Below are 63890 nucleotides of genomic sequence, written 5' to 3' on the forward strand. Positions count from 1 at the left end.
TTCCATCAGTTCATTTCTGCTCCCGCTTTGCGTTTGTAGTAATTATTAAGTTACATACACATCTTTTTCAGGATAACAAACATTGCCCAGAATCAGTTCAAATTTTAGGAAAAATAACATAAAATTTCCAAAAAATAGCTCGCGCTTCGCGCTCGCATCATATAAATAAGGATTATGATATTTTATATCAATTCATAAGAATAAAGCTAAAAAGTGACTAATTAGGACTACCCCTTCAAAGAAACAAAATCATCTTCGAACGCCCGATCGGGGAAAATATTGCTGAAACAAATTTCCGCCCCCCTACTGGCGAAGGCTAGATCCGCCCCTGTGTCCCCCCCCTACCTATTGGGATAGATTTCCGCCCCTGTCTTATGGTGATGTAGGCCGACAATAAACTACCGTGTGAGTAAAACAGAAACTTGGCACCTCACAAATACCTTATTTAAGGGAAAATATATCATGAAGGCATAACAATAATATATGGCCGGAAAGAATATCTTCTCCCAAATAATTTGATACCATATTTATGTGGTATATTTTCACGCTTGGACAATCAGTAGGTATTATTTGAAGTGGTGTAAATTTTGATTTGCGCCAAAGGCGTGACAGCAATGAATGAATCCGGATGCAAATAATGATGTCATAATACATGATTTAGTAAACATATTTGCAAATCTTTTTTTATTGAAATTAATTTAAGAATCGATACTACAAAGTATTTATTAAACAATTATAAAGCAAACTATTAAAAACATCTAATTAAATTAATTTTAATTAAAATCCGTTTCTGAAACGGATTTTAATGCAACCCATGTAAGATTATGTCATCATTGACAACTGGATTCATTGTATTGCAATCATGCCTCACTTTGGTGCAAATTAAAATTTGCATTACTGCAAGAAAACCCCTCTGATCATCTAAGCATTAGCACATGGCACATGAATATGGTATCAAATTAATTGGTAGAACATACTTTTTCAGGCCATGTATAATAATTATGTGTTCATGACATATTTTTTTCCTTGAATTGGGGACTTGCGATGCGTCATTTTTGCTTTACTCACACGGTATATGTTACTATTTCATTTATTGTGTCATTTTTTTTTCGACCTCATATCTTGGCTTTTGATCTTTGATACAGAGTCTTGAGCGAGAAACGGAGGGGAAAGAGAGTGAGAAATAGTAGGAGAGAGAAAGAAATAGTAGGAGAGAGAGTGAAAGAGAGAAAGTATTTTTATTGTGATGCAATTTATATGTGTGTGTGTGAGAGTGTGTGAGATGTGTGTATGTGTACAACATGTTTGAAGGAATAAAAGGGAAAGTGCCTCAAATATTGGAGAATGGAGAGTTTCATCATCCACTTTTTTCATACTGTACCTTTTAATAATAAAAATAATCGATGCAAGGGCTCTGTGATGAACAGATAACAGAATACTATACATTCAATAATCCCACAGGACTCAAAATATTTTTTTGTGTGTGTTATAGACCTCCATAAAGTTAGGAAACCAAATCAAAGTTCCCTCTTCTACGAATTATTCTTTTTTTAATCATTAAAAATCTTAGTTGGTTTTCTCAATAATTACCTGCGATGTGTACACCCTCGATATTGCCGCATACATTCGTAATTCCAACGCTTCGTTATTCCGAAGGTTCGAGTATTCCGAAGGTTCGTTATTCTGAAGGGATATAATTCTGAAGGTTCCTAATTTCGGTTACACTTCGTAATTCGGAAGGTTCTTTATTCCGAAGGTTCGTAATTCCGAAACACGTAAATTGCCTATACCTCGATGTTCGTTCATCCGAAAACGAAAAAGGGTTCGTTAATCCGAACATTTGTGGCGTTATTCCGACGGCTCGTTATTCCGAAGGTTCGAAAATCCGAAAATGAAATAAGGTTCGTTTTTCCGAAGGTTCGATAATCCGAAAACGAAATAAGGTTCGTTGTTCCTAAGGTTCGTTAATCCGAAAACGAAATAAGGTTCGTTTTTCCGAAGGTTCGTTAATCCGAAAACGAAATAAGGTTCGTTAATCCGAAAATGAAATAAGGTTCGTTTTTCCGAAGGTTCGATAATCCGAAAACGAAACAAGGTTCGTTGTTCCGAAGTTCGTTAATCCGAAAAATGAAAACCAAGAAAGCAGAGGCAGAGGGGGACACTGTTCCAGTTAAATTGTTATGAGGATGGGAAGGCAAGGGCGTCCGAACGAATTTTCGTTCGGGGGTAAAGTCAACAAATGAAACTCATACGTCAAAATGGGCACTTTGGTGATATTTTCACCTTAAGATTATCATCTGCTTGAAGTCATTGTGTGTTTGATAGTGGTTAAGTAGAGAAAAACTTTGTTGAAGTGACTTCTTTTTATGGCAAAATGTATATTTAGGCTTTATTATTCGGGAGAGAGTAAAATGAGCAAGCGGCTTGGTAAAAAAAAATAAAGGTGAAGTTGTAAAACTCGTTTTGGGGGTCAATTATTCTTAAAATGGCATTATTGCGAGGTGTAGCAAGCGTGAATCACAAGCTGAAACTTAAGGGGATTTCAATAAAAAATGAAAGTAAGTTTTTAAAAATCCGAGCAGATTTCTGCTGTCATTAAAAAGATGTGCATCTAACTAAAGAATTAACACGAGCGTAAAACGCGAGCTTAAACATACTGACCAGAAAAGGAACCTGTTAAAGAAAGCATTTAGTGACCTCTTTAGGATACATATTTCTCCAATCAATCGAATAATTGAGAGTGCGAAGCGCAAGCTGAAAATTTGCAATATTCCAGCCTGAAAACTTAACTTGTATACTTTAAAAAGAGTATTTTATTTTAAAAAACATGAAAAACAGCATATTTATTTTTGAAAAAGGAACTTTCCCATTTTGGAAAAATATGCATTTCCTTGTTTTTTATTTCATTTTTGGGGTGCAAGTGCCCCCTGCCTCCCTCCCAGCGGATCCAACTTTTGTCAAATAGAGGTAGGCAGGGTGACCAGATTTCACAAAATGAAATACGGGACTGCATGAGCGGATCGACCGAGCCAGGTCTTAATAAAAAAAAGATCAACAAAGAAGGCTTCACAGTGTTAAACTTGTGAAAAAATATATAGAATTGGAAGGGGGAGGTGAACGAAAGAATGAAGGAGAGAATGAAAAGACGAAAGAAAAGAGATGAATTGACAAGAAAGAAAAAAATGAAGGGGAAAAGTAAAGAATGTTAGAAATAAAAAAAAGATGAAAGAAAGAATGCAAGAGAGAAAACGGTTTCCGTCGTTCTTTGAAATGAATAACGAAAGAAAGAAAAAGAACAGAAGGAAGGAAGGAAAGATGGATAAATGGGCGTTAGAAAAAATAAGAGAGAGAAAGGAAAAAAAGAAACTAAGAAAAAGGAGGAGGAAAGAATTAGTATGAAAGAAAGAAAAATGTTTCTTTCATTCTTTGAAAGAAAAAAACAAACAAAGAAAGACTGAGGAAAACTGGATGGAAGGAAGAGTAAGGGGAAAGATTTAGAAGGGAAAAACTAAAATAAAGAATGAAAGAAAGAATGAAAGAGAGGGAAGAAAGAATGAAGGGAGGAGAGAATGAAAAAAAGAAAACGATTTAATGAGAGAATTAAGAGAAGAAAGCCAAGAAAAGTTTAAGGAAAGAAAAAAAAATGAAGGAAATAAGAAAAGGAAAATAAAAAGGAAAGTATATAAGACAGAGGAAATAAAGAAAAATCAACCGAGAGACAAAGAAAGGATCAGGAATGAAAAATAGGAAATAAAGATAGATGGAACAAAAATATCAAACAGGAATGATAGAAGGAGGAAGAAAGAAAGATATAAAAAAGAAAGAAAGAAAAAAGTGCAAACTTCAAGCAAACAAAAAAAATGCAGTCATCTAACAAAGATCATAGTGATTGGTGTTTTTTAAATATATTTTTGAAATAAAAAATGAATAAAATTTAGTATTGGTACATGGTCAAACATAAAATTTAGATGAAACATCGCGGAATCATATACCATGTACACAGGCTTAGTCTTCCAATTTCAAGTTCTCGCCGATCACAAGATTCAACAACTGGATCTACAATGTAGTTATGAAAACTCAGTAACTTGTTATATACTCCGATTACATCACCAAATCAGTAATCTGAGAATCCATAATATAATTATAAAGATTTCCTGCCGATTTTGTGATTATTTTGATGGAAAAACTGTTTATCTCATGTGAGATTGTTTGCACCATTGAGAATATGCTCCGATCCTACATGCCTAGCTAGTAGCCTGCCACAAACAGGAAGGAAGCCAGCTCATTTGCAATGTATTGGGTTAGCAAGAAAATCACCGCAGAACATTCAAAAGTTTTCATCTATCGATTTTATTTGTTGTCTCTGCTTCGTCATCTGTTGGTTATTTTATGAAAATTCGTCACTTTCAAAATTTTTAAACTATATTTTGTTCAAAATTCTGAAATACGGGACAAATAGGCGTCCCGGGAGGGTTTGTCGGGACGCCGGGACAAAGGAGCAAAATACGGGACGATCCCGGGAAATACGGGACGTCTGGTCACCCTGGAGGTAGGGGCAATTTTTTTTTCAGCCATATTTTCCTCAATCGGCAGCTTAAAATTGATTTTTGTTTGTTTCTTTGAAAGGGTAGTTCTAACAGTAAATAATTACCTTTATACTTATAAAATAAAGTAAATATGTAATAACATGATAAACCCTTTTTAAATAATGCGAGCGCGAGCCATATTCTTTTTTAATATGATGGGCAATATGTTTGTGATCTTCATTTAACGAGATGCTGACAACTGCTAGCAAGAAGCGCGAACAGAAATTTTAAATGTAAGCTCTGACCTAATCTAAAGGGGACATTTTAATAACTGTTTGCAGTTAGCCATGAAGACGATGCGTGTTTCAACCAGTGGTGGTGGAACATATTTTCGTTTTTTTTCAAAGCTAAAAAAGGGGCCAATAGGGGCATTTTGGTGCAAACGGATATTTTCGCCATAAAATTATCATCTATGTAAAGAGGTTGTGTGTTTTGTAGTAATTAAGTTGAGCAAGAATTGTTAAGTGATCTCTGATGGATAAGTTATATATTTACGTTTCATTTCTGCGAGCGTAGCGAGCAAGCGGTTTGGGGGAAAATCAAATCTAAAGATGTAAAATTCACCTTTTTGGTCAATTACTGTTAAAAGGGCACCCTTGTGAGATGTTGCGAGCGGATCACGTGCTCAAACTTTAGGAAATTTCATGTAGGCCTAAAAAGATAATGATAATGATGATACGGATATTATTTACCCGGCGAAGCCACTTCCGTTCTGAAAACTGTTCTCCCAGCTATTATTATTATCCCGGCTTTAGCTGGGCTGCCTAGGCGCCCAAAGGAAGGCATTAACGAATTTCTACCGGTACCCATTCACCTCATCTGGGTGGAGTGCAGCACAGTGTGAATAAATTTCTTGCTGAAGGAAATAATGCCATGACTTGAATTCGAACCTACGACTCTCTGCCTTAAAGTCAGAAGACTTATCCACTGGGCCAAAATGCCCCACATAAAAAGTAAACGTTCCGATGTTATTTCGTAATCATGAAAACAAGGATGTGAATTTAACTAAAAAATCAAACACGAGCGCGAACTGAAATTTTTCATGTACTGACCAGGAGAGGAACCTTTTGAATTTGGTGACTCATAAATGGGATATGTGCTAGGCCTACATATCTCACCAATCGATTAATGCAAGCGCGAAGCTCGAGCTGAAAATTTGTGATATTCTATCCATCAAACTGGACATCCTAGGAATTTCATTTCATCAGGACAGTGGCGTACCGTGAGTCACGGCATGGGGGGGGGCACCAGCAAAAATTTTGATTCACTTGGTGAGCGCGCTCAGTTGTCAGGAATACTGACCTAATAGAGACATTTTAAGAAAGCAATTGTAATCATGAATAAAACTGTTACGATACCGCAACAAATAACAAAGAAGATTTAATTTGAATTTCAATTTTTATATTACAGGAAATATAACACTCAAAAAAACTAATAAAACATTAATAGATATATTGGTCTTACATGTACATTCCTTGAAGTGCTAGACTTAAAATTCCGAAGTGATGATACTATATCCAAGTAATAATCCAAATGATAGTATCCAGATAAAAGTCCACAATGATGGCGACGATGAAACTGATGTTGAAGCATGATGAATAACAAGAGTCACTGTAACGAGTTGAAATGTCCGTGAAGACGATGTTGATGATGATTAACAGTCAATTTCAGCAATCCATGGGTTGAAGAGTGTTCATTAAACAGGTTGATGAGGTTGATGATCTCGATGAGAACTGAGAATTCCTCTCTCAAAATAACTGCAAACAGTTCATTGATGGCGGGCAAATAATTCCACAGAAGATAAATATTCCAGGTGGAAATAAAGTCTGGAGTGAAACTCTTAGCCCTGATCTGATCTGGTGAAGTGATCTCATATGATGTGATGATGAAGTGATTTGGTATGATGTGATGATCTCCTTGAAGAAACTGCAGTTTATATATAAACATTTCAACGATTCGAGATCATTCTAGTATTCACTATTCTAGAGGCTTCTATATAGTATTCACTATTATGGAAGGTTCTAGTATTGTCTTTTAAAAGAACATTCTCCTTCTTTCAGGAGCAATCACACTCTGGAAGACTCTTGAATGACCTCATTGAAATCAACAACATAGCTAATTCTATTGTTTGGCAGTCTCTATTCAGAAATACCAATAATCCTTGGCCTTTAAATAGGCAGAGGCCTGCTTAACAAAAGCTTTTACAAAGACATTCTGGAATGTTCTTGATCATTCCCAAAATATCATTAAAGGGGAAATTACTAAGTAAATGAACATAATTACTTTTACAATTTTTCTTATATGTAACAAAATACGCATCACAGCTATCGCTATGACTGATAAACCTAGACGTAAAATGTTTCATAGGTAATTGGTTATATACCAGCTTGGCGTTTACCAGCAAAATGCTGTCCTGCCGAGTTCCTACGGGAGTTACCACAAACAGAAACAGGAATACTGCGAGCGCGAAGCGCGAGCTGAAAATTTTTTATATTTAGACTTAAAAAGGGACATTATAATCGATTTTGTAATCATGATACGTACCTGTCTCGCTAATCAGTGCGAGCGCGAAGCGCGAGCAAAAATTTTGTCTATATATATATATATATATATATATATATATATATATATATATATGTATATTGACCCCAAAGAGGGAGATTATAAGGACTATGTTTTAGGAATCACTTAATAGTATACATATCTCACCATAGTCATCTAATCAGTGGCGTAGACAGGTCCTTAGACCTGGGGGGATGATCCCTAGCTGGGTCATACTTTATATATATATATATATATATATATATATATATATATATATATATATATATATATATATATATATATATATATATTATATATATATATACATATATATATAATTAATATGTAAATATAAAGAATGAAGGAGATAACGTACTCGATATAAAAACAAAATATCATGGGCCAAAGCAGACGAGTTAAAGATAACAAAATAACACGATCTGCCTCATGGATTATCTCGTGTGTCTTTTAATCACTTTGCTTTCAGCAATAAACAGGGCATCCAGTAATAAACAAACTTCCTTGCACATTTTTCATGGCAGTAATCTTTTGTTTGATTAATGACAATGAGTAAAGATGATCATAAGAGAAATATCATTTGTCGGATGTCTAGTTATCATCTTGGTCATGACAGTCCTGCTAAACATGATCTAGAATAACTAGTATTCCTTATTTTACTAGTATAGTAGTATACTCTTTTAAAAGTAGCGATATTGTTAATGATCAAACGAATGAATCAACAACTAAAGGAATAAACAAATAAACAGCCAAATAGCTAAAAAAATATCAATTACAATTATAGTAATAGGGGTAAAATAAAAAAAGCTCAACATTATATTTCTTATCCACGTGCAGATATGCGGACACTAAAATGATAAGCTCACTCTGTTTAAAATTACCATGATTACAAAGGCTTGATTGAATTAAGTATGGAAATGAAATAAACCTCACCGGGTTGTCGGAAGTAAACTGTATAGATAATTTTTATCGCGTAAATGCGCGAGATGATTATGTTTTTTGTCAAAGGTCCGACAATGAACACGCTGAGGGTCAAGTTGGGCTTGCTCTGTGATCTTAGACCATAAATTAATCTTATCCATTGATTGATTCAATCTGCCTTCGTGAATTAAGGCATGTCTATATATTGGATGATTCTACCTTCTTTGAAAAGCGCAAAGTACTCTGAAAGAAATTAGTGAAATAGTTCACTCTTTAAAGAGTGAATATTGAGTGAAAAAAACCTCGGATATCACTGAGGCCATCCAAAATTTGCACTTTCATTCCAAAATCATTCATTTACTAATTCGCTCCTTAGAGACTAAAAATTTTCACCTTTCCTTTGCAAAGTAGGGATTGAGGACATGGCCAGCAGGGAAAAGGGTCAGTGTATGTGTATAGGTAATTTCTTATTAATTCGTTTGAACAGTGTTAATTTGTTATGAAAGCAATTGCTCTGAAAGGGAGTGATTAAGCGACACTTTCTTAAATCTGTAATGAAATATTTTGAACTTATCTCCTTTGCAAATACATAATTATTATAAGGAAATGTACTTGGTGAAACTCTGAATAACGATCCTTAAATGTATATGACGACGCAAGACAGATGTTATTACTTAAAACTTGCAAGTTGTAAATGCATATAAGATGATTGACTCTGAATAAAAGTCAAATTTTGATCATGTTTGTCATTGCTGTACGTTATGATTATTATTGATTGATTTTAACTAGCATTCATTACTTTATTACTGTATAGTTTTGCTTCTTCCCCCACAGAAACCCGGGGGATGATTGTACACACCATCCCCCCACCTAAAATTCTGGGGGGGGGGGATGAATCCCCCCATCCCCCCCCCCGCTATCTACGCCCCTGCATCTAATACGAGTGCCAAGCACTAGCTGTTTTTTTTGAATTACATGTTAACACTTTTGAAGCATTTGTAGTCATTGTAATCATGAATAACATACGCATCTCACTAATCGAATATTGCGAGTGTGAAGCGCGAGCTAAAAATTTAGGAAATTCAGATCTGAAGAAGAATATTTTAAAACTTTTTTGTAGGAATTCACGAAACAATACATATTTTACTAACCAAATGATGCGAGCGCGAAGCACGAACTGAAATTTTGTATATATTGACCCCAAACAGGATTTTTTAAAGGAATCCAATAAGAGTATATCTCACCATAGTCATATAATGCGAGTGCCAAGCGCTTGCTTATTTTGTTAGAATTACATCTGAACACATGAAGCACTTTTTGTAGTCATTGTAATCATTACCATACGTATCTCACTATTCAAATATTGCGAGCGCGAAGCGGGAGTTGAAAATTTAGATAATTCAGACCTGAAGTTAGGCTTCTAATGCTTGTTTGTAGGAAATCACTAAGACCATATGTATTTTACTAGCCAAATGATGCGAGCGCGAAGCGCGATCTGAAAATTTTTTATAGTTAGATCAGAAAAATTGACATTTTAAGGATTAATTTTAGGAATGCAAGGAGAGCATGGGGCAATCACTTTTGTGACTTTTTCATGACAAGTAGTCATGAAAAAGAAGCGTATGTCACTACATAAAACAATAATATATTTGGTGTATATTGACTTGAAACGGGAGAGTTTCGAACAACATTTTTATGTATCTCTTTTAACAGACAATGCGAGTACCAGGAACAATGACAACATAGGCCCTGAGCAACTTGTGTTTCATAAAGTTATGATAAAAATGTTTCCTGTGTAATATAACATAACAGGATTATAATATATACCATTATAATGAATAATAATTTCTTCTTTCCCACTACGTTCCTCTTCCTTTCTCCCTCTTTTTCTCCTTTTCCCCGTTTTTTTTTTGGTCAGCCGATTGGGGGGCACTTGCCCCCCATGCCCCTCCCCGTAGTAACGCCACTGCATCAGGATCAGAATAACTACCTTAATGAGCAATGATTAGTGCGAGCGCAAAACGCGAACTAAAAATGTGTGATATTCCAACCTTAAAAGTGGACATTCTATGCATGTTTTGTTACCAAGAACTGGACGAATACCTTATACCAAATAAAAACTGATGAGGAGCGAGCTTCTTTTTTTGTTTGAAATTTCATGATGGTCATTAACAAGACACGTATGGAACTTATTACTTCGAGCGAAAAGTGCGAGTTAAATTTTTTGATGAACTGTCATAAAGAGGAATTTAAAATAGTTAAAAAATTCATACAGAAGTCGTCCTTTGCATGCTAAAGCCCCAGTCACATATACACACGGATCCTCACGGATCAACACGGCAATGCAGGCATGATTCGGGGAGGTCCGGGATCGTTTTGCCCCGGATTGAGCGTTGATGACTGTAAACACGGCATCTACACGGCACCTTCACACGGATCTACACGTCAGCAACACGGACCTACACGTCAGCAACACGGACCTACATGTCAGCAACACGGACCAACGCGTCAGCTACACGGACCAACACGTCAGCAACACGGAGCAACACGTCAGCGACACGGACCAACACGTCAGCTACACGGACCAACACGTCAGCTGAAGGACCAACACGGCAGCTACACGGACCAACACGTCAGCTCAAGGACCAACACGGCAACTATATTGACCAGCACGGCAAAGGAAAATCTGCTCATAATAATGAGCTGATATTTATTTATTATTTCCTTTCTCATCCTTCTCGCAACATTATATTATGTTATTTAAAAAAAAGATATCAAAACTTCCTTAACCAGTAAAAACGCTGTTTTTTTATACAACACACTTTTTTAACAGTAGTTGTTAAGTACTTTAAATCTTGAACGACAAATTTAATTTCGATTTGATTTGATATCACTTTATTGAAATCACAATAAAGGAAAGAAATTTACAAAGTCAATAGAAAACATAATATAACTGTCAATGCAGGGCAGTAGTATAAAACTTAATGTACAATTTCGATGAAACAGGTACAGAACATATACGTAAAACATATTTTAAAAAATGATATGTGAAATAATAACAAAGTTGGGGTAAATATTAGAAAAAAAAGAGAAAAAGAATTATTCATACATGCAATTTAATCAAAAATAAATCAAGCATGTTTGTGTCCACTGTTTAACAACTACTGAAAAGTTTATAGTAAATAGCGTTGTAAAGATTTGATGGGAAAAAAGAACACGGACTGTCAAGGATACTCCAGGCAGCCACACGGACCTACACTGCAGCTACACGGACCCACACGGCAGCCACACGGACCTACACGGCAGCTACACGGACCATGCCGGATGGCTTTGCCAACCCGGTAGTCCACGGATGACGCCGGATGTTTTTGACAGTCAAAAACTGCCGTGTTGTCCTCCCGGACGTTCAAGAACCAACACGGACCACCCCGGACCTCCAAGAATGCCCAAGGCGACAACACGGATCTCTCCCAGGACCAGCCCGGATCAGATCCGGGATGGTCCGGGGTAGTCCGGGGTCTATATGTGACTGGGGCTTAATGAGAATGCGCGTAGTGCCAGTTGATAAGTTTTGACGATCAGACTTGAAAAGGAATGTTTTGAGAACTTCATGGAATACATGAATAGAATAAATACTTCAAAGAATAAATAATTGAAGAATCGATTCGTTGTAGAGTTTCCCCGTAGTAAATGGGAAACTCATTGTAATCTCAAAGGGCACAGCTTTTTGAATGTCGATCTTGGGGCGCCAACCTCATGAAAATTAAGTCAGAATGCCAGCGTGTTCGAAGAATTACCCATTACTACATCGCTCGAACTACCAATTCTCTCTATAATTTGTCAGGGGGTGGTAAAGTGGCACCCAAATAGGAATCTCGCAGTGTGAAATTTTAAGGATGCAGAATTTGCCACTTTTTCTTTTGTGAACGATATTAATGGCTAACTCGTTATAATCATACGACCGTTGATTAGGACGAAAACGACGAAGACGATGTCAAAATTAATCATAAAGATGATAATTCTGCTTCTGTTTATGGTAACCCCTGTAGGAACTCGATAATGATAACGATGATGATGATAATAATAATAATCCCGAAGGAAGGAATTTGTCAGTTAGATGCATTTTTTTAAAAATGATTTTTAATGATTGCAAAAACTGCTCAAAAAGTTTTATTTTCTTTTCGTATTAAAATGTCAAAAACTTTGAGCTTGCGATTCACCCTTGAAACATATTTGAAAGATGCCCTATTGACAAATGAGTTGACCAAAAAACGAGTTTTACAACATCAGCTTTGAATTTTGCAAAACCACTTGCTTTTTACACTGTCTAGCAGGAAATAAAGCCTAAATACATACCATGATCCGAAATCACTTCAAAAATGCTTTGCTTTACTTCATTACTCTACTTTGCTCCGCCGCCCATCTTTTTGCCTCCCCATCCTCATAGCAATTGAACAGCAACGGTGCCCCCCCCCCCTCCACCACACTTACCCTTCCAGTTTTCCCGGCTTTGCCACAGACTATTTCATTTTTTTTTCGGATTAACTAACCTTCGGAACAACGAACCTTATTTCGTTTTCGGACTGACGAACCTTCGGAATAACGAATCTTCGGAATTACGAAGTGTAACCGATATTTCATATGATGATTTTGCATTTCAAAACGATCTCATTGTCACAATCCTTATTTAATTTTTTTGTTTAAAGTCTTGAACGATTTTGATACCAAACTCGAGAAAACCGTGACCACGGTTCCGAAGTGACAAATATCTTTATTTTTTTAAACCTTCACAAAGTTCTTCAGTTATTCAACTGTATTATGCATTTCCCTTTCAAATTGTAGGCATATGTAATATCCCACATTATGTGCGGCAGTTGTCCCATACAGCATTTTGTAATAAGTAAAAATAAAGGAGACTAGTGTTTTCATGTACAATTTTAATACAAAATGTGTTTTCAGCCAAATATCATAGATGCGTGATTTTCTTTTGTTTGAATGGTCGAAATTCATTAAATACATGCTGTTTATGCTTGTGAAAATGCTACTGATAAATTTCACACACACAAACGAAAATCATGAGTCCACTGTTTAAAGACTGGACTCATGAATAAAAACAGTGTACTCATAAATAAAATAGCATATCTAACCATGGTAACAGGCGTCAACTTGGTGCACTGTGACAAAAGTGCGCATCGGCAATCGGTGATTTCAAGTACGGTGTTCGGTGTTGGTGTTGAGAGCGTAAAAAGTCCGCTGAACCGAGCTCCAACACTGAGCTGGGTTCAGAGGAACGATACCGGTTGCGTTTAACGATAGCACATGACGTAACGCCTCTGCGCTGCGCTGCTAAATCATCTCAACTTCACGCAAGAAGTCTCGAAGACGAAAATGAAATCGGAGGGAAATGCATTAAATTCCCATCGTACAGAATACCAATGCTTTAATTAATTAAAGAATTCGAAAGAGTGAACACTATTCTTCATCAAAATATATAAAGCTCAAATGATTTGTACTCATCTTAAGTGTAAAAGCTTATTTTACCGGGATGTTTCTTCGTGTTCGCCACCTGTTCACGAGCTTGAGATTGCCAACACCAATACCAACACCGAACTTGAAATCTTGATTTCCCAAATCCCTGGGGGTTGGTGTTGGTGAATGGGGGAAATTGCACGTACATCGTCAACACCAGTCGCAGTGCTGGGTTAAGCAGACGATATTCAACACCATTCTTCAACACGAACTACCGGAAATACGTCATATTTTTCGAGGTCAATCCCAACACCAGCCTGATTTCAAGTACGGTGTTGTGGCTGGTGTTGGTGTTGTTACAACTCCAACACCAGATTTCAACACCGTACTTGAAATTAACCATTGGACATTTCTAATACCCGCGCCCGATACGCGCTAAATTAAGCGTAATTTATACAGGGAATGCATAAACCATGGATTCAACAGTGGATTTTCAATACTTTGTGAATTCGGGCCAATGGGTCAAATTGATTAGTAAGAACTATCGGATTTCCTTCAACAGATACAACATAAAAGTAAAGGGGAGATAAAGTAACAAAGATCAGTCAATCATCACAATTTAAGGAATTTACTGTAACCCAAAAAGAAAACTCCCGACCAAATCATCAGCAAGTTTCAGAACTGGCTCATACTCTCGTGGTGTGTGTGATGTTGGCATAAAAAGTATCGAATGTAGTAAGTTCTTTCAGACAGTGCTTGTAAATTGTTCGACCACGAAGCAATTTTGTTACTGGAAGTGTTTTCAGTGAGTCCAATAAATACTCTTGCATTCACTCAAGTCGATGTCTGGACTCTGACAAGATACTTTAAAAAAAAGACCCAACTTACCAGCAATCTCCTCTCCTCTCACCTTTTTTCATAGGTTGTTTGGCCAGGGTATATACTGAAAAGCATGCAATAGGGTGGTTTGGTGAGACGGTACGTCTCCCATGTGAATTCCCCTACACGGATGTCCTCGCATTGTACTGGACGAACAGCAATGGTGAAACAAAAGTATCGTATTTCAAAGGCGAACCTGTGAGCTTCGATGAACGGTTTCGTTTGAATGACGACTATTCAATCGATATCCTGAATTTAATGGTGTCAGACGAAGGAAAATACACTTGCACCTTAGAACTTGATTCTGGAGATGGCTTCGTTAACAGTAGTGAACTCACCATCTACGGTAAGTTGTCTACTCTGTGCATACTCGATTGTCAACCGATTGAGGTTTTTTCGGGAAGGGGGCTGATCATCAGTGGCGCCCAGGTGCCAAATAACGGATGTGACATTTTTATCTATCCAGAATACTGTTTTACAGATTTTAGAACATAAGAAGTTAGAGAGGCTACCACCCTAGAGCTAGAAAATGAAAAGCGATTTTTTTTTTAAAATGGCGTCCCAAATGTATGATAATACAAATAGACAATTGTTTTATACATATATATATATCCATATCTATGTGTGTGTATATATATATATATATATATATACAGTGCATCGAACAAAAAAACGAAACCGAGATTTATCGATGATTAATCATAAATTAATCACAAATAAAATAGAGAAATGACCTACCAATTTAAAGCTTGGAATCTCCTCTTTCATCTGAAATTACTTAGATTATTTTTCATTCACGCATGAGTGAGCAAAACAACTTGAAGAGGGGATACCAAAAAGTCACTTGGCGGGCTGTACCTGGGTTTCAAAAAGAAAACCACATTTTAAAAAGTTCAATATCTGGTTTTAAACTTGATACCTAAATTACAGAAAATGGTCGAGAAATAAGAAAGTTCTGGCTATTTGAAATAAGGCTTGAATTTCAATAATTTCATTAAATGAAGAGGTTTTACAGGCTAGCGTTCAAACTCACTCGACGCTCCGTTTTGTTGACGATCAGCCATGCATTACGTCTTTTGTTAACCGTGCGATAGCTTCTGTGGGAAATCGGTGAAAACACGTTTAATGAAATTATGGAGATACAAGCAATGTATTGAGGGAGCATAACTTTTTTACTTCTTGACCATTTTCTGTGATTAAGGTATATAGATGTATATATATATATATATGTGTGTGTGTGTGTGTGTGTGTGTAAAGTTATACATGTACAACAGTTTTGGGCAACTCTTTTTATTTAAATATTGTAAAGAAATGGATGTAGAGAACAATGGCAGGCGTGGCTTAAATCAAGGTTCCCCAGAGCTATCTACCCTTTGGAAAAATTGGCGATGCCTAAAAAATGTCTCTGCCGGGAATCAAACCCGGGCCCCAAGCTTTGAACGCCGGTGCCTTAACCACTAGACCACAAAGACGGGTTAGTGGCTATGGCGAGCCCGATCCAATTGACCGTCAGATAGACAGATTTTCGACACTATACCAATTATAATTTCCTTTGTCGGGTGAAGGTGGGTTTTGAACAACAACAAGCCGCCATGCCTCAGCTGGATCAAAGCAAATGCTTTGATACAGTACACGTATGGGAGAAGAAATACAAATGTGTAAAGTTATACATGTACAACAGCTTTTGGCAACTCATTTTATTTAAATATTGTAAAGAAATGAATGAAGAGAACAATGGTAGGCGTAGCTTAATCAAGGTTCCCCAGAGCTATCTACCCTTTGGAAAAATTAGTGATGCCGAAAAAATATCTCTGCCGGGAATCGAACCCGGCCCCCAGCTTTGAACGCCGGTGCCTTAATCACTCGACCACAAAGACGGGTTAGTGGTTATGGCGACCCATCTCTTCATCCATTTCTTTATAATATTTAAATAAAAAGAGTTGCCAAAAGCTCTTGTACATGTATAACTTTACACATTTGTATTTATTTTCCCATACGTGTACTGTTTCAAAGCAATAGCTTTGATCCAGCTGAGGTATGGCGGCTTGTCATTGTTCGAAACCCACCTTCACCCGACAAAGGAAATTATAATTGGCGTAGTGTCGAAAATCTGTCTGACGGTAAATTGGATCGGGGTCGCCATAGCCACTAGCCCGTCTCTGTGGTCTAGTGGTTAAGGCACCGGCGTTCATAGCTGGAGGCCCGGGTTCGACGCCCGGCAGAGACAATTTTTCGGCATCACCAATTTTTCTAAAGGGTAAATAGCTCTGGGGAATCTTGATTTAAGCTACGCCTACCATTTTTCATCAATTTCTATACAATTTACAGTATATATATATATATATATAGTATATATATATTCTCACAGAATTGCGTTACGTTTCCTCTTCACCGTTTTCTGTGTACTGGGTCAATGTGACATAATATTGAGAATGAAATTTCTTGTACATGTAGTCACTGTTTCTCGAAGCTCGGTCTCTTTTCCATTACACAGCGTCTCCATCAATGCCTCAGGTAACACCTTGTGTCCCTCAGTCAACAAATAACCCATACCAACATCTGTGCGTCGTTGAAGCAGCCAACACATATCCTTTTAACCTGGATTGTGTTGTCAGTGGCTTCAGACCCGATGTAACCCTTGAATGGACGTCATCTGGTAAAGTGAAGCAGCCCCTTGGAAATCCATCCCGGAGGACATTGCCCGATGGTAGATATGAAAGGGAGGTGACCATCAGTGTAGCTGCTAAAGAAGACGGAGAACATAATTACACCTGTACTGTAAGGGGCAATGCCACCAACGGCTCTGACCGGTCAACAACCGTTACTATCCTGGTTCCACCTACGTCAGGTACGTCGACAGGTATAGAACAATAAATTGTCTGCTGTGAGTTTCAAGAAGATGTTCGCAAAGTTACGCACGACTGGAACATCTTTTTACGTGCTAAGTTACACCATTGATATATCGTTAAGATCATGTAACCAGTTATCGCAGAGTCAATCGAAACCTAACAAACAGCTTTTTGAAACACCCACTAGCTAAGCGGAGATTGAAAATTTTGGGGATAAAACTGCTTCTTAAGAATATAAGGGAAAAACAACTGGATACAAAAGTTCACCTCATGAGGAAGTCTTTATTGATCTTTAACAGTAATTTTCATGTTACCTTTATATGTTACTCGATGATGTTATAGAATTGACAAAATAAAAGTTGTGTTAACACATTAGTTGTCCAAATGAAAGCTCATGATGAGTGGTTAAGTGTTACTGTTACCATCGAGCTCTTTGGTTCGAATCAAAAATCAAAACCTAGCTAAGGCATGGATCCTTGCCTCACGGAAATCAAGTTCTTAATGCTATTGACAATCTGTTCGATTTCTGGCGAGGGATGAGGCCCATGTTCTAAACAAAAATACCATGTCTGTAGTTTACGATATCGCACCCAAAAGAGAAACCCTAAATTTCGAAAGAAAGGTGACATATACTCGGACGAAACACACAAAGTGTCAATACTGTTTTTACATTTCCAAAATGGTTATTATCACATTATTTTCAATTTGATTTTTTTTTTCAATTCTTTGATGCAGTGATCGTTGATGGACTATCAGTTGGAGGCAAGGTTGCGATATCTATCTTTGTTATACTGCTATTGATAGCCATTGGAATAGTCGCTTTATTTGTGACTTTGCTGGTTCTAAGGAGGAATAAAAAACTACCGCCTCTAGGTATTCGATTTCATAGTTTTCATCAAAGAAGAATCCAAAAAATATTGCAATGTGGCCTGAAAGGGAATTAATGGCCCTGGAAAATCTGAGATGATTGGTGGAAGTTTTAACATAGAAAAACTTTCAGATGTATGTGCGTAGGCCTACATCACTTTGTACCCACTTTATAACAACAAAAATTTTGAATAAATTGTAAACATATATTTCTGCCCTCAAATAAAAGGCAACGATGAAGTCATGATATATCTCCTTCGTTGACTTGACTACCACTTGCATTTGCTTCATTCTCAAATACACACGGCTCACTTATTCTCCATTCTATGTGTTTTCTTTAAAAAAAAAAAACATTTTTGTTAGTATGATTGAATTTTCATTTACAATGGCCGGGTCGATACACATCAAAAAGTAACTCCCCCTAAGTCAAATTGCTGTAACTTTTGAACAAAAAAAAATTGAAATATGATATTTCGTAGGTGAATTTTTGCACTCATTGTGCAACTCCTGGGGAAAATGAGATTGATCGTCTGAGTCCTGCATGAGTAATCAAAGACTGAATTAAAAATGACAATTTTTGAAAGTCACAAAAGTCGTTTTTCAGACGGTATAAATACAAAGCTGGGTAAAGGTTGCCTTTAGGTGAATTTTATGGTGTTAATTCTGTTTTTAACTATCCAACTTTTCGCCACTTCACCCAAAATTTTAATATCGTAGGTTTCTGGTTGAGTGAGCACAATGTTTCGTGACGTATCATCTCATAGAGGTTTATGATAGTATCCTCTACAACTTGTTAAAACCTGTTAAAATTGAAGAATGTTGGTGGCTCCCCCAATTACTCGGCCCCTCAACATTTTAAAACTCAAGACCCACCACTGATTTGCCCATGAATTCAACTAATCCTGATGAATTGCTAGGAATATATGCAGTTTAAAGTGTATTCATTCCAAGATTTCGAATGTGCTCCCTCAACGATGAAAATGTAAAAAAGTTCTGAAAGTGTGTGGTGATAAAACTGATGAGTGATAAAAACAATAGCAATTAAGTCACATTTTAAGCAAAATTTGCCCCCATTAATCAATGAAAAATGAAAATGCCCCTTTTTCCTTTTTGATGCATGCTCACTCATCAATAAGTAAACATATCGATTCCATTTTTGCACAGAATTCTGCCCGTAGGTTGAAAAAAGTTCCACCATTCTTATTCTTAAACATATGCACCAAAGTGTACACAATGTCTATGAGAGAGGAAGTCAAAATGATATGAGGGTTTGTTTCATGGACGGTTTTTGTTACTTCTGCCAACAATTTTTTTTTCATGAAGCTTCGCACATGGCTTCAGATTAACACTATCCAAAAGGCGTGCACACCAAAATAACCATTTTTTTTTTTTTTTTTTGCTTGTCAAATTTTTTTGGGTTAGCAACTTATATAATTTCGGTTGATAACCGTTTTGGGGGACGCTTTTCAAATTTTTTACCTGTGTCCATCCCAAAATTTCAGGTGGACACCCCCTAAATTGTTTGGCTTCCGCCGCCAATGTGTGTGCCCACTGAAGCAGTAGACATCGAAATTCTCATAAAAATCAAATCAAATGAACTAGGCAAGGAGGTATGTGACAAATATCCATAGTTGTGTTTATTCAACTATGAAATTTAGCAAAAAAAAATTTATCGTCTTTAACAGTTTAAGAAAGCACTTTTTACAAGCCTTCTGACTATTTTTCATGATGAGAATTTGGAATTCGTTCCAAAAGTGTGGAATCGAAATCATGATATTTGGCTTGTGACTTTTGAAAAGTGACAATTTTGCCTTCTGGTGAATGACATAAAATACTCCCAGACTATTTACTCAGAGTGTAGCTTATGAAACTACCTACTGGCTCATGTACAAAATATATTAAAAACTCGCAATGGTTCGGAAATTATGGATGTTTGTTTATGCTAGGTTCACACCAACGCCGCTTTGATGGCGCTTTAAAGCGGCGTGCAAAGCGGTGGCAAAGCGTAAAAAAGCTTTATTAAAGCGTAAAGACCGTAATAGAGCATGAGAAAGCTTTGAGCAATTCGGGACATGCGGCAAGAGCGCCAAATTTTTTTAAACTGTTTAAAAATTTGAGGCGATCTGTCACGGATTGCAAAAAGCGGGGAGAGCGCATTAAAGCTTATCAAACCGTCACAAAGCTTATCAAAGTCATAGGAAAGCTTAACAGAGTTTAAGAGAGCTTGGTTCAAAGCGGTGACCCCACTTTTGATACTTTGCCCATAGGCCCTACAGTTAAGGATTCGTTCAGCCTGATTTTTACCGGTTACGGACCTTTATAAGAAGTACTTATAACACAAAAACCACTGAATGTGATTTGGGTATTTTTGGATCAATTACTAAATGAAGAGTTGGTCTTTTCAATGAAACAAAAAATAATGAAAAAAAACCCACCAGAAGTGTACCGGGCATTTTTTAATGGGACACCCTGTATAAAACATAATAAAATAAAAAAAGGCAATAGAATAAATAAAATAAATAGCAAAATTCTTTTGAAAACTTCAAGTTTTCCACAAAGTTTTTTTCTATTTATTTTTTTTTTTATTATATTTCGTTTTTTAATTCTGTAATATTTTATTTCCTTTGTTTTATGTTCTCTTTTATAAAATTGATTTTCTAACTAATTTTTTAATTAGTAAGAAAATCAATTTGTAATAATTGTAATAATAAATTAAACAAAAAATGCGTATTTTAAAAACCTTTAATCGCACATGTCTAAATTTCGAATTCTGCAACTTGATTCCTTTAAATTTTCACTCCTGATGTACAATAGTAGTATTATCTGATATTTAATGGGTAAGAAATCAATAAAGTCTGTATTTATATTTTTACAAGCAGATGAAATACATAACAACAATAACATCAATAATAATAATAACATCTTCACAAGTACACACAATACAAAATTATTTCAAACTTGTATTAAAAATAACGAATGTGCATATGGGAGTATGTTCTTATTTCCAGACAAAAAAGTCTTTATCTTCATCATTCGCTTCTGACGATATCTGAGCCACTCCTTTCTTGACTCAATCAGGAAGTACCTCCCCAGCCATTCTTTGTTGCCAGTCAACAGCACCCACTGGAGAGTATTCTCTGAGATGATCTCTCTGATGTCTGGCATCCACAGTGGCGAGGTTCCCCCTTGCAGGTGGTTGCGGAACATCTTCCCAGTGAGGTCCACCTCCCCTGGCCCCTAGTGCGAAGCTGTGCTCTTCATCTTCGTGGTCCACCGCATTGGCTGCCAGCGCCACCCTCTTCTTCAGCTGGTTGTGGAGCACCACAGCATGCAGTCTCCACTAAATCTCTGATGTTATCTACCTTCTGTTCCAGTGTTCACAACAGGCACCGGAACCTGTTGGTCATGATTCCAAAGGCATTCTCCACCACTCTTCTCCCCCTTGAGATCCTGTAGTTGCAGATCCTCTGTTCATCTGGCATCCCTCTTCTGCTGTATGGCTTCATCATGTAGCTCTTCAAGGCAAAAACATCGTCACCCATAGGATAAAGTAGGGAATATCAGGCTGATTTTCTCCAGGGAGGGGGCATAATGGGGGCAGCCCTATGGACCCATCTTCTAGGCATTCGAAGAGCTCAGAGTCAGACATGTGTCATTTACCTCCCAGCTCAATCCAGATGAACTTGTACTCTGCATCTACCAATGTCAGCACTGGTACAGAGAAGAAGCCTTATAGTTGTGGTAGAGACTGTCTGTGATTGCCGGCTTCTTAATGGCTGTGTGCTTTCCATCCAAGGTACCAATTGCATGGGGGATATTCCATCTCTGTTCAAACTGCTGGGCAAGGGTGCTCCATGCTTCAGGGGTGGTAGGTATGTTGAAGACCTCATCTTTATATGCCTCTGCAATGGCCCTGCACACTCCTGGAATCAACTCTGATATGGTTGAGATACCACATCTGAAACCATATGCCAGTGATCTGTAGTTGTCCCCAGTGGTCAGATGTCTCAAGGTGATTGCCAGGCCAGCGGACAAAGGGTGCCTGTAGTTAGTCTCTTGCTTCTGGATGACTGGTGCAACTCTCGCAAGGATCTCATCGAACACCTCAGGGGTTACTCTGGTGAACATTGTGAAGGCAACAGGGTCCTCTAACCGCGGTTGTGTGTCTAAGAGGATAGTGTACTGGCCATATACTGCTGTCTTCTTTCAGTGAGCCATGGCCTGGTCCAGCAGCACCTGATGAATGGTCTTCTCCCTCCTGCTGGTAGTTCAATCTCCTCTTGTCTTTGCTGTTCTTTCTCTCTCCTCTGCCTCGAGGGCTATCATGTAGTTATATAGCAGGGAGACAAAGGTCATGTCTACATCATAAGATGGTTCATAGTCTGGTACATATTGAACTTCCATATCTCGTTCTTCTGCCAAAGATGAAATGATTTCATGTATCTGCTGCATCTTTATATACTAGCTCTGGATCAGAGTCGGGATGCAGTCAGAATCTCGAAATTTGTCATTGCGTAACAGAGCTTGACAGACCCTATCAATGCACAAGAGATCTTGACAATCGTATCAGAGCGTTATTGAAAGCGTGATAAGCGCATCAAAGCTTATCAAAGAGTAATAAAGCATATCAAAGCGTGATTTAAAGCGTAATAAATCCTGATCAATCGGCATCATAGCGTGAGAAGCCGTAGCGATTCGGGAAATAATTTGTCGCACAAGCGGGAACGAACTTCGTATCAGAGCGCATCAGAGCTTATCAGAGCACAACATATCTGATGAGATCGTGAGATTTTTTAAAAGTTGAAAAAAAATGACGCCGAATTGATCGCCGATTTAAAGCGCGGCATTCGCCGTTGGTGTGAACTTAGCATTAAGGGGTGGACCTCCTTTTTTGGGGTGGTCTTGTGTGTATATAAAGGCTAGGTTCATACCAACGCCGCTTTGATGGCGCTTTAAAGCGGCGTGCAAAGCGGCGGCAAAGCGTAACAAAGTTTAATTAAAGCGTAAAGACCCTAATAGAGCATGAAAAAGCTTTGAGCAATTCGGGACATTCGGCAAGAGCGCCAAAATTTTTCAAACTGTTTAAAAATTTGAGGCGATCTGTGACGGATTGAGAAAAGCGGGGAGAGCGTATTAAAGCTTATCAAAGCGTCACAAAGCTTAACAAAGTCGTAGGAAAGCTTAACAGAGTTTAAGAGAGCTTGGTTCAAAGCGGTGACACCATGTTTGATACTTTGCACATAGGCCCTGCAGTTAAGGATTCGTTCAGCCTGATTTTTACCGCTTACAGACCTTTGCAAGAAGTACTTATAACACAAAAACCACTGAATGGGATTTTGGTATTTTTGGATCAGTTACTAAATGAAGAGTTTGTCTTTTCAATGAAACAAAAAAAAACGACCAGAAGTGTACCGGGCATTTTTTAATGGGACACCCTGTATAAAACATAACAAAATAGAAAAGGCAATAGAATAAAAGATAAATAAATAGAAAAAATCTGTTTAAAATTCCACAAAGTTTTTTCTATTCATTTTTTTTTATTATATTTCATTTTTTAATTCTATAATGTTTTATATTGTATTTCCTTTTTTTATTTTCTCTTTTACAATAAGGGTTATTTATCTCACATGTAAAATTGATTTTCCTACTAATATTTTAATTAGTAAGAAATTCAATTTGTAATCAATTTAACAAGAGAATGCGGATTTTAAAAATCTTTATTCGCACATATCTAAATTTCGAATTCTGCAACTTGATTCCTTTAAATTTTCACTCCTGATTTACAATAGTAGTATTATCTGATTTTTCATGGGTAAGAAATCAATAAAGTCTGTATTTATATTTTTACAAGCAGATGAAATACATAACAACAATAACATCAATAATAATAATTGCATCTTCATAAGTACGAACAGTACAAAATTATTTGAAACTTGTATTAAAAATAACCGAAGTTTGCATATGGGAGTATGTTCTTATTTCCAGACACAAAAGTCTTCATCTTCATCATTTGCTTCTGACGATATCTGAGCCACTCCTTTCTTGACTCAATCAGGAAGTACCACGCCAGCCATTCTTTGTTGCCAGTCAACAGCACCCACTGGAGAGTATTCTCTGAGATTATCTCTCTGATGTCTGGCATCCACATTGGCGAGGTTTCCCCTTGCAGGTGATTGCGGAACATCTTCCCAGTGATCGAGGTCCACCTCTCCTGGCCCCTAGTGCGAAGCTGTGCTCTTCATCTTCATGGTCCACCGCATTGGCTGCCAGCGCCACCCTCTTCCTCAGCAGGTTGTGGAGCACCACAGCAGTCTCCACCAACTCTGTGACGTTATCTACCTTCTGTTCAAGTATTCCCAACAGCCACCGGAACCTGTTGGTCATGATGCCAAAGGCATTCTCCACCACTCTTTTCCCCTTGAGATCCTGTAGTAGCAGATCCTCTGTTCATCTGTCATCCCTCTTCTGCTGTATGGCTTCATCACGTAGCTCTTTAGGGCAAAAGCCTTGTCACCCAGGATGAAGTAGGGAATATCAAGATGATTTTTCTCCAGGAAGGGGGCATGATGGGGGCAGCCCTATGGACCCATCTTCTAGGCATTCGAAAAGCTCAGAGTCAGACATGTGTCATTTACCTCCCAGCTCAATCCAGATGAACTTGTACTCTGCATCTACCAATGCCAGCAGTGGTATAGAGAAGAAGCCCTTATAGTTGTAGCAGAGACTGTCTGTGATTGCTGGCTTCTTAATGGCTGTGTGCTTTCCATCCAAGGTCCCAATTACATGGGGGATATTCCATCTCTGTTCAAACTGCTGGGCAAGGGTTCTCCATGCTTCAGGGGCGGTAGGTATGTTGGAGACCTCATCTTTATACGCCTCTACAATGGCTCTGCACACACCTGGAATCAACTCCGATATGATTGAGATACCACATCTGAAACCATATGCCAGTGATCTGTAGTTGTCCCAAGTGAGCCATGGCCTGGTCCAGCAGCACCTGATGAATGGTCTTCTCCCTCCTGCTGTAGTTCAATTTCCTCTTGTCTTTGCTGTTCTTTCTCTCTCATCTGCCCCGAGGGCTATGATGTAGTTATATAGCAGGGAGACAAAGGTCATGTGTACATCATAAGATGGTTCATAGTCTGGTTCATATTTAACTTCCATATCTTGTTCTTCTGCCAAAGATGTAATGATTTCGTGTATCGATCTGCTGCATCTTTATATACTCTGCATCATCAGACATGTCAGAGGCGGGATGCAATCAGAATCTCGAATTTTGTCATTGCGTAAGAGCTTGACAGCCCCTATCAATGCACAAGAGATCTTGGTAATCGTATCAAAGCGTCATTTAAAGCGTGATAAGCGCATCAAAGCTTATCAAAGAGTAATAAAGCATATCAAAGCGTGATTTAAAGCGTAATAAATCCTGATCAATCGGCATCATAGCGTGAGAAGCCGTAGCGATTCGGGATATAATTTTGTCGCACAAAGCGGGAACGAACTTCGTATCAGAGCGTATCAGAGCTTATCAGAGCATAACATATCTGATGAGATCGTGAGATTTTTTTAAAAGTAAAAAAAATGACGCCGAATTGATCGCCGATCTAAAGCGCGGCATTCGCCGTTGGTGTGAACTTAGCATAGCTCAGCGCGCTCTAGTGCGGTTTGTTGCGTTCCGAATTTCAAAGAAATCGTAATAACATTATTTTGATATGATTATCCCATTCATTAAAGTCTTAGCGATCAGAATTTGGAATAGCTGTAGGAAATCGAAATTCAGTCTAGTTCGCGAGCCTCCCTGTAAATAAAATAAAAGAAAATTCAATTTCAATTCGTAATGACGTCATCATCGGCTGCAACTTGAAGTCGATTTGGACTTAATTCCGACCACGGGTCTTGCCGCAAATCGATATTGTGATTTAATTATTCCTAACATTATGCTGAACTTCAAATTAAATTATTTCACTTTTTGGAACTTTCATATTTAATGCGAAATGCGATTTATTAAATTTAAAATCGTGTCGTATCGGATCGCGTAGTGCTTAATGGCCCGGTCCCACTTAACTGTAAAACGGATGTACAACGTAAATAAAATCTTGTCATCCGTTAGAACACGCTATGCATCAGTTGTGCACTCATTGCATAGGCCTACGTGTTACATACGCTCTATCCATGGAGCTTCCGTCCTATGTGATTGTATCTGCGCAAAAAAGTTTTGAGCTGCACAAAACTTATAGAACGGATGAACTATCCTCTGTGCATCATCGCAACTCAAATCCAGTGAAGCTGACCAACGGAAAGAGGGAGGAAAGATAAGGTACATCGAACGTCTATGCATAGTAGCACGGAAATATAAAGGATTTAAGCGTATGCATCTCTTCTTAAATAAAGAATCCAAAGCCCCCGGTAACCCCCTTGAAGCTGTTACCCACTTCCATCCGCTTTCCTCCGCAAGATTTCCGATGAACAACCGTTTAAAATCCGCGCTACATACTACCCACGTGGGTTCCTTTCCGTTATGTTTTCGCCAATTTTGTACATTTCTGGAGCGGATGAAAACGGATGGAGCCACCCGCGAAACTCCACTGTGTCCTTTATCAATGTTTATGAATACGTTTTGTATCCGTCGGTCAGAGGGACCAGGCCTTTAGACCCTGAAGGAAAATTCCCATAGGTCTTAGGCCTTTCTCCAGTTGACACCAACTCGGGAATCTGCCGTAGAAAACACAAAATTAAGACCTTTTCTTTTTTAACAGGTGAAGTAGTCTTGAATGTCATTCCATTTCTGAGATCAGTCTACCTACCCATACCAGATCCAGAAGAAGTTAGATTACGTGAGTATTTGCATTCAAATCTCGTTTTGTGTGGATGCATGCTGCATAATATAATTCCCTAGTAAATGATACTTCAAGAACGATATTTAGGCTTTGGGACCTTAAGTTTTAGGGTAGATGTCCGAATTCCAAGTTTATTCACATGTTTTGAACAGGGCGAATCTTCGGTTGCATAATGTCATAAGCCTTATCTTAGTCAAATCAGTTCAAAGCTTAAATGCAACATGAAATTGAAAAGATTGTCGCTTTTAATGCAATAATGACCTTTCGCAATTTATCACTAAACCGGGGGGGGGGGGGGAGGGAGGACACTTTCATCGACGAGTGGATACCATGCATGACCACCAAAACACGCTAAAAATTGTATAATTTTCAAGAGGTACGTTACGTACGTAACGCAATAAGGGTGTCACAAACACTAAAATAAATGATGAAAAAGGTTGCTTACCGTCGAATTGGCGAGGATATATATATATATATATATATATATATATATATATATATATATATATATATATATATGTATATACATGTATATATATATATATATATATATATATATATATATATATATATATATATATATATATATATATATATATATATACTTTATAATATATAAATAATTTATAGAGGATGCACTGTTGCCTCAAGACTACGAGGGTCCGATTTTTGAGCGAGGTCTGTGGAGGTGGTAATATACCCGGGGGGGGGGGGCAGTAAAATGTATTGCTGTACACATGCGTGACCAAATTATTTCCAAACACCCCGTAAACGATTTCTTTTTCTCTGTGTGCAAAACACCCTCCTAAAAGTGATTTTCATCGTTTTTTATTCATACATTTTGGCCCCTAAACAAGCAGTCGCCAGAATATGACCCCGAGGAAAAAGCTTTAGGAAAAACCAACTACACTCTAAATTACAGGGATTTAAAATAAGTCCACATGGACTGTAGTTAGGGACCAATCGAATTCCGGATTTAGTTTGAATCCTTAAGATTCATTTTTAAATCCAATCCAATCCAAAAGTCATTTGATATAGCGCCTTTTCCTTTCGGTTACAAAGCGCTGCACACACACTACTCCATATTTGTTTTGGCCACTAAAACAACTGTTCTACACCTCGGAATGATCAGTTTAGTCCTTGCAATTAATTGTCCACTTAGCAGAATAGATGGGATTTAATGGCCTTCTTGAATTGTTCAACAGAGGAGGCCATCTTCACTGCAGCTGGTAGATAATCTCGAAAGATTTAAATTTAAATCATTTGATATTTAAATTTAGGTCTTTAGGATGAAAACTAAATCCAGAAATCGATTGGTCCCTAACTACAGTCCATCTGGACTTATTTTCAATCCCTATAATTTAGGGTGTACCCTAAACACATGTGGCTAGTAAGAACAAACTAAGCTTTTTTTTAAAAAAAACCCATACCTTAAATACGTTTGACCCCGCGACCGACCATTGACTAGCCTTTCAAAAACCCCCTTAACGAGTGCACGCGCGGTCCTCGTTCAAAATTGAGAAAATAAAACACCCCTTTAAACGCGTTTCTTGGGGGGTCAAGTAGGTGTACAGGAATATATTTGAATGCCCCCCCCCGGCGATTAAGTCTATGAAAGTAAGGTACTAATCCATCAGTACCTTTACAATAAAGATATCGTTGTACTTGTTTATGGGTCAATTCAGGGAAAGTCTTGTCAAGGGCGCAAACATTCCCAATTCCGAAGTTTTTTTATTCCTATATTCACGAAGGTTCGTTATTCCGAAAGTTCGTAATTCCAAAGATTCGTCATTTTGAATGTTCGTTAGTCCGAAAATGAAATAAGGTTCGCAATTCCGAAGGGTCGTTAGTCTGAAAACAAAATAAGGTTCATTAGTCCGAAAATGAAATATGGTTCGTAATTCCAAAGATTCGTCATTTTGAATGTTCGTTAGTCCGAAAATGAAATAAGGTTCGCAATTCCGAAGGGTCGTTAGTCTGAAAACAAAATAAGGTTCATTAGTCCGAAAATGAAATATGGTCCGTAATTCCGAAGGTTCATTAGTCCGAAAACGAAATGAGGTTCGTTTTACCGAAGGTTCGTCAGTCCAAAAACAAAATAAGGTTCGTTAATCCGAAAATGGAATTAGGTTCGTTTGAAGCCCTATTCATGTATTCCATGAAGTTCTCAAAATATTCCCTTTCAGGTCTGATCGTCAAAACTTATTAACTGGCGCTGCATGCTTGCTCGCATTTTTGTCTCGCCTGCATAGCAAAGTGAGACTATAGGCGCCGCTTTTCCGACGGCGGCGGCGTCAACATCAAATCTTAACCTAAGGTTACGTTTTTGAAATGACAGCATAACTTATGAGTATGAGTTTCACGTCACTTGACCAAGGTCAAAGGTAATTTAGGGTCAATTAACTTTGGCCGAGTTGGGAGGTATCTGTTGAATTACAATCATAACTTAACATTGAAGGTTTGTGGATCTGATTCATGAAACTTGGACAAAATAGTAATCAAGTATCACTAAACATCCTGTGCAAGTTTCAGGTCACATGATCAAGGTCAACGGTCATTTAGGGTCAATGAACTTTGGCCAAATTGGGGGTATTTCTTGAATTACCATCATAACTTTGAAAGTATGTTGGTCTAGTTCATAAAACTTGAACATAAGAGTAATTAAGTATCAATGAACATCCTGTGCCAATTTTAGGTCACATGACCAAGGTCAAAGGTCATGTTTGGTCAATGAACATTGGCCACGTTAGGGATATTTGTTGAATTATCATCATATTTCTGTAAGTGTATTGGTCTAGTTCATAAAACGTGGACATAAGAGTAACCAAGTATCACTGAACATCTTGTGCGAGTTATAGTAGTTTTCAAAGTCAGCACTGCTGCTTTACTGAATCGAGTGATGCAGGTGGGACCGCCAGAGGCATTCCACTTGTCATTAATATAAGCCTACTTCTATATGAATACTAACAAACTACTTAAAATCCCTTGCTCTTTGTGACAGTTTATCAAAAAAAATTTAGGTCGCACTTCGCGCTCGAAGTATTAAGTTAGCCGCGTCTTGTTTATAATCACAAACATTGCTCAGAATGTTCAAATTTAGGATCAAATTCCTGAAATTTCTGTAAAATTTAGCTCGCTTCTAGCAGTTGCATTATTCAATCAGGGATTATGACATACAATTATCTTGTCAACAAGAATAAAACTAAGAAGTCACTGCTCGGACTACCACTTCAAAGAAAAAAAAAACAGCTTTGAGCAGCCGATCAGGGAAATCTGAATGAACCCCCCCCCCCATATTGGCGAAAGCTCGATCCACATCTGTATATATGCAAACACATAAATTGAATGTGAAATAAGTGTGCCCCCATTCCGGAAAGCTGACTACGATGGCTGCGGATGGCTTTTTTGATTTGATATGATAACTTCTACATGTTAATAATTATGATCCTATAGAGGCCTACATGTGTTCGTTAATAGGTCAATATACAAATAGCGAATAGGCATGAGTGCGATGGTGCGAGATTTCGCATGAGGTGAAAGAAAGATGCTCTATTCAACGAGGCGTTAGCCGAGTTGAATAGAGCGTTTCTTTCTTTCACCGAATGCGAAATCTCGCACCATTGCACGAATAAGAATATTCGCTATTTGTGTTGTACAACGCCTCGGAATCTAGCGAAAATATGAAAAAAACACAAGAGTTTTTCCCTGCAGTAATCCATGAAAAGGGAGCAAAAATATTGAAAGCAAAAAGCAAAATCCCACAAGCCGGGCCCACAAGCGCACATGATCGATCTTGGACAACATTGCGCATTTAGCCAGCGGGCTGTACGCGCATTGTTACCTTATTCAATGAAATCGCATTGTGACGTCACCTCCTAAAGCCGTGCAATGGTACATTTTGGATGGTACGTCTTGTGTGCAACGGTACGAATGTGTGACATTCAGCCTCCCATTTGATCGCGTACAACAAGCTAAGTAGGCGTTGTACAATAGTAGTTTTCTCGTTGAATGCAAATATATTTAATTTGTTTGATGTTTAGGAGTTGTTTTTTTTAATTACACTTATTGTAAAAATGTTCAGTTTGGTCCTTGTATCTTTGTATCATGTACATTTATTTATGTTTAAACAGGATAAATAAAATGAATATGATAAAATTGATATTTGTAGGTTTAGCAATGAGATAAAAACATGAACTAGCCTCAAAGGCCTATGATCATCCTTTCGAGAGAATTCTGCGTAAGTAAACGCCCCTCTAACGATAGATCAGCGCCTTCCCACAGGGGCGGTTAAAACGCGGGGGGGACGCAGGGGGCACTTGCACCCCCCAAAAAAAAAATCCCCGTAGGAATGAAACATTATTTTTCCATAATGGAAATTCCTTTTTTTCAAAAGGAAATGTGCCCTTTTTCGAAATGCCCTTTTAAAGTATACATTTCAGATTAGAAAATCCAAATTTTTGAGGTTATTGTTATCCGTTATTGTTTAGTAAGGTACGTTTCTGGTTATAAAGAGGCATAGAATGTCCATTCTTCAGGCTAGAATATCCTTTTAGCTCGCGCTTCGCACTCCTTTTCGTGAAACACTCAACGCAGTTCTTTATAGGTTCCTTTTCTGGTCAGTAGGCCTATATTTCAGCTCGAATTCTTGCTCGTGTTAATTCTTCAGATAGATGCACATCTTTTTAATGATTGCAAAAACTGCTCTGAATGTTTTTTTTTTCATTTCTAATCGAAATGTCCAAAAGTTTGAGCTTGCGATTCAGGCTCGCAATACCTCCCAAGAGTGCCCTTTTAACAGAAATTGAGAAAACAAAATAGTTTTACATCAGCTTTGAAATTCTTTCCAAACCGCTTACTCGTTACACTCTCTTGTGAAAAATAAAACCAAAATATGTATCTTCCATAATCAGAAATCACTTCAAAAAAGGCTTTACTCTACTTTGCTCTGCCGCCCTTCATTTTGCCTCCCCATCCTCAGAACAATATGAACAGCAACGGTGTTCCCCCCCCCCCCTACCTTCCGGTTTTCCCGGCTTCACCACCGATTATTTTATACTAGCAGCAATTACCCGTGGCAGCACAGGGGGTAGGAGTCATTTTTCTTTATCAAAGTGTGTGGGGGGAGGGGGTGACATTCTTGTATGTACAGCTAGACTGCCTATTCACACTGAAAGCCAAGCAGTTTATTGATGAAATATATTTAGACAACTGATTCATAGCAGACTTCTCTTTCAATATAGATAGGAGGTTAAGTTAAGCATCTTGGGTTGAACTGGAGGAAGAACTTCAATAATCATTACAGAGTGAAATCCAAATCTAACTATAAAATGGAAAAATGTATTAGAACACAGTGTATTCAGTAAGCAGTCAAGAGGCAATTATTGTGATATAGAAATGTTATGATTACATGTATTGGGTCAGAAATAAATATGTAAGTACATTGCACATGTACCTTACAATGTACATTAGACTGCGGTTGTTTGTACTTTTTAAATTAAAGGTTGCTCAATCATAAGTATGGCAGGATGTCGAAAAGAAGTGAGAGTGAGAGAAGGGGGGGGGGGTGATAAAATGAGTGAGACAGAAACAGTGGTGGGAAAAATGAGTCAGACAGACAGTGAGGAAAATGAGAGACAGAGAATGGGAAAAATGAGAGACAGAGGGGAAAATGAATGACAGAGAGACAGAGGGGAAAATGAAAGAGACCCACACGGGGAAAATGAATGAGAGAGACAGAGAGTGGGGAAAATGAGAGAGACAGTTGGGAAAATGAATGTGAGAGACAGTGGGAAAATCAGAGAGAGATGAAGAGAGAGATAGAGAAATTAAAGAATACAAAAGAGCGAGATAGAGAGAGAGAGAAAAGGTTTTAGATGTGAAGGAGCTAAAATATCTGCACACAATAAGCTCATTTGTGTAGTGTTACCACTTGTATTTCGCTGACCCGAGAGAGGTAAAAGGGACTGGGAACTTCGAAGCTATACTCAGGGCTGCGAAAAGGAATGCCAAAAAGTTACGAATTGTAAAAGAAAACTTTAAATAATGCGACCAAAATACCACAAACAACCCCCTCATGACAATCTGTGAACAATTTAACCATGTTTAGAAAAAATTCCAGCTCGATTGAGTGGAAAACCACGGAGAAAAGCTGCGTCAAACAAACGGAAGGACACACAAGATTAGCCAAATTATAGTAAGGATTTATGAGCTTGCGTCTGCAGGATTGGTACCTATTTAGTGCTTACCGGCCTAGTATTGGATATAACCACACGCGTGTGGCCACATGTATGTGGCTGTATACATTGCCTATGACATAAAAAACTTGGCCTAGGCTAGGGCTAGGCTATAGATTTCGGCCAAATCGTGTTTTTGGGAACCACTCGTAGATTTGTGTACGCGCACTTGTGTACGAAGTGAATGGAGGTGGAAATGGGGAACCGTGCGTGTGACTGAATAAAGCACTGCTGTATGAAATAATGAAGTGAACGGTGGTTCCCAATATCACGATAATGCCTAGATTTCTAGATCTTGAGCCTTTTAAGTAACAAATTTATCATTAATAAAATGAATAAATAGGTGTGTCAGAAAGTCGTACTCACCGGTACGGTAACCCTAACCACTGAGGACATCGGCCGATTACGGTATGTTGTTTACGTTTCAGCAGCGCCGCACACACATGCATATAATGCAGCCAGCGCATCTGTCGGCATGATGGCATGCACGCTTTGTATTTCGCTGACCCGAGAGAGGTAAAAGGGACTGGGAACTTCGAAGCTATACTCAGGGCTGCGAAAAGGAATGCCAAAAAGTTACGAATTGTAAAAAAAACTTTAAATAATGCGACCAAAATACCACAAACAACCCCCCTCATGACAATCTGTGAACAATTTAACCATGTTTAGAAAAAAAATCCAGCTCGATTGAGTGGAAAACCACGGAGAAAAGCTGCTTCAAACAAACGGAAGGACACACAAGATTAGCCAAATTATAGTAAGGATTTCAGAATAACGAACCTTCAGAATAAAGAACCACATTTTGTTTTCGGATAAACGAAGCTTCGGAGCAACGAACCTTATTTCGTTTCGGATTATCGAACCTTCGGAACAACGAACCTCATTTCGTTTTGGGATTAACAAACCTTCGGAACAACGAACCTAATTTCGTTTTCGGAATTACGATCCTTCGGAATAACGAACCTTTGGAATAACGAATCTTCGGAATTACGAAGTGTAACCGTCAAGGGTACCGTTTCCAATACTTGTGAAGAGTATAGGCTGTCACACGTCAATACTTGATAAGGGGTGCATTTTCAAAATATGAAAATTACTTTTTAATTGTATTTTCCGAAACCCCATCGTCACGCTTGGTATCCACTCAGCAGTGAAAGTGCCCCCCCCCGGTAACTGAACGGGATATTATATTTATTGATGAACATATTTCCGCTATTATGATTTCTATTTAATTGAAGACCCTATTGCACATTTCAGAAGGAATTACAGAAGAATTGGCTGATCGACGCAAACGTTTACTGGACTTCAAATTTGAGCGAGATGGATCCGTTGTGAAGGCTGCACACATCGGCTTGTTTGGAGAAATGAGTGCTGGAAAATCGTCCTTCATAAATTCTCTTGAATTTGCATATACAGGTTAGGCCCTTTTACAACCGATACTTGCAACCTTTCGCAATTCTCACAGACGCTATTATTAGGGTCCCCTAACACAAAAGCTAACGCTTAATCATACACTTGATTTTTAAGATTGATTTTACATTATAGTCAATAGAATCGAACGTAGAAAACTGCTCTACAATCAATGCTAAGCTTTGTGTTACAGGGGGTTACAGGCCCTAAAGATCTGCTTTTCGTGTGCAAAATTCTTTCCCGCGACACATGCACCATACATATATGTACATTACGACTGATGGCTGGAGATATTCGAAATGCAGGACCTAAAATAGATTGACATGGAGAAGATAGTGGTTTTTCAAACAAATCGAGTACATCATGAGTGAGGAAAAAGTGACTGGATTAAGGCTTATATATAGATTATTACAGTCCATCGAATTGATATTGCATTTAATGTGGATTATTGGTAGACCTCTGGCAATTGATCCCATGGGTCAAATCACCTCTCCAGCCGAAACCATTTCGCATGCGGTGATTCTGTACACAGCATGTATACGTCTGGACACATTCTTGCTGATTTTTTTTTGTTTACTCCTAAATAAACGATATGCCTCTAGCACACAATGTAATGGGCATTATGTTTTACTTCCCCCAGAAATGGAGGATTAGATTCGAATTCCCGGGGGGGGGGGACTTCCATTGATGAGTGGAAAATGCATCTCTTGACAAGTACTTAGCTTGTGAAACTCTACTTATACCTACTTATATAAAACATCTTCTCCTTTTCAGTATTTTGACACCCTTATACGTTACATAGGCCTATAAGTAACGTACTTGCCCACTCTTTCCCTTTTTACGCGTGGTCGCGGCTGGTATCTACTCTTCAATGGAAGTGCCCCCCCCCCCGGGCGGCCTCTCGAGCTCTGGGAGGCACCAAATGTGGCTTTGGAAAGTCGTCCTAAATCGGATATATCGCTGTTACCATAGTAGCAACCAGAATTTTGCACACGAAACGCAGATTGAATGTTTCCGTTCAAGAAGCGAAACGAAAAAAAAATCTCATGTCACACAATTTGCATTGCAGGACAGAGTTTTACGACCATGATGACGGGCCCAAAACTTTCTTCCAAAATCAACTACCGTCGTAAATAAGCGTTCGCGTTCTCCAACGAAAGGTCGGGTATGTCGCAGCAACGCGTAATGTCACATCGGCGTTGCGGCAACGCATAATGTCGCAGTCAACGCATTATATCGTAGCTTTTCTACTACAGTATACGCATAACGTCGCAAGTCTTAACGCATAATGTCGCAGCGATATTCGCCCCAGGACTCGAGTTAAATATAAGTCGTAAGATATGTTTTCACTGATTAATATGTGCAAACTCTGTCCTATTAACGTTTTGAAGAGCGTGTTTGGTGGGGCAGGTGCAGACGCAGAGGAGGGGGGGGGGGGGCAGGTACAGACGCAGGGGAGGGGTCAGTATCGAATTCAATGTAAGGAGAAGGGGGTGGACTTTGAAAAATTGTAATGTGGACTGTTGAAAGGCATCGCTATACACATCACTATACATGCAATTCAACTTGTTTTGCGAGAGTAACAAATTTCTTTATATTTCATTGTTGTTCATGACATTTAAAAAAATTGTATTTCGTATTGTTACTCGGAATGTGGCATTGTTATGTATAGGAAGAATTGTAAAAGCAATTAGTGATTTCCCCTTTTAAGAATATTTTGGAATGATCAAGTACACTCCACAACAAGTTTGTAAAAGCTTTTGTTAAGCAGGCCTCTGCCTATTTAAAGGCCAAGGATTATTGTTATTTGTAAATAGAGACTGCCAAACAATAGGATTAGCTATGATTTCACTGAGGTCATTTAAGAGTGTGATTGCTCCTGAAAGAAGGAGAATGTTCTTTTAAAAGACAATACCAGAATCTTCCATAATAGTGAATACTAGAAGGATCTAGAATAGTTTTAATTAGTATATAAAGCTGGAAGATTTTTCAAGGACATCATCACATCATATGAGATCACTTGATCATACCAGATCACTTCATCAAATCAGAGCTAAGAGTTTCACGCCAGACTTTATGTCAGAGCAGACACCTGCATTAATTATCTTTTGTGGAATTATTTGCACACCATCAATGAACTGTTTGCAGTTGTTTTGAGAGAGGAATTCTCAGTTCTCATCGAGATCATCAACCTGTTTAATGAACGCTTTTCAACCCATGGATTGCTGAAATTGACTGTTAATCATCATCAACATCGTCTTCACGGACATTATTTTAAACTCGTTACAGTGACTCTTGTTATTCATCGTGCTTCAACATCAGTTTCAGCGTCGCCATCATTGTGAACTTATCTTCGCCAACCAACTGGGATTTTATTTGGATTTACTATTATAACCCTGGATTTTACATCGGACACTTCAAGAGAATGATGTAAGATATTTTGCTTTAATTTTGTACATGATTTATTTCCTGTAATAAAAACAAGGAAATCAAGTTTAAACTTTAAATCTCAATTTCTAATTGTTATTTGTTGCAGTATCGTAAGGGAGCCCATCCATATTGCATTGGCGTGCACCCGCGAGCGTACGCTTGCACACTCTAAGACGGGATAATAGCGTCGGCCAGCGGCAGCTAGCTGCGATAATTAAAGCACAATAGAACTCACATCCGCTCTCGCAGCTCCCCTGTGTCTGCTGCCGCTCGCTGTCATACTTTATGTTACATTTGATTATAGATCTAATCCTCAGCTCGCTGCATTTAGCGGCAGCTAGCGGCCGCTAGCTGCGCCATCAATAGCATCAATAGGCCTATTAAAACAATAGCACGCGATTCGCGCTCGCATATCTTATACTGCCAAAAACTGCTCAGAACGTTCATTGCTTTGGTCTTTGCATCCAATATCCAAAACGTTGAGCTCGCACTTCGCGCTCTCATTATCTATTTGGGCAGTGCGAGATGGCCTATCATTTTTGTAAGAATAAAGCTAATTAAGTGAACTTAAAACTTCAGTCTTCAGTCTATAAACCAACAACAAAAATTTGCTTTCAGCGGCCGTTCGGGGAAACATGGATGAAAACACTCTGCGCCCCACCCCTTTTGGTGAAATCCCGCGTTACAAACACATGTGGACACCTGCTGGACTCCAGCAGAGACCCCCTAATTCGGATTCATCATAATGAATTAAATACCCCCCCCCCCCACTGCATTCGCGCCTGTCCCTCCAAACACACTTTCAAAAACGTTCAGATGACAAAGCTTAAACACATTATTGAGTGAAAACATATCTTATCTGCAACTCGATTCCCGAATAAAATACCGATGCGACATTATGCGTTACCAATTTAAGCTACGACATGGTGCATCGACTGTGACATTATGCTAATCATCCACCGCATAATGTCGCAATTGAGACATTCCCCACTTTTCACTTTACGATGGTATATTGATTTTGGAAGAGACTTTTTGGTCCGTCGTCATGGTCGTAAAACACTGTCCTGCAATGTAAGTTGTGTGACATGATTTTTTGTCGTTTCGCATCTCTGCAACGGAAACATTCAATCTGCGTTTCATGTGCAAAAATCTGGTTGCTGCTATGGTAACAGCGATATATCCGATTTAGGACGACTTTCCAGAGCCACATTGCTCCCAGAGCTCGAGAGGCCACCCGGGAAGCCCACTTCCGTTGACGAGTGGATACCAGGTGCGACCACGCGTAAAAAGGGAAAGAGTGGGCAAGTACGTTACGTATAGGCCTATGTAACATTATAAGGGTGAAAAAAAAACGATTTTTAAAATACTGAAAAAGGGGGTATATTTCCAATACTTACAGGGTAACACAAGCCAAATACTTGTTAAGGGTTGCATTTTTATAATCTGGAAAAGACTTGCTTCCCTTGTTTAGGGTGCTTTTCGAAACCCCATGGTCGCACCTGGTATCCACTCGTCAATGGAAGTGGTCCACCCGAGAATTTGAATCTTATCCCCAATTGTGTGCTAGCTAGAGGCATATCGTTTGTGTAGGAGGAGCAAGCAAAAAATAAAGAAACGCAAATTCGGATGGTGTTCTTTTTGTTTGAAAAAAGAGGTTCTTATCCATGTCATAATCTATTGTAGGCCCAGCATTTCAAATATCTCCAGCCAGCTGTCATAGTAGAGGCTCGCCGCCGACTCAGGGGGCATACGCTGATGACCAGTCGTACATGCATGGAGCTATGGGGCATGCATGAAAGTGAGATTTAATCTCGCAGCATGGTGCGGGTGTCGCGTGAAAGAATTTTGCACACGAAAAGCAGATCTATAAGGCCTGTAACCCCGCCTGTAACACAAAGCTTAGCAATGATTGTAAAGCAGTTTTCTACGTTTGATTCTAATGACTATAATGTACAGTCAATTTTAAATATCGAGTGTATGATTAATCGTTAACGTTTGTTACCGGACCCTAATGATGCGTCCCCGAGGTTGGCGAAAACTCGGGATTATCGGTTGTAACAGGCCCTACAATCATATGGCATAGGACATAGCAGTCTGAAGTGTAACTGTTGAACACACAACGTATACATAACAAATATTTTCTTTATCAGAATAATAATATTTCTTATCTAATGTTATTGATTATGTATTGTTTTATATTCTGGGTTGCCTACTTGTATGGGTTTTTCTAGACCTTGTTTGGCAATCCAAGACATGTAAATATTTCATTTTATTTGTCTGAATAAATTCAAAATAAATCAAATCAAAATATTGTTGCGAACATACATGTATTTTCTTAATTTATTCTGTACACAAGTATCATTGTACAAAGAAAATACGCTATTTAATATACCTAGTGATCTTAATGACTTCAATAAATCAATAGGAAAATGAATGTGTAATGGTATGGGCTATACATTTTTGGCGATTTTACCACTTAATTTTAACGATCTGAAACATGTAATTTCCTGTCAAATGAAGGGGTTTTCTCCCTCTTATCAAACAGGCAGATATAAAGAGTGTCAGGTGGTTGGTGACAAGGAATCTGGTGGAGGAGAAACCATTGCACGCACTGTCCTAAAGCTCACTGATAGCATTCACATTTTCGACAACCGGGGCATGGTCGACTTCAATAAATCTTACCTGAATGAAGTAACTGCTCAGCTTCGTAAGTTATGGCCTACGTTTCTTTCCATCGATACATCGTCATTTGCGATTTGTGTCGCTCAATGTATCCAAGGGTGTATTTTATATACATGTATGCGGTATATATGGTAATGTCTGAATACTTGCTTCTTAATAGTGGCAATCAATCACAACTAGAAACTGCGTATGTCAACTAATAAACACATAACGGGCATGACTTGCTAACTCGGTCGTACAACTCATTAATGCACTCCTTCAACTTATTATTCGATGGGACGGACGAGAAAAGCCCCTTTCACAATATCCCTATCCGTTTGCGACCGCCTGAAACGGTTTTTTCATGGAGTGTTGCACAATCGATCGCTTGGTGTCTTTGTATAGGCGATCGCTCCAACCCGAGGTGCTCGGGACTAATCACATCTCAAATATGGACATGTTCAAAATCCAAACACGATGAAATGTGAAAGAATCACCCCCGTCACCGTCACATCGTATGAATGTCGTGCGAGCGGTGTTTAAAGCTGCAAGACTTGATGCGATAGTAGTCGCACTTATTCGACTAGAGGTCGCGCAACACTTGCAGGTGCGCAAGCGACCTATATAGAGACCATCCTTGAGACTGGGCGAGATGATATATCGACCACGAGAGTTCCACGACCGATCACAACACTACATATCTAGTTCTCACTTTCAAGATTCGCACCACGATCAAAACTCTGGTCGACTGGTTGGTCGAGGTATCCGAAGAATACCGTCTTCACAACCAAACTCTATACCTAATCGTGGCGTAATGGGAGGTACAGGACATCCCCGTCCCCCCGCCTCCGCCACCTATGTTCGCTGACCAGACTTAACGCAACCCCATATATATTTACGCTTGCACAATATTGCCTATTACACTTCCGGAACTAACTTTCAGATGCTGGAACTGCCACACCTAAAATGACTGCAGGCCTGGTCCCAAGAAAGTGGCTTCTTTCATCCAAGTGATATTCATGACTTGAGATGTTTTGCATATTCAATGAGCTTGATGCGGACCAAAACACATCTTTCATTCGGTCATTGCTGCTCTAATTGTGCATCGAATTTCATGAATTTGGTACCATTGTAATGAAGAAGAATCATTCTTTCAGGTCATGTGTTTGGATTTATTCAAAGATTTTGTAATATAGGTTAAATTTTGATCTAAAATATGCTACAAAATAAATATTTTCACCTGACAAAAGCTGCTATTTTCACACTTTATTTTTGTTTAAGCCCTAATAATTTTTTATATCATGTTAAAGCTGAATATGTATGCTTTGAAATGATATAGGTTTCAAAATAAGAATTGGTTTAATCGGGTCAAGATCACACTTTTCATTTGCCAAGTACATAAAGCAGTTTGAAAACAAGAATACTGCACTCTGATTGGTCAAAGAGACCACACAATGGCAAATTCCAACGGTTCCAGTGCCTGGGTTCGTGGGAAGGTCACACTTCCCATGTGGTAATCTCCTCAAATACCCCGCGCCTGTTGTTCTGTGAACCTTATCCAGCCAATCAGAACTCTGGATTTCATGCAAGTACAAAATTTCAGAAATCTCGTCTTGTACCTTGGTGGGAAAAGTGTGATCTTGACCCGATTAAAAGGTGCCGCATATCAAGAGTGGCATTGTGAGAAAGAACAGAGGTTCAGCTTTATGGTGATATCATTGAGGCTCAAAATAAAAAGTTTTGCACAATTTGCAAAAGAAAACAGATGAAGAAAATTCAGTTTTAAGGACATTTTCAGACCAGAAATTTACTTATTTAACAAAATATTGTATACAAAATAAATGACCAATATGAAAGAGTAACTTTTACTCTATCTGATGGTGCAATAATATTTCATTTAACTTGAGGTTAAAACAGGTAAATTCTTAGAGAAAGAAAATCTCACGAATCACGAGATTTTGCAAGGAGGGGGATTCAGCCACGAGATGATTTGGATGAATCTGGCCTTTAATTTGCTGCCATCTGTCATCTTCCTATACTCCTGCCATTATGAATGGTTGTACGTCATAATATTCATTAATATCTCTCTCTATTGAAAGTCAAGAAAAAAATGAAGTCAATGGCCACTTTGACTTTATTTATATCAGTAAGGGGGTGTTGCAAGAAAATATTTGCAATCAATCGCAAATATTCTGTTGGAATTTTGCAGTTGATTGGTCACGTTTAACTTTAGCAAATCAGATTATACTCCTTGTTTCATGAAGCAAATTAGCAATCAATCGCAAACTTGCAATAAATTGCACGGCATATGCTTGATTTCGGAACGAAAACAGACTTGCAAATGATCGCAGGTTTCTTGCAACGTCCCATAACCCTCTAGATGTAGCGCAATTTGTGATAACTTTCGATCCCAGTCCGCAACATTTCGTAACAAATCACAACCGTTCGAAATGGTCGTATCTGAACGTACATGCACGTACCAGTTAGTCCTAAATCAAGTATCTGGGGAGCGTTTCATGAAAGGACTTGTCGGAAGTTTTATCCGACAAGTCCCATTTATCTGACAGTTACTATAGTAACAGTGCCTCCAAGCCAATCAGAATCAGAAGGAAGGGAAATGTCAGATCTGACAACTTGTCGGACAAGAATGTTGATTAAACGGTCCCCTGACAGTGATGTTCGTATCAGATCTTTACCTAACCGCGTACTCAATCGGGACAATCCCATCGGAATGTATTCGATCATGAAATTATCTGAACGGGATACCATTACTTGGCACCGGGTTGAAAATGACCAGTCGTGATCCTATTCCATTCAATCACATTAAATCGTATCCATCAGTACTACCTCGCATCTCAACGTGAAATTTCAGATAAGTTGACAAAAAAAAAATCTGCGATCAGCTACGAAAGGGCCATCGCGGCGTTCGTAGCACGAATCGTGACAGTGGAACTATGTATAAAGGAGATTATATATACCTCATGTCACTCGCACGAACACTCGCACCAGTTTCATGCAATTGGACGAGCGATCGCATTACCTCGACTATGCAACCGGTTGTCAAATCATACACAATCACTCGTGCTACACTCGCATGTGAACGCACGGCCAATTTTTACGATCAATTGCGTTCCCAAATGCTTGTTATACGACAGTTGCTGCATTTGTGAAAGCCTTCCTGCGATCTTATGAGACAGAAAGATAGTGATTGATGCCTGTTGCAGTTTGACATGCGAATGAAAAGTCACAATGGATGCAGACCAATTGTGAAAGGGGCTTAGAGTGAAAGTCAAGGGAACTGGTTGCCAAGTTGTGAGAATAAGTTATGGGCAAAAAACCTACATGTCATGTCATTTCTGATCTCATATTCTACGGAATACGGATCAATCCTTATTTGTCATTATCATTTCATTTCATCTAAATATTTGGTGATGCATGGTTTCAGTTTATCATTCATCCCTTAATATCTATCAATTCCTCATTACTTGATGCAGTACCAGCTTTAACAGCAGGCATTTTTTTTTACTGATATTTGACCATGCAAGTCCGAAATATTACATATTTCTAACCAAGATATGATTTTTTGCATTCAAGTTGATTAAATACGATCAAGATTCACATATACACAGCAAAAACTGTGGTGTTAACCGGTGTACATAGAGGACCACACCAGATATTTTACACCGGTGTTAAATTGGTGGTGTTAGTTTACACTTATATGTGTTATTACAACACATTTTGTTGTTACATTTACACTCTTTGGTGTTACGTTTAATCTTTAGGGTGTGATTTTAACACCTCCTCTATTAACACAAATTGGTGTCAGTTTTAACACCGCAGTTTTTACAGTGTATAATGGAAACATTTCTCACTGTATTAATTGTACCGACAGGTGGAGAACGCGGACCAGACATAGAAAAAATCGAGGCAAATGAACAGGAAGAAATACATTGTGCTGTATTCGTGTACAAACAGTCGTAAGTCAATTGCAACTTTCATCAGAATCTGTAAGCATATACAAGGTTTATGTCAGTTTCGAAAGGCTTCCTCGTACTGGATCTTCCCGGGTGGATCTTACGCATGTGAGATAGCCTATATTTATGTTGCAAATTGGAATGAGATTTGAAACAAACATTACCCCGTTCAACCCCTCCCTCCCCTCCCCTCCCCCTTTTTTGTCTCGCCTGCTTAGTATAGGGCGAGACCGCTTTTCCGACGGTATCTAAAGTTCAGTTTTTGAGAAATGACATCATAACTTAGAAAATATGGACCTTGTTCATGAAACATGGCCATAAGGGTAATAAATTATTACTGAATATCCTACTTGAGGTTTAGTTCACATGACAAATGTCAAAGGTCATTTAATTAGAATACCGAATATATAAAGGTAATTCATTATTTTTTTTTAAAGATATTAGACCAATAACCATGTTCCCCCCCCCCCTATATAAAATGGGGGAAAATTATTCATCACAGATAATTTACTATATAAACCTAAAGTGCAATAATGCTCTATAATATTTTATTTTGATAGTTCTTATTCGATTATATTTTATCAATTCACAAGTAGGCCCATATATTCATTTCCTGTATTTTTCTATATTCTGTAAAATTTGTATGCAATAAACCGAACTGAATTCGAATGTGGGTAATGGGGGGTTTTTAAGAAAAAGTGGGGGAAATGCGAGCTTTCTTTGGATATTTTTGTGTTTCCAGTCTTTTCACTAATATTTATTACCATTGAATTGTTGTCGCGGTGTAAAAATGGCAGAGGTAAAAATGACAAAGGTAAAAATGACAGAGGTAATTGGTTATGGTTATTTTTACCTTTTCCATTTTTACCTCTGCCATTTTTACCTTTGCAATTTGTACTTCTACCATTTTTACCTTTGCCATTTTAACCGGCCTGGCACCGAATTATGAAGGGTAATAAACAAATTTCCGAATTATATAATGGAGGGATTTTGATCTATACCTCCTTCATTTTGGTGGGAATTTCTTTTTTTTTTTGCTTGTCATTTTTTTCTGAACAGATCTATACTATAAAAAAGCGAGTTTTAAACTTTGTGTACTATTTTCCATAGAAAAAATTACAATGTTTCGTTATTCTATATACACTGTTTAAAAAAAACCGTGATTTTATACAGAAAGAAAAAAAACAAGATTTTGCAGAAAGCAATAACAGAATCATTCTGTAAATTCATAACACATGAATTTTTCTGCAATTTAACAGAACAGGTCTGTTTAAAAAAGGGAAAAGGGTGTTTTACTTAAGGAAATTTGTAAGATTCCATACACCAAATACCAATTTCCTGTAAGATAACGCAATCTGGTAAGATTACAGGTGTTCTCGAGACTCTGCTGCAGGAACTTCTTTTATTTTAAGGATAAATTTTCTAATAGTGTAGGTTTTAATTTTTCTTGTTTCAACTGCTCGATCATGTCAATAGGCCTATACTTGTTATCGTTTATCCTTTCCTTTCCTCTTTTTTCTTCATTCTTCACTTATTCCTTTCTTTTTTCCTTCCTTTCTCTTTTTTTCTTCCTCTCTATCTTTTTTAGAGGGGGGGGGGGACTGCCCCCCTCACCTATCCCCCGCTTCCGCCGCATATGTTTTGACGTAATGATCAAATATCACTGATCAACTTGCACAAGTCTTAGGTCACATGATCATGGTCAAATGTCATTTAGGAGTAGTACTTTATTCAGCACGGCTGCTAATTTGAATCGCGTAATGCAGGCGAGACTGTCAAAAGCGCTCCACTTGTTTTAACCTGATCGTAAACTTAAATGACGAATCCAACCCCACCAAAAAGAATAATACCCCGAAAATTCATCAAAATCGTGTGTATTACTTAATTTCACAGAACAGTTAATTATGCACACCCTGGTCGGTAAATACTTTGCCACTCACTATTTTTTTATTGTATGAAATTTATGATTTTCACCCCCGTTCAGTGGCCTACCGTACGTGACCCGGAGGAGACAAAGCATTGTATTGTTTGTGAACAACGTGCCCCTCCAATGCTTTGTCTCCTCTGGGTCACGGTCCGCCACTGGCTCCGTTGTCCTGTGTTTTATTCCTCTTTGAACATATTTGATTACAATTAAGGTTCGGTAAAGTTTGTCACTATTGTCAAATCTGCAAATTTGTAATATTGTATAATTCAAACAATAAAAAACAAAAGAAATAGTGAGTGACGGATAGACATCTCTCATTTGCCTGTCACTGAGTTCTGAACATTATTATATTTTTTTAAATAAACGAATATTCAAAATGCCAGAAATTTCTTATTTTACATCAGATTTTGGTAAATTTTCAGCGATATACTTGACTGTTTCTCCCCTATTGATTCAAATCAACATTTTCTGGGGTGAACTAGACGTTTACAAAACAGTCATACTGATTTTATGAAGGCGAATTGTCTCCTCGTTGAAATTATAGTGCCCCACCTTCCTCCACGAGAAAGAATATGATTTGTTTATTTGTTTATATCATGCTAGTATGATACCTAAGGAATAGAATGAAAAAATTGAATTAAGCCTAAGTTAATTTGCAGAAATTTATATCCAGACATTTTTCGTTTTACATAACTTATAATCGATTTGGGCCTCATGCGAAAATTAGTAAAAACAGTGAATGATTATAAGATACTACAGGGTTACACGATCAAACTGTTCTCATTCTGATACACTTGCTTGTCCCTTTTCTCCATACTATTACTCATACCACTCCCCCCCCCCCTCCATACTTGAAAGTTCATTGGGCCGTTTGTAGAACAAGCGCAGAAGCCTAGACTCGACTCGAACTTTCTAGCAGGTTGACCGTCCAGACAGTCAACACACATGAAACGTACACAGTCAACCTATCCGATTTAACATCAAGTATTTCTTTTATGGACTAGGACTACACTCACTTCCAAAATATACTGTACTTGATAACTTTTCCACGTTCTCCACTTTTTAGTCCCGGGACTTACCACATGGTGTAGTGTAAACCAGCTCGGTTATTACAATCTATATAGAATTTTCTAAAGTATTTCATTTTTTAAATTTCTTTTTCATCTAGATTAATTACTCATAATTTCGGCTTCGAATTCATTGAGGACTTCGCAAAGATGATCAGAAAGCACACTGGTATGTAAATTGTTATACCCTTAATCATGTTAATAGCCGCGTATCCAGGCCCGACCAGATTTTGGCGCCCCGTACCCACCAGTGGCGTAGCTACGGGGGGGCCTGGGGGGGCACGTGCCCCCCCCCAGGTGCCCCCAGAAAAAATTGGCAGAGCAAAAAAAAAGAAAAGAAAGAAAAGGAGAAAGAAAAAGGAAAAGAAGAAAAAAGACAGAAGAAAAAAGAAGAGGAAAATAAGAGGAGGACTGAATGAAATAATGTGAGGGGAAGACTTGCAATTAAAAAAAAAATCTTTTCATGTTTTCATCTTTTCATTACTATAAACAATTTTTGCTGGCGCTTCGCGCCATAATTGCCTGTTCGATGGGATTCATATCTTGCTCAATAGGCTGATGTGGAGCAAGTTTTGAAGTCAATATGCAAAACATAGTATTTTAGCTCGGACATCGAGTTTTCATTATTTTTTTTTTTCATTTACAAATTTAAGTGCTCTGTAAAATGTCCGTTTTATGGTCTACATATCAGCATTTTACGCTCACGCTGCGTGGTCACATTGTTTGGTTTGCCAAGTTCATATTGTCTACGTGTATTCCATAATGTTCCATTAAACAAATGTATTCAGAATACCCAGATTTTAGGTCTAAATATTTAACATGCGCGATAGCGTGCATGTTCTTTATTTAAAATGTACTTAAATTATCCAGTTTTACATCAGAATATCAATAATTGTCTGCTCACGCTTCACGATCGCATTATTAATGATACCCAATTGACTATATCATATTTATGACTTACAAAATATGAATAGAGTGTCCCGCTCGCATCAATTGTTTAGTTACATACCTATAACATTGATTAATACAAAAAGTGCTTAGAATGACCATTTTTTTAAGGTCGGAATGTCAAAAAATTTGCTCGCGCTTCGCGCTCGCATTATTGAAATATATACCGTCTTCGTGGTTAACTGTAAGCAGTCCTTAACAGGTCCCTTTTCGATAATGCTAGAACAGTTGATAAACATTTCTGTTCGCGCTTGGGGGTACATACGAATCTTGTTCAGGATCACACATAACATTGCCCAGAAAATTAAATTTCAGGAAAAAATACATTAAAGTAAAAAAAATCGCTCGCGCTTCGCGCTCGCACTTTTTATAAGGCTTATGAGATTATTTTATGTTTATGTTGTTTTATAAGAATAAAACTAAGAAGTGACTGATATAGGTGAAGATATAATTTCGGGCCCCGTCCGCCTATTGGCGAAAGTCGGATCCGCCCTTGTGGACACATACACACACACCGGAAAAATGGCCGGTGCCCCCCCCCCTGTAAAAAGCAAGGACCCCCCAGTGCCCCCCGGGAAAAAAATCCTAGCTACGCCACTGGTACCAACCCCTCCCCGCCTGGCAAACATGCTTTAAAGCATGTTGAATGATCTTATTCCATTATTACATGAAAATTACAATTGAAGACCACAGTTTTTATGATGTATTCATGAAAAAACCCACTTTTTAAAAAGAATAATAATATGAGCCTTATGTTTTTATAACATAAAAAGATGCTCTCCCTTAAAGCACACAACTTTTTCAAAAAGCATCGAACAAATGATGGTTTGGCAGAACTTCGGAACTACAAATGTTAGTGAAAACGGGGGTCCTTGGAACGGATCGCCGAGTGAGAATGTATTCCCATGGAACGGGCATGCGTGCAAGATGGAACTCGCGCGGCCTCCGCCGGGTGCGCTCGCGCAGAGGCGATGGTCGAATCTGCGGCCGCTTTTCACCAAAAATGCAGCTCATTGCACAGCAGATCAATGCGACCGGAAAGGCGTAACGAAAAAATATGCAAAGCTTCGGAGCGGATTTCTTCTTTTTTTCTCGATAAGAAGAAAATACTATGCCTTGTAGCGGCTTTCTTTGTTCTTTTTCTCAATAAGAAAAAAATGCCATGCCTTGGAACGGATATTTGACAGTGGCGTAGCTACGGGGGGGGGGGGGGCCTGGGGGGCACGTGCCTCCCCCTGAGATTCGGTGTGCCCCCCAGGTGCCCCCCCCCCCCCCAGAAAAAATTGGCAGAGCAAAAACAAAAAGAAAAGAAAAAAGGAAGAAGAAAGAAAAAAAGGAAAAGAAGAAAGACAAGAAAAAAAAGAGGAAAATAAGAGGAGGAAGACGAGTGAATGAAATAATGTGAGAGGAAGACTTGCAATTTTTTTAAAAAATCTGTTCATGTTACGATATAAATTTTTGCTGGCGCTTCGCGCCATAATTGCCTTTTCGATGGGATTCATATCTTGCTCAATAGGCTGACGTGGAGCAAGTTTTGAAGTCAATATGCAAAACATATTTTAGCTCGGACATCGAGCTTTCATTATTTTTTTTCATTTACAAATTTAAGTGCTCTGTAAAATGTCCGTTTTATGGTCTACATATCAGCATTTTAAGCTCACGCTGCGTGGTCACATTGTTTGATTTGCCAAGTTCATATTGTCTACGTGTATTCCATAATGTTCCATTAAACAAATGTATTCAGAATGCCCAGATTTTAGGTCTAAATATAAAACATGCGCGATAGCCTGCATGTTCTTTATTTAAAATGTATCCAGTTTCACATCAGAATATCAATAATTGTCTGCTCACGCTTCACGTTATTAATGATACCCAATTGACTATATCCTATTTATGACTTACAAAATATGAATAGAGTGTCCCGCTTTTAGGTCTAAAATCTCAATTTTCTTCCTCTCGCGCTTCGCGCTCGCATCAATTGTTTAGTTACATACCTATCCCATTAATTAATACAAAAAGTGCTTAGAATGACCATTGTTTTTTAGGTCGGAATGTCAAAAAATTTGCTCGCGCTTCGCGCTCGCATTATTGAAATATATACCGTCTTCGTGGGTAACTGTAAGCAGTCCTTTACAGGTCCCTTTTCGATAATGCTAGAACAGTTGATAAAAGTTTCTGTTTGCGCTTGGGGGTACATTCGAATCTTGTTCAGGATCACACATAATATTCCCCAGAAAATTAAATTTTCAAGAAAAAAATACATTAAAGTAAAAAAAAAATCGCTCGCGTTTCACGCTCGCACTTTTTATAAGGCTTATGAGATTATTTTATGTTTATGTTGTTTTATAAGAATAAAACTAAGAAGTGACTGATATAGGTGAAGATAATTTCGGGCCCCGTCCCATATTGGCAAAAGTCGGATCCGCCCTTGTAGACACATACACACACACCGGAAAAATGGCCGGTGCCCCCCACTGCCCCCCCCCCCCCCTCCCGGAAAAAAAATCCCAGCTACGCCACTGATATTTGAGTGTAAAATGGGGGTCCCCTCCGTGGCACAGTGCCCCCCCCCCCCCGGTCGAGGCCCTAGCGGCTGCTTCCCGAGCGAAGCGAGGGATTTCCTCATTCACGAAGCGAATTAGGCCAGGCGCGAGCCATGGGCCTCTTGAAATCTGAACTGAATTACTGGTCACCGAGTAAACCAAAGAAATGCCAGAGCTGTTTCGTCTTGGGTTCGGAATGCTATAGTAGTCCACTGTTCTGCAGGGGATTCATTTAATTGCGAGACACTAAAGGGGATATAACCAGAAAAATGCTACAAGTCGTGGTTCTACTACTACCACTCCAGCTTCCCTCACTGCACAGCGGAGATCGATAATCGACACCCCGGATCGACCGGATGAATAGCATGAAATATTACATTTTTTCCCATTTCCTGTGGGTAGATTTACAAGGACATCTCGTCCTTTCAGTGCAGAGATAATTTCATCGACTTGCCAGTCCTTAAAGGAAACCAAACCCAAGAAGACAAGCAATCTTATTGGAAAGAGTAAAATGAGAGGAACAATTTAAAAAAGTTTCATCAACATGATCAATATCGGTTATGAAATAAGCAAGTTATGGACGATTAAAAAGTCTTGTACTTTCTATGTGGATCCTCAAATCGGCAAACGTGTTTCAAAATGGCTGATTTTGTGGGCAACTCTCCATTTGTTCTGTACACATATTTTCAGATTTTCCCCCTTTATTTCACATCATCTCCTCGTGACCTTGACATATATGGTGTGGATAATATTTTCCCATGACATAATTATGTTTTGCTCAGGAGGCAAGATGCCATTTGAAAGATATTGAGGATAATCTGAAAATTTGTGTACAAAACAAATGGAGAGTTGTCCACAAAATCAGCCATATTGAAGCACGTTTGCAAATTTGAGGATACCCATAGGAAGTACAAGAGTTTTCAAACTCCCATAACTTGCTTATTTCATAACCCATTTTGATGAAACGTTTTTGAAATTGTTCCTCTCATTTTACTCTTTGAAATAAGATTGTTTCTCTACTTGGGTTTTGGTTTCCTTTTTTTTTTAAATTGGTCAATATTCAGCATTTTATAGGCATATTCAATGCTCTTTCATATTTCGTCGTCACTCTTCGCCAAGAATCTAAAGGTGGCCATTCAAGATGAGCTCATGAACATTTAACATGCCTGCAGCCCGCGCTCTCATTGGATGATTTTCACCGACCAGCTTTTGGTCGGTGAATTGTTAAAAACAAAAGAAAGTCGGTGAAATTCGGCATAGATGTCAAGAGGTCCTGTCTCTGCTTCGCTCTCCCCCTTGCTTCGCCATGTTCGCTTGGAAAGCAGCCGACAGGGCCTCGACAAGAGGCTAGAGCGAACATGAATTAACCCTATCTAGGCCGTTCCCCCCCCCCCCCTCAACGATTACCGCAGTTTTTTTCGCCGTGCGAATTTTTTTGACCGATTTTTGTAGACTATGTCCCAGGCAAGCCGCGTGCCAATTTTCGGCGCGATCGCGCTGTCGACATGGTCGACGGCCGAGATCTCAAGGGGCTATAGAACTCCCAACATTACCCGGTCGAGATAGGGTTAAAGACTAGAAATCCTTTTTCAGAAGTCATATGCAGGGAATATTTTGTGTGCCCAAACCAATAACATTTTGCTTCCCTACAAAGTGTACTCACTCAATATTCACATGGTCTCAACCTCTTAAGTTTGTAAAACAATTTCTTGGTATTTTATTTTTGCTTAGAAATAAATGTATTTGATTCCATGATTTTGTTTTCGATAAACTATTCTTATGCTAATGGATTTTGTTAAAATGTATAGTTTTATAATTTTGGAAGGATAGAGGTCTGAGAAAACGAAAGATACAATTCATACATACATCAATAAATTAAACAAGGGAAAACAATGCATACAATATGCATTTACACAAATACAAATAAATCATAAATTAGAAACTAATAGTACTCAATCCCCCCAAAAAAAAAAACTATCGATAAATTAGCAATGCTTCGCTGGAAATGGAGAGATCCACTGAGAATCGTGGACCCCTTGGGTATTGAAATAATAAATTGTATATAAAATAAAAAAATAGCAATGGCCAATAGAGCGAACATAACAATTAAAAGTATATAGATATGTTATATCTATTATACAGGATCTGTGTATTATGTTCATTATTAGTGGCAACTGTGGCACACTTCGATATCAGTTGCTAAATCTTTCATTCAAAGGTTCAATTGTTTTGAATAATTATGTTTTGAAAACGAGATTAATATAATTTTAATTTGATAAACATAATACTTCATTATTTTTCTATATCAAGGTCTATCGTTAATGTGTACATGTTATGTTTTCCGGTGTTGTATATTGCAAGTGTTTCTCTTTAATATCATTCTAGTGGTAGCACCAATGAAGGCTTTTCAAGCTTTCTCCTCGTTCATATTATTTCTAATTCCGTGTGTGCCTTTATATTAACATGTTTGTAAATGTGATTTTAATTTATAATTTAATAAATGCATATATAAATATTAGATGGGGGCTGGGGCGCTTGCCCCCCCCCCCTCCCCCGATTTACGACCAAGCAAAAAAAAGAGAAAAGGAAAGAACAAAGGGTGAAATGAAATTGTCTGAATTTATGTCAAAATCTGTCACAAAATGAGATATAATTATGTAATAAAAATGTCCAAAAAGTAATTTTGAATGAATATTTCACCAAATACATGTATGCCATATCTCAGTTTGTTTGGTTCCTTACGCCACTGTTCGTTATTATTAGACATTCTAAATTGCTTCAATAGAATCGATCGTGAGATGAATGCACCGGGAACATTATCAGGAGATGTTTAACAGCCGATAGGCAGATGGGGGGTGGAGTCGATCAATATGTAATAAACTTAATTACACATAAAAAAACGACCCAGAGTTTGTCCGTTTCTAATTCAATTTTCAAATTCTTGATCATAAGCGGATCCAGCCCCCCCCCCTCCAATTTTGGCGGAGCAAAAAAAAAGAAAACAGAGAGGAGGAAAAATAAGAGGAGAAAGACGAGGAATAAGGTGAGGGGAGGACTTGGAGAATAAAGAAAAATCTTTCATGTCACTATACGCAATTTTTGCTTGGGCTTTGCGCTCACATTGCCTGTTCGATGAGATACATTTCTTGCTCAATGGGCTGATATGGAGCTTAAAATATCAAGTTTTCAAAATCAATATACACAACATATTTCAGCTCGGACATGTAGCTTTCATTATCTTATTATATTTGTATATTTTTTGTTAAAGTGTTCTGTAAAATGTCCGTTTTATGGTCTGAACATCAACATTTTAAACTCGCGCTGCGTGCTCGTATTATTTGATTTGCCAAGTCTAATGCCTATCGTCTTCGTGTATTCCATAATGTTCTCAAATATCCCTGTTCAGGTCTGATTGTCAAAACGTATCAGCTAAGGCTGCCCGCTCGCATTTTGATTGATGAGTTATGTATACGTCTATAATAATCATAACAAGCTACTTAAAATCCTAAATTTCATGACAAATCTAAAAGTCTAAAAAAATTTAGACCCACAGAAGAGGAATCTTGTTCATTATGATGGCAAAATGTCCTTAGAAAGTTCCGGTCCTGTGTCAAAATAATAATGATAAAAAATATCATCTTGCCCTTCGCGTTCGCATCATTAAAAGTGCTATCCGCATCCACTTCACAATGCACAGTACTTGAAATAGTGTCTAAATTTACCCTTGTTAGATCGAATATCAAACATTTCAAGCTCGCACTTCGCGCTCGCATAATTTGATTTTCAATGATTAAAGGGATGGTCCGGGCTGAAAATATTCATATTAAATACCTGTAGTAGAATTCACTGAACAAAATGCTAAAGACTTCATCAAAATCGGATCACAAATAATAAAGTTATTGAAGTTTAAAGTTTAGCAATATTTTGTGAAAACCGCGTCGTCATGAAAATTCATTAGGTGGGCTGATGATGTCGCATCTCCACTTTCCGTTTTCTTTTGTTATTACATAAAATCATATTTTTTTCATTATTTCATACTTGTGTGAATAATATGTCTCCCTTATAATGAAATAAGTTTCAGCAATCAATATCTAATGCAATAAATCAGATTTCAATCCAATTTTTGTCTCACCTGCATAGCAGAGTGAGACTATAGGCGCCGCTTTTCCGACGGCGGCGTCAACATCAAATCTTAACCTGAGGTTAAGTTTTTGAAGTGACATCATAACTTCGAAAGTATGTAAACCTAGCTCATGAAACTTGGCCATAAGGTTAATCAAGTATTACTGAATATCCTATTAGAGTTTCATGTCACATGATCAAGGTCAAAGGTCATTTAGGGTCAATGAACTTAGACCATGTTGGAGGAATCAACATCCAAATCTTAACCTGAGGTTAAGTTTTTGAAATGTCATCATAACTTAGAAAATATATCGACCGAGTTCATGAAACTTGGACATAAGATTAATCAAGTATTACTTAACATCCTGCATGAGTTTTATGTCACATGACCGAGATCAAAGGTCAGATAGGGTCAATGAATTTTGGCCAAATTGGGGGTATCTGTTGAATTCCCATCATAACTTTGAAAGTTTATGTATCTGATTCATGAAACTTGGACATAATAGTAATCAAGCATCACTGAACATTTCGTGCAAGTTTCAGGTCTCATGATTAAGGTCAAAGGTCATTTAGGGTCAATGAACTTTGGCCGAATTGGGGGTATCTGTTGAATTACCATCATAACTTTAAAAGTCTATTGGACTAGTTCGTTAAACTTGGACATTAGAGTAATCAAGTATCACTGAACATCCTGTGCGCATTTCAGGTCACATGATCAAGGTCAAAGGTCATGTAAGGTCAATGAACTTTGGCCATGTTGGGTTTTTTGTTGAATAACCATCATATCTCTGTAAGTTTATTGGTCTAGTTCATAAAAAGTAGACATAAGAGTAACCATGTATCACTGAACATCTTGTGCGAGTTAGAGTAGTTTTCAAAGTCAGCAATGCTGCTATATTGAACCGCGTGATACAGGTGAGACGGCCAGAGGCATTCCACTTGTTGTACTTCTTGGAGGAAAAAAATGAATAAACTTATTTTCATATTATAAAATACAAAAGAACAAGTGGAGATGTGACATCATTCGCCCACCTAATGAATATTCAGGACGACTATTTTCACAAAATATTGCTAAACTTTAACATTCAATAACTTTGTGATTTGTTATCCGATTTTGATGAAATTTTTGACAGTTTGCTCAGTGAATTTTACTCTATGTATTAAGATATAGGCTTAATATTCTCAGCCTGGACCATCCCTTTAAAAAAATGCATTCAGAATCCCCAACTTATTCTTTATTTAAAACGTGGTTAAATTGTTCAGTTTCAGATCAGAATATCAAAACCTTTCTGCTCGCACTTCGCACTCGCGTTATCAATGCAGGAAGAAACACAATTTACCATCATTTTAAAGATTTTAAAAACATGAATGATGTCCTATTTTTAAGTCTGAATTTCTTTATCTTCCGCTCGCCCTTTGCGCTTGCACAAAGTGTTTCGTATACCTATCCTGTTCATGCTTACAAAAAGTGCTTAAATTTTCATTTTTAGGTCGGAATGTCAACAATTTTTAGCTCGTGCTTCGCGCTTGCAGTCAATTGTTGAAATATGTCTTATCTCTGCTAAAGGCAAACAATCCTGAAAAGGTCACTTTTCGATAAGCTAGGCAAGAACTAATTTATTAACTAATCTAGTTACATACGCGTATTGCTCAGGATCAAAACATTCCCCAAAATTTTAATTTTCAGGAGAAAATACATGAAATTCCCCCCCCCCCCCAAAAAAAAATGCCCGCGCTTCGCGTCGCTTTTGCACCATTAAAAATGAGATTACATTTATATTGTTTTATAAAAATAAAGCTAAGATGTGACTGTCATATCTACCCTTTCAACGAAACAAAAAAAAATAAATAAACTTTGAGCGGCCGATCGGGGAAAAAAGGGGCACTTTGGGTGAAAAAATCGCCCTTCCCCTCCCTATTTGCGAAAGCTGGATCCGCCCATGCATGCTTGATAAACAGCAACAAAGCAGTAACCAATGTAAACTATTAAAGACGATTTCAAAATACTGTACTCTATTTATGTATTTTGTGTGTTCATTCCAGGCCATCTCCCAATGATCGTTATTACCCATGCAGCATCGCTTACCAAACCGGAAAGAGAAATCATAAAAAAGGATCTTGCTTCCCGTGCGGGTGTACGTGATAATGTGTACTTTTTCGAAAATTACACGAAATGTAACTGCGTGGAAGATGAAGAAAGAAGTATCGAGTTGCTGAAGTTCCTTGAAGATGCCCTTAGAAATTCAGAACATAATGTGACGCATGTAGACAGAAGGAAAAAGGTAAAACCAGTGAAGCCAAAAGCCAAGCCAATTAAAGAGAAGAAACCCAGACAGGAAGAACAGCCGTCGACAAGTAACGACGAGAGACCCAGTGCTGACGCTGATAATGCTATCAAGAAAAAAAAGAAAGGATTACTTAGAAGGCTCTCATCTCGGTGGTTGAAAAAATGATTTTCCACAAAATCTTGTTTTTTAAGTGATATCTAGATTTTATTGATTGGGGTTTATATGGAACGATTATTATTAGCACAAAAGGCCCTTGGACAAACCCGTTTTTATTGTATTTCATTCACATGGTCTGCAATAGTACAATACAAAGTTTATCATAATTATTTAAATGCATCAAATCATTATAATCGATGGGCACCAAAGGTGACATTTATTGTGTGATCAATGTACAGACAAACGAAAGCCAAGTAAAAAGGAAAGTCCAGGATCTCTTAGACACTTGACAGAAATAGTATAGGAATAGATGAACAAAGTAAAAACACTGGTTAAAATTTATGTATACAACGCTGTTTATTATGAACTTTACGTAGTTGGTTACATTGTTAAGCAACTAAATTTGATTTTCAGTGTTTAATTCTCAAAAACAACTACCAGTACTGTAAGATTTATATAAAATAGCATTGTATGACATTTTAAACAGCGTTTTTACGGTGTAACAAGGAAAAGTGGACGTTAAAACAGGAAATCGTGCTTATCAAACCGTGAAAACGGCAAATGATGACACTGTTTCTCCCAGCTCACTCACCCTTGGAATTTCACATCCGGAGTGCTGTTAAAAAAAATCCCATAGGAATCGAATTTTGATAAGACATTCCGTTTGTGGATATTATTACATACATTTATTATTGTTTGCATATTTGTTTCTTGCAATCTTGCAATCTCATCAGTCCTGAGTTATCTAACCTTGCATTCGCCATCCGGTTTTTCAGGAGCAATAGAAAGTAAAGACAAATATTTTGTACTAATCTTTAATAATTTTTTTTTCATTTTCTGATGAATTATTGTGATGGTAGTTTTCTACCAACTTATACTGTTATGTTGTATTCATATATTTTTGCTACTTCATTTTTGTGAATATCATTGCAGGTGGGAAAACATAAAAAAATGATTAATCCGTCTTTGGATGGTTTGAAAATATATACCCCTATAGTTTGCTAGTTATATGTATTACATTTTTACTGATGTGTATATATTATGTTACGCGATGTAAATAAGATTGGCATAACCCTTAACATACTTCGTGTAAAAATAACTCGAACCGTTCTCCTACTTCAAAAAGAATGTTAAACTCACATAAATTGCTACATTTAAATCCAGGCTGCAGTCATGCGGGTAAAAGTAAGGTAATTGCGTGGATAGAAAGAATAAAGTTTCACACAAATGATTGGTGCTTTTCCCACACGTTTAGAAATTTGTTTGGCGTCACTTGTGCCTGGAAGGCGAAAAACGAACTGTATAACTTCTGCAGAATGATTAAAAAATGAATCATATATGAATTCAAATTACATGACATACCGGGTGTAGATGCTTTCCGTAATGATTCAAAATTATATATTCTTTGATGGGTAATCGTTAACCCTTCACTTATACTGTTTTCTATTTTGTTTGCTTTTATTAACAAGAGTGTCGCTGGGGCGAGCTCATGATACGCCCGGGGGAGGGGGTAGTCAAAATGATAGTGCTGTACACACGCGTGACAAAAAAAAACGCGTTTAAAGGGGTGTTTTTTTATTCAGTTTTGAACGCGGGCTTCGCTTGAACTCGTTAACAGTATCAAAACACCGATTTTTTTTTTAAAAGTGGTAGCTTTGAAAGACTAGTCAATGGTCACTCGCAGGGTCAAACGTATCTAGGGTATGTGTTTTTCCAAAGCTTTTTTAAGACTAGCCAAACGTGTTTAGGGTATGTTTTCTCCCCCAAGCTTTTTCCCGTGGTCATATTCTGGCGACAACTTGTTTAGGGGCGAAAAAGTGTAAATAAAGCCCGCGAAAAACTTGTTTAGGGGGTTATTTTGCACACAGAGAAAAACTCGTTTAGGGGCGTGTTTGGAAATATTTTGGCCACGCGTGAATACAGCAATACATATGACTGCCTCCCCCCGGCAATACGCCCGCCTAATGCGGAACTGAATGGAGTTATAGGTCAAGCAAGAAAAGTGGAAGGTGGCGACTTGACCTTTGACCTCAAAATCAATAGAATTCCTGGGATACATGCTAGTATAATAATACACCAAATTATATGAGCCTATAGCTTAAGTTAAACTGAAATCATCGCGTTTTCAAGGACTTCAAACTTGTCAGGAAGCATATCACTGTGACCTTGACCTATGACCTTTTGACCTCAAAATCATAGGCTTCCTGGGAGCCATGCTGGTATTATAACCAAATTATATGAGCCTGGGTTAAGAACTGCATGAAGTTATCGCGTTTACAAGGGTAAAGATGAAAACACAACACTGTGACCTTGACCTTTGACCTCAAAATCAATAGGCTTCCTGAGATCTATGCTTATAGTACCATACACACCAAATTACATGAGTCTCAGTTAAGTTAAACTAAAATTATCGCGTTTACAGGGACTTCACAAGCGTAAGATGAAAACATGTCACCGTAACCTTCGACCTCAAAATCAATGTGCTTCCTCGATTCCATGCCAGTATCATACACACCAAAATGCATGAGCCTTGACGGGCGTATAAAAACAGCCTATCGTCAGGGTGTGCTTTCTGATACGTCTGCAAAATTTGCCGGGAAATTTGATACATGAAGTAAGTATATGATCTCAATTATATGCAACAATTTTGTTGTTTATTTGTTAAAAATGAAATGTTTAAAATGTTTTTTTAATGGGGAAAGCATCAAATTGTCACAAGTGTACAAAATAAAGGCTTTCAATCGCAGTGTCAATGGCCGTGTAAATTTTTTTTCCAAGAGAAGGGGCCCCGCGAGGCCGGGTGGGTTGTTTATGTGCAAGCGAAGGAATGCATAAAATGGCCGAGCTGATCATGAAAGATTTTACCATGGAAGTAATGTATAATTATGATAGTATTAATGATAATAATGTATTATTGTTGGTGGTGGTGCATTAAGATTCTTTCGAGGCTACACATGTACTTATTCTGGTTAATACTTTTTTATCTTCAATGCTTATAAAATAATGTTCCATGACCACCGTGTATCAAACAATATTGTATTGAGTTCATATCAATAAAATTATTGAGATATTTTCTGGTGTCTGGTGATATATTACTACGTTCGCCATTTGCCTCGATCCACGTATTAACTTTAATAGACACTATACAGTGCGCATAAAAAACGGGACAGTTTTGAAAAGTCTATACAAAATTTGTTTCAAATATAATATCTATATTAGGTATATCTCTTACGTCGGCCAATGATCACCTTCGCCTCACATATTCATTAACTCGTACATTAGCTGGTGACATAACTTTTACGGTGTCGGCTTCAAAATCCTGGAACGACCTGACACTGATAATTAGACAGTCTCCATCATTAGCAATTTTCAAAAAGTCATTAAAAACCCATCTCTTTCGTACTTTGTAGTTTTTAAAAATACTACATTTAATTAATTCATTGTAAGCTAGCGCTTTGGGCCTAATGGGAAAAGCGCAGTACAAATAATAAGTAATAATAATAATATTTTGATGTTAATAGATGCTCTTAAACCTTAGCTTTGAAATGCAATTTAAAAAAATAAAAATTTTGTTCATGCTTGAGCGAACACGGGACGTTTTTGTCGGTGGTTAAAAAACAGGCTTGCGCCAGAATGGCAAAATATGAGTAATAGATGATCAGACTGCTTGCTAATCAGCAGACTTCCTCTTAACCTTTTCATTATCTGTGCCATAATTTCCGAATCATGCTGTCAAATTTTATTTCCAAATATATTTATTTACTTGAATTATTTTGTTCCCTTTTCAACTAAATCTCTTTTACCTTTTAATTTTCCCTCATAAGGAAGAAAAGACTTTTTGTCAACCCAAGCAAGAAGATTTGCATTATTAATTGGGAAAACTCGTAATTATTCAAATCCTTTATTATGTAAAACAAATTATGTTGCGGTACCTTTAAAAGATATGAATCAATTTTTCAACGGGTTATTGATTCCTTGACCAAGTTTAATAATATGCTTGACAGGACAAACAGGAAGGGATTCATGTCTTTCAGTGGCAATGGTGTATTGAGTTAATTTTGAAGGAGCTAGATATGGCAGATCGGGAAAAATGTAATAAAAAGTTGTGGGCAAGCGAAGCGAGCACACAAAAATTCCCACTTTTTTATACAATATCAAATTTTACGATAGATTTTGATATATAATACTCAGAAAATATCTGTATCATCTTTATTCGCCAAATTATATACATGTAACATATATTCGGCACTTCTATAAAAAAGAGAGAGAAAAAAAAAGAATAAAAATAAATAAATTAAAAAAAATAAAATATATCATATTTTACTTTTTATCTTTCCTTTTATTTCATTTTTCACTATTTTTTCTTGGCCATGATTTTTTTTTTGTTAAATTGAGGGGAGGGGGATCATCCCCGCACCCGCCCATATGGCACAGTTCAAAAGGCACCATAGCCTTTGTAGCACACAATGAAAGGATTTGAAAAATATACAAGCTCTCCCATACTTCTGTTGAAAAAAACGTTTTTGCTTAAAGAAGGAATATTCAAAGCTAAAAGAGAACATATTTAAAGGAAACAACAACAGATCAATTCAAGCAAACAAATAGATTTGGAAATGAATTTTGACCGCATAATTTGAAAATTGTGGCAAAGATAATGAAAAGGTTAAGTCTGCTGTTTAGCAAAAAGTCTGATCATCATATTTATCATTTTATGCCATACTGGCGCAAGCCTCCTTTTTAATCACATAAAAAAACATTCCGTGTTCACGCAAGGAAGAACAAAAATATTTGTTATGGCATTTTGAAAGATAAGAGTTCAGAGCACCTATTTACACCAAAATGTAGACATCATAATTTGAAACAAAAATTGTATAGACTTTTCAAATCTGTCCCGCTTTTTTTTATACGCACTGTATAAAACCATCTAATTTCTTACTAATAAGCCCAGCGCACACTATACGATCCCATACGACGCGATTTTTTGAATAATTAGCATTTTGCATGAAAAAAATGAAAGTAATTCCAAGAAGTAAATTTATTTTACTTGAAATTCGGCATAATGTTAGGAATAATTTTGCTTTGCGGCAAACCCTGTGGTCAGAGTTTAGTCCAAATCTGCTTCAATTCGCTTTCGAAAATAATAATAATATAGGGATTTATATAGCGCCATCTATCTGGAAATATTCTATTCCGAGGCGCGTTGTTCTTATTATTACCCCGGCTTTAGCTCGAGCTGCCTTTCAGCGCTCATGCATTCAAGGAATTAATCCTCCCGATAACGATTTGGAAATGAATTTTCGTTTTTTCCTTCAGGGGGACTTTAACTGGACTGAATTTTGATTTCAGTCGTTTTACCACTATTCTAATCTGTGATCGCAAAGATTTCATTAGCATGAATGTCCGTACCTAATTCGGATCGTAGCGATTCGCCTGGTGTGCGCTTTGGTTTGTACTTTGTAATACAACCACACTTACAACGTATTGCTTTTGTCGTCTAGAGTCGGTTTCGTGGGTGTGATTATTGGTGTGTATTGAAATGAACTTTGTACTTAATAACTATGTGCAGCTTTACTTAAAGTGGTATAATAAAGTTTAAAATGCAAAAGGGTCTAAGGATCGACTGTATTGTATCAAATCGTTGTGATTCACGTAATGATTTTTCTCCATCATTTCCATTATTCAAATCCCTCCCCTTAATCTCACAACCCCATTTCCTCACCAACTTTCCTTTACGTTCAATTCATATTATTTTCAGCCTGGTGTATCCCTTTTTAACATTCAGCATACTATGATTAACACAACAGGAGCATGTCATTCTAATGAATACTCTCACAAAAGCACACAATTACCATTATTATCTATATTTATTAAGTTAGTACTGTGTCGCAATATACGTACTGTTGAACAATACAAAGTTTCATCATAACGTTCTGAATTAAAAGAAATAAAATCAACGAGTGCAATATGTAAAATTGTCTGCATTGAGAAGGGTATTGAATCTACTCTCGTGATAATTACTAATGATACGCAACACTTTCTAAATAAATAGCCTTTAATATGTTTTTAAGTGCTGCATACTATTACCCCGGCTTTAGCACGACTACCCAAACAATTTAACACACATGGCTGGAGAGTAGATAAATTTATTTTCACACGGTAAAAAAACCCAAACAGATACAGAGTCTGATTTGCATTGGGGCCGTGCCATGAATAAAAATAATGTACAAAGTAAAAGGCATCCAATCTTAGTATACATAAATAATACATAAAACATAATCGTAATTTTTGCCAGGTGATGATACAAAAAAGGTAAGTTTATACGAATAATAACGAATTGTAATCAAATGATATGTTGGAAATATACAGAATATCTTCAATATGAATGCATAATACAGAAAATATAACATTATCATAGGGTGAAATATTACTCAGATACATAATTATAAATGGATTAATTTGAATTATTGAGAAAAAACTCTGTCTAACAACACTGCACACTCACCCTTACACACAATCAGATACACACCATTCACCCTTCCAAACACCCGTCATCATTAAGTCTCATCCCTATGATATAACGCATTCAGGTATAATGGGTAAAAATCATATAAAACATTTTTAAAAAGGCGAGATACCCCCCAACCTATCACTTTGTGATTCATTTCCATAAATTAAACTGGTAGTGGTATTAGATTGTTGCATTTGAATTGGTAGTGAGTTCCAGCATTGAGCCCACCTGAACATAAAGGTTTTCTTACCAGTTTTTTTCTTACCGGTTTTTGCTTGGGGGATATTTAAAGTTAGTGGACCTGACCGTGTATTATGTATGCCTATAATATGGAAATCTTTCAATTAAATATGTCCGTGCCTGTCCTGTCATTATTTTAAACATCATTATAGCAATGTTGTCACTTCTGTTTTCTTGTAGTTTTACCCACTTTAATTTATTTAACTTTTCTTTCGAAGACGAATACCATGGAGATCGATTTACTATTCGGGCAGCCCTATTTTGTAGCTTTTGAAGAACTTTCTGAGAACTCAACCCGCAGTTACCCCATATATGCTGTATAGCCGAGTAATATAGGAGCGCCTTGAGCACATAACAAGGTGGATTTGTGCGCAATTTAAATACCCTAGATTATTATTATTAAATATTAATACACT

The 63890-nt window shown here is 37.7% G+C and overlaps 1 protein-coding gene across 1 annotated transcript; it reads left to right on the forward strand.

The window, feature by feature from the left end:
* Window positions 1-14011: 14011 nt before the first annotated feature.
* LOC121431821 lies at window positions 14012-46867 on the forward strand. Its single transcript, XM_041629576.1, has 9 exons — window positions 14012-14113; window positions 14430-14763; window positions 16912-17265; window positions 18002-18139; window positions 26890-26967; window positions 34458-34616; window positions 39586-39747; window positions 43594-43678; window positions 46771-46867. The coding sequence occupies exons 1-9, from the start codon at window positions 14012-14014 to the stop codon at window positions 46844-46846; spliced, it is 1488 nt and encodes a 495-aa protein (XP_041485510.1). The 3' UTR covers window positions 46847-46867.
* Window positions 46868-63890: the final 17023 nt, after the last annotated feature.

Source organism: Lytechinus variegatus, chromosome 1, assembly GCF_018143015.1.
Source record: "Lytechinus variegatus isolate NC3 chromosome 1, Lvar_3.0, whole genome shotgun sequence".
NCBI lineage: Eukaryota > Metazoa > Echinodermata > Echinoidea > Temnopleuroida > Toxopneustidae > Lytechinus > Lytechinus variegatus.

What these genes read in the sequence shown, in the direction of transcription:
- LOC121431821 (XM_041629576.1), top strand. Translation starts at nt 14,012, where the DNA reads ATGGATTCAACAGTGGATTTTCAATACTTTGTGAATTCGGGCCAATGG. An exon ending in TCAACAGATACAACATAAAA is followed by an intron (nt 14,114 to 14,429) that starts GTAAAGGGGAGA and finishes CCAACTTACCAG; the next exon opens with CAATCTCCTCTCCTCTCACC. An exon ending in TAGTGAACTCACCATCTACG is followed by an intron (nt 14,764 to 16,911) that starts GTAAGTTGTCTA and finishes TCCATTACACAG; the next exon opens with CGTCTCCATCAATGCCTCAG.